This window comes from Mizuhopecten yessoensis, unplaced genomic scaffold, assembly GCF_002113885.1.
Source record: "Mizuhopecten yessoensis strain PY_sf001 unplaced genomic scaffold, ASM211388v2 scaffold8123, whole genome shotgun sequence".
NCBI classification, from domain to species: Eukaryota; Metazoa; Mollusca; class Bivalvia; order Pectinida; family Pectinidae; genus Mizuhopecten; species Mizuhopecten yessoensis.
Genome location: NW_018407390.1, coordinates 3,023,935 through 3,096,023, shown reverse-complemented (window position 1 = coordinate 3,096,023; position 72,089 = coordinate 3,023,935). Strand labels below are relative to the sequence as shown.

General features: G+C 34.9%; 3 protein-coding genes across 7 annotated transcripts; 1 reads left to right on the top strand and 2 right to left on the bottom strand.

Moving 5' to 3' along the window:
* Nucleotides 1–14,812: 14,812 nt before the first annotated feature.
* Nucleotides 14,813–35,494, top strand: LOC110455030. Of its 5 annotated transcripts, XM_021504916.1 has the most exons (4): nucleotides 31,593–31,670; nucleotides 31,848–31,931; nucleotides 32,293–32,324; nucleotides 33,442–35,494. In XM_021504916.1, exons 1-4 carry the CDS (start codon nucleotides 31,652–31,654, stop codon nucleotides 34,030–34,032), a joined length of 726 nt encoding a protein of 241 aa, XP_021360591.1. In that variant the 5' UTR covers nucleotides 31,593–31,651; the 3' UTR covers nucleotides 34,033–35,494. The 5 variants fall into 5 exon arrangements, 4 of the variants coding, with proteins under 4 accessions (XP_021360592.1, XP_021360591.1, XP_021360590.1 ...); XM_021504917.1 differs by lacking the exons at nucleotides 31,593–31,670; nucleotides 31,848–31,931; nucleotides 32,293–32,324 and adding exons at nucleotides 14,813–14,827; nucleotides 16,181–16,212; XM_021504915.1 differs by having other exon boundaries at nucleotides 31,599–31,931; nucleotides 33,445–35,494.
* A 4,206-nt stretch (nucleotides 35,495–39,700) lies between these two features.
* Nucleotides 39,701–44,096, bottom strand: LOC110455011. The gene is made up of 3 exons (XM_021504886.1): nucleotides 43,759–44,096; nucleotides 42,230–42,261; nucleotides 39,701–41,440 (listed from the first exon to the last, which is right to left on the bottom strand). Exons 1-3 carry the CDS (start codon nucleotides 44,036–44,038, stop codon nucleotides 40,850–40,852), a joined length of 903 nt encoding a protein of 300 aa, XP_021360561.1. The 5' UTR covers nucleotides 44,039–44,096; the 3' UTR covers nucleotides 39,701–40,849.
* A 4,167-nt stretch (nucleotides 44,097–48,263) lies between these two features.
* LOC110455054 (photoreceptor-specific nuclear receptor-like) lies at nucleotides 48,264–53,572 on the bottom strand. The gene is made up of 7 exons (XM_021504971.1): nucleotides 53,387–53,572; nucleotides 52,114–52,217; nucleotides 51,417–51,617; nucleotides 50,966–51,165; nucleotides 50,324–50,564; nucleotides 49,927–50,032; nucleotides 48,264–49,413 (listed from the first exon to the last, which is right to left on the bottom strand). The coding sequence occupies exons 1-7, from the start codon at nucleotides 53,557–53,559 to the stop codon at nucleotides 49,281–49,283; spliced, it is 1,158 nt and encodes a 385-aa protein (XP_021360646.1). The 5' UTR covers nucleotides 53,560–53,572; the 3' UTR covers nucleotides 48,264–49,280.
* Nucleotides 53,573–72,089: the final 18,517 nt, after the last annotated feature.

Below are 72,089 nucleotides of genomic sequence, written 5' to 3'. Positions count from 1 at the left end.
TAGTGCGAAAATGCATGGAATAGATATTAACCAATTGAATATGAATTTTTGAACTGTTGAGATATTCGGTATTGATAATATAATACTGCAAATATAGCCATATTCACTATACTGTATCTATGTGACGGGGTTTCCCAGACCAAAAAATATCAGTTTAGTTTAAACATATTTATTGCCAAAATTAGACAGGGGATTAGGCACAAGTTTATAACAACTTATCAACGCCTTCTCCCAATATACATTTGAAATGACATTACAATATATACAATTGTTAGTACAATTCGAACTCAAAATCTCTTGCTGGATTTAATAAAGTTTTGCACAGATCTAAAAATGTTTGAGTTAAGGTCGACGGATAATTGTGATTTGACAAACAAAAGAATTTCTAAATTTAACGCAACATTCAAATTAATCAAATTTTGAACCAAAATACGTCTCTCGTTTGTAAAAAGTTGACATTCCATAAAATAGTGAAAGACATTCTTACAAGGATGACCACAATTACAAGATGCACTCTCAACAAGGTTAACTCCGAAAAGGTCATAATTAAGGGAACTGCACTGGTGTCGGAGCTTAGTATGCAAGATATTAAGTTTACGATTTCCGATTTTAAAGTAAATAGGTGGACTTGACTGAATATCTGATGTTAAACAGTATTTGAATGAATTAATAGAGGGTAGGGATCGAACCGAATTGTCTAAGTTATTCCAATAGTGAAGAGTAGAAGGTAGAAAAGAAGAATTAGTAAGAGATAATCTGAAAGGAGGAATCCTATAGTTATTTTGTTTCGTAAAGCGTAACGATTATTTTCTCCAGATAAAGGCGGCAAAAGATGATTGAAGTAATCAGGAGTTAATTTATTATGCATCTTATACAATAGTTGAAGTTTCCTCCGTTTTCTGCGATTAGATAAAGTTTCAAGACTAGTTTCGTAATATAAAGTATTAATAGGAGTATATGAAGGAAGTCCTAATATAATGCGAGCAGCTTCACGTTGGGCTTTTTCTAACTTTTCAGATTCAAAAACAGTGCAACNCGAATGCAAAGTGGGGGGATCAGGTAAATGGAATTTACACTTCTGTTAAAAAATATACTTTTAATACTTTCCCATCCGGGGACCAACTTTTGAATAAACTTTTTGATTCCTTGATGTAATATGCAAAAACAAAATATCATAACGGAAAAGTGGTCCTCCTTTTGGAAAGTGCTCAAAATAATGGGTTGATCAAGTTTTCAAAACTGCGACATATGTTTATTGGGTTAAAGGAGTTTGTATTTCCATGTTCGTCTTTGTCCGGTGTAGCCTAATGTGTAACGCAGTTAGCTGGTGACTAGAAATATGAACGGTGTAGGTTCGAATTCACATTCAGATACACTTTTTTCTTCTTTCTTTTTTTTAATATTTAGGCAAGTGATCATTTTCCTTAGTAAAGTGAAAAATAGTTTTCAAATCATTGGAACATTTTATTGATATTTTAATAACATACCTATTGATTTATCTTCTATGGGATCATGTCAACAAATCCCTGTACGCATGTACAGTACAGCTACGCTTTGTTTATGAATATTTTTACCCTCCAATTGGCACTAGTATTTTTATTTATTATCTAAACACAAACAAATGATGCCGAAATACAAAATGATACGGGATTGTTGCGTCAGAATTTAAAAAAAATGCAAAGCATAAAAAAAGTGTTATTATCGCAAAATATTAACGAACATGCGGGAAATTCATCGTCGAGGACAGTCTCGTTTATTGTAAATGCAGGAAGACTGCAGCACAAAGTTTGGAGCGCAATACGAAATCGAAAACTATATGTAATTTTACCATTCCAAGGTACAGGAATAACACAATCAAGATGCGTGCTTTTTAAGAAAACATGTAACCTTTCAAACGATAAGGGATTCCGATAGAGCTACGTAATGGATAATGACCGAAACCTGGGATTTCTTCTGAATACAATCCAGAGATGAGGTTATTGTCCGACTTTTAGTAAACCAATGTGTTCCTTTGTTTATATAAATACCACTTGGAAAATAAATACCAGCCTCCACGAACCACCAGTCACGCGTGTGGAACGGCATAACTTGACTGCTCCTTCCCGTAAACAGCTGAGATGTTAGTAAACCTGAATAATCAATTACTTAAAGGGCACCACTGCATCAGTAGTTATCGTGATGCAGATTTCTATGTCTGAGCTGAATCTTTTTTCGACTGGCAGTGTATAAATCTCGAGTTCGATCCCTGTAACTTTTGTTCATTTTTATTGTGTTTTTGTTTTACAACAATTCTATTTGTGGAAAACGTTTCTCGAATAGGACATGTTTCATGATAGCATACAAGCAAGGCTTTATATTTAACTTCAATTTTGGATGCAGAAATAACTTACTTCAGCCTCATATCTATGGTAATAGGGCATATCCAAAACATTTACATTTAATTAGTGTTTGATTTTTATGTACATGTTTTAAAGGTAATTTAGCAGTGAGATATTTTAAAGTGTTTATTAAAAACGTATTTAATCAAATTGGTTTTTAAATTGTAAAAATAATCATCTAATTAGAAACAGTGAAATAAAAATAATGACCCGTCTTTGACGGGATTCGAACTCAGTTCAGAGGACTTGTGATTGTTATGAGAGGTCATTCTCCAACGCTGGTACACGTGTTGAATAGAAGGTCGACGTGTTGAAAAATGGATTATGACTCTGACAGTATCCTAAGTCATATATTGGATTCGTATGAGGGTTAAATTTACCAACGGGTGAACGAAAGTGTTTTTGACGCAAATCCAATCGGCTGTACCGAAAAGGAGACAGAAAATGCAGAAAACACAAAAGTACCGTATACATGGAACATAAATAATAATAGCTGCTATTTTTGCTTAAAAATCTGTAAATATTACCGCATCTGTCCAATCACCATTAGCACATAATAATTGTTTGGGTATAAATGTAAGAAACTCATATATGTTTGTACTCTAAATCAGAGGGAGAGTCATCAGCCGTTAAAAGTGAATTTTTACATTCTTTTTTCCCTGGATCAAAACAGTTATATTAAACAATGTATTTATTTCAATTCGATGAAATCCTCTGATTATTCATTCAATCATAATTTATGAAATTCGTTTCTCGTCTGTTTTCTAAAACCTTTTTAATCATTGTTTATGTTTCAACAGTGTAGGACAGTCCAAAAAAAAGTACGAGTACAACAATTATTTCACGGGCCCAAAATGAATATTGGTAGCCCAATTATTTTACTAAGATTTTTTTCAGTGCTGAGCAATAAAAAATGCCAATAAAGCAATATAAATAGATGTTCTTTATTCTTCAATCAAACCCTCCCGACACATAACCCTAAAAATCCTCCCTTCATTCCCATAGTCTTCATTGTCACTGAATTTACCTGGTAGGAATTTACAACTGCAGACGACTTTGTTATATTTAGATAAAAATAGTCACGTGACCCCCCTGACGATCAGCTGGCGATTTTGGGGCGACTTAGGGTTCATTACCTGATATCTCCGGCGTACAGGAGAGCTTAGTCTTAAAATTTTGCCCATATGGTTAAAAATACAGCTTCTTTGGATTGTGTGTGGGAAAAAAACACGATAGTTCGCGTGACATCGCACAGTACACGGGCTTTGGCGAGAATTGGTACTTGGCGAGAATTGGTCGGCAACCAGTACTGGTGATACGGCAGACCAAACAGCATAAAATAGTAACTTACAGCGAAGAAAACATACGACTTATAAAAATACATCAGTTAACTTACTTAAGTCCCCAGCCCTTGTTTGTATCCGCCATGTTGACTGTCTGTGTCAATTCTGATGCACTTGCATGTTTTAACGGCGTGACCAAGAGTACAGGATTTCCGAAAATGGGTGTTCCGAAGTTGGGGTGGTTAATTTATGGGAGTAAAATACGATATTGAGAATAATAATGTACTCGCCCAATGATTTATTTTTGGGCCAGTAACTATCCATCTTTTGACAATTTCTAGTCGCCCAATCAAGGTTTTGGTCGCCTGGCGACCGGCTGTGTCCTACGCTGCTCGATGACTTATCTTACATACCCTGCATACTCGCAACTTTTCTATCAAAACCAGTGCACTTCAATGTACTGTACTCGTGTCCTGTATTATCTGTGTGTGTATGTGTGTAATTATTTACATATTTGTTTCTTTCGCAGCTAAGGAGGACATGGAGTGAACAGAGTATGATTTGATGATTTTGAATAAAACAGATAAAATATTTCTGAGACCGAAGCAGCAGCCGGTGTTAGCTCTAGTGACGCTAACTTTTTGCCATTTTAAAGCATTTAAACCCCATGATCGTGACATTGGAAACAATGAAAACTAATTATTGTTATTAAAATACAATTAAATTTATTCCTTTCTATTGTTTTGTGTTCTTTTGAATTTTATGTTCAGTTTTTTATTTGTAACGTACATTATCTCTCATAATGTTCCTGTATTTTCATGCCGTTGCCGAAGTGTGTGTTATGTTTACAAAGAACTACTGGGCTTTATTAACACAAAAGCCCTTTGTGTGATGCCCAAAACTGGGCATTATTAACACAATGGGCCTTTCATGTCACTGAATGAAAATGGGCATTATTGATACAAAGGCCTGACTACATACAAGTTCAAGTTCAAGTTCAAGTTCTTTATTACTTTAAGTCGGTTGACTTATCAGTCATAACATATATACAAAACAATACAGAGACAACATACAATATGATACACACACACACACACACACACACACACACACACACACACACACACACACACACACATACACAATTCAACTTTTATTTGACAACTTATTGGATAACTATACTTTACAATAAATTACAAATTACGTATATGTATTGTGCAATCAACACTCATTATCACTCCCACATCATTATTGTGCATTCAACAATCATTAACGCTCTCACATCATCATCATCATCATCATCATCATCATCATCACCATCCTCTTCATCATCATCATCATCATCAGCATCATTAACATCTGACATTAACTACAACAACATGTAATCCGTAACGATACAAATGTCAATAATACATAAATAGACATTTATATAAATTATATTGATGTGCATGTTTACGTCACTCGTGCCTTATTTGCCTCAAAAATGTATCTAGCAAGTTTACGAATAACGCTGATATTATCAGCACTTAGTAACTGTACAAGTTTAAACATTGAAGGATTTCGCCAGTAATATGGTTTTATGTATTTTACTCTCAGAATATGAAAATTGTTACATATTAAAATAAAATGATATTCGTCTTCAATATCTGAAATGCAGCTCTTACATACAGTTGTATATGACGTAATAGACTCCACACTTCACCACTGTGCACGGTTGGACGCGCACACTAGCGGGTCATAGATTTGGGGAAATAGGCATAGCAACCCGCCATAGCTCTTTGTTTTATTCTTAAAATGATTAAAACCTTCGTTAATGTACATTTCTTAATAGGTCGATGACCTTCACTTTAATTACTAAACGATTGTTTTCTAAAGATCTTCTATATGCCTATACTATTATTATTTGGGATGGTTTTTAGTTTTAGTTTAAACATATTTTATTTGAACAATTCATAAGGAATCGGACACAAATTATTACAACTAAACAACGTCCTTTTCCATTAACAATTACATAATGGCATCAATAATGCAATGGGCAGCATTCTATATACAATAATATTAATACATAAAAGTAACANCAGATATTATTTACATAGAGTTTACACAACGAGTTTCGGTTGATTTAACATGTTTATCTAACTCTTAAAAGACACGAGGTTTTCTGTTAATCAACCAACACAAGTTATGTTCAAGTTCAAGTTCTTTATCACCTTGGGTCTTTTGACCCATCGGTTTCAAAAAAGTGAGATATATTTACATAATCTACAGACAATACAATAAAATACAATACAATACATGCAATACATACAATACAATACCAGCAATGTACATATGTACAAACAGTATGGAGAGTGTAACACATTAAGTTAATTGGTTTCTTCTTACATTTGCCGCGTTTATATATTTTGCCAAATTGACAAGTTCTTTTGTGTTATTTACATTAAATAGATTTATCATTTTAAACATACTTGGTTTTCTTAAATAACACTGTAAATCAAACTGGTTATAAAGATATGTATAGATATATCCCTTTGAAGATGTTCTTACGTTTTCTTTGCATTCTTGTCTATATATATATCAATAAGTCTTTCTCTAATAACATTATAACACATATCATCATTTATTTCTGTTTCCCATATGTAACCAAGGCCAATTCTAACTAAATCATTTTTTATGTTTAAAACCCATTTATCCTTATTCTCTAACATGCTTGCAAAATACAATTACTAGTCCTTTTTAACTTAATCCTATATTTAATAATTCTTAACTTTCTTACCAATGACAATGGATACATCCCAAGTTCTAAATAAACCATAATATTACAAGATTTTTTTCTTACGCCAAGCAGTCGTTTACAAAACTAAGTATGATTTTTTTCAAAATCTGGGGCTTTATGAAAGCCCTATATTTCAGAACCGTAGCTTAGAATGCTATTTACATACGTATCAAAAACTGATAATTGAGTTTCAATATTAAAATATTTTTCCGACATACATTCATAACTGAAAACAAACCCTGTCTTCCCTGATCTGCAATTTTTTGTTGTGTTTTTCTAAATGTCCCATTGTAATTTAGTAAGTTTCCTAGGTAGTTAAATTCATTTACAATTTCTAGCTGACGACCATTGTATTTCCAACATTCATTTTATCTCAAAATACCCCCATTTTGAAACACAAGAATTTTTGTTTTATCCGTATTGACTGTTAGATCCCATTTTTGTGTGTAGGATTCTAAAGAGTGTAACATATCTTGAAGACCCTCTGGCGTTTCGGAAAAAATCACCATATCGTCAGCGAAAAAGGAACAAATTCAGTGTTTGAATTTCTATCGACTGACAGTTGTCAATTAAAAATTCCATTTCGCAATCATTAACATATAATGTAAACAATAATGGCGTTAAAATTTCACCTTGAAACAATCCATTTTCACAATTGAAATAATTGGATAATGAACCATTATGCTTAACACAACATTTAGCACTACTATACAATGACCTTATTAGCTTTAATAATCTCCCATCAATGCCTTCTTTTATCAATTTGAACCGCAAATTTTGTCTATTGACGAAATCAAAAGCCTTTGTATAATCAATAAAGCAACAGTATAATCCTTTTTACGTTTTAGAGTGCGGTTAATCAAAGACTGTAAAGCAAATATGGCGTCAATAGTAGACAAGCTTTTCTTAAAACCAAACTGAGCATCCGTTATTTAATATATTTTTGGTCAAATACCACAAGCCTATTATTAATGATTGACGTGAAAAGTTTTCCCAAACAGCTAACAAGAGTAATACCTCTGTAAATATTTACATCGTTGACATCTCCCTCCTTAAAGACAGGCACAATATTACCCTTTGACCATGCTTCCGGGAAATGACCAGCTTTAAGTGTATTATTAAATAAAGTTACAAAACAAGGCATCAACACCGTCTTACATTTAGTTATGTATTCATTTGAAAAATTGTCAGGACCACATGCCTTATTTGCATTTAATTTCTTAATTGCACCAAATATTTCGGCTTCTGATATATTTGCGTCTAATTCGTCAAATGTTACATTCGAAGAGTTAAAATCATGTTCTTGCAGAAAATAATTAACATTAGCATCAAAAGTTGGTTTGGTTGAAGCTAATTTATACAAATGGTCGAAAAAATCAGTATCACTCAAATCGTTTTTAACCTTTTGCTTCCTTTTTTTGAAATATTTACAAAAACTCTGAGGATTATATTTTCTCATGTAATTGAGCATGTTGCCTTGTTGACACGTATATTCTTTTTTAAGTTTGTATTCTAATATTTTGTACATTTTTTTCTTGTTAATAGGACAGACACGGTTTTCTTCGTTTTTAAATTTGTTGAATATAACAAGAGCGTTTTTATATTCGCTATACCTTCGTTTACAATTGGCATTAAGTCAGGGTTTATCTTCCTTGGTATCAACCTTTTGCACTCCACTATGTATAATATTCTTTGTACAGAAAGCAATTTTTTTTAATTCAATTCACACGAAAATTTATCAACACTCGTATTTATATAATCATGACTGAGCTCACCAGCATCACAAATGTCCAGCAAATCATCAATATTATTCTCTAAAACTCTCACAACTTCTTGTCTTCTCATCCTCCCATTTCACATTCACAAAACTTACATCCTGTCTCACCGTACTCTCAGTACTTGACGCGTTACACACACTACGTGTATGAATACCAATAGAAAAAGTGACCGGACAGTGGTCTGAATAGACATTAAAACACCGGTTTCTAAACATTGTATGCTTTTAAAATATGATTCTGGCGCTAATGCATAGTCTATCAGACTGGATCCTCTAGCGCTATAAAAGGTTGTATTACCTAAAGGATCGCCTACATGTCTTCCATTTACAATTCTCTTACCCGTGTTTTTGCACATCGATAAATGTTGCCGGCCAAATTGGTTGACAGTCTTGTCCATACTTTTACTTTTATTCATACTATTGTCTGGCAAATAGTTAACAATGTTGGATAAAATATTACTTGATGCATTGCCCAGTAGGCCAGCGTCAATGAAATCATCAGCTGCACCAGTGCGACTGTTAAAATCACCTATAGCCAGTATGCTACAAGAGGATTTGTCCTTATATACAGAAATGCTTTCTTCTAGTTTTACAAAAAGATCCACATCATGCGTATCACAATAAGTACTATTAACTGGCGGAAAATAATTAACAAAAATGTAAATATCTTTACCATCACGTGATCATTCAAGTGCTATCTTGAGTACTACGATACTATCATTTACATTTTCAACAACATCACAATACTTTTTCAGTTCATTTTTATAAAAAAAAACACAATACTCCCGCCTTTCCCATTAGTTCTATCGACTGCATGACTTGTAGCTGTATATCTTCATCTTTCTTAATCCAACATTCATATAGACATACGATATCATGCTCACATATTAATTAATATATTAATAAAATCCTGATCATGAAGTTTGTCCGAGAGAGATCTACACACATTCCATGAGATTATGGAGATCGTTACACTCTCCCCAATGTGGACTAAGACCACAATTNCGCTGATTGGTCCGTTAAATTTAGAAGCCAATTTTGTGCAAAATTGTGATTAAATGAGATCGATTGCATTTATTGTGATTTGATTTTATAATTCTTAATACTGAGGTAAGTCAATATCTTCAAGCAATTTTGACAAGAATCTAGCTTATTGTTAATTGTATGAATTGTTAATTAATAGCTGTTTACTGGAGGCCTATTATCTAGATAGATCTACCTGCATTATTTGATTTGGGGGTTGGTGGGGTGGGGTGGGGGGTACTCCACTGTCATTCAACTTCTTTCGTAGTACACTATGTGCTAAATTGAGTTCTACGATACTATCATTAACATTTTCAACAACCACACAATACTTTTTCAGTTCATTTTTATAAAAAATCACAATACCCCCGCCTTTCCCATTAGTTCTCTCGACTGCATGACTTGTATAATTAGGTAGCTGTATATCTTCATCTTTCTTAATCCAACATTCATATAGACATATGATATCATGCTCGCATATTATATTAATAAAATCCTGATAATCAAGTTTGTACGAGAGAGATCTACACACATTCCTTGAGATTATGGAGATCGTTACACTCTCCCCAATGTCCTACCTCACATGCTGGCTACCACGCCCACTTCCGCAGGATGTCATAGGACCGTAGTGCCTACTTCCGTTTGACTGAGCCCCGAATCTTGTTCCGCGCCCACTTCTGTGTCCATTGGATGTCGTAGCAAAACCCTGGTCACGCGTATGTCCGTTAGGTGATGGCGCGATGTTTGGTCGTGGGCCATGTCCTTCCTGTCTATGTGGCGAATGACGTTCATAGTATGACGCCGGGAGCAGTCTAGATCGACATGCAAATATTTTTCTTTAATTTGATGCATGATTTGCCGCATATCATGTCATTCAACTTCTTTCGTACACTATGGTTTGTTAAGTCTTTTTGCTGGCGCAGCAGTCGATCCAGATTTTGACCCCGTCAAACCTGAAAGTTAAATTCAAGACAGGCAACTACCAATTTCAACTCTTTTTATGCCTATTTTTATGTAAATTATGAGTTGAAGGCCTATATTACTTTAAAGTGGAGTGATATGTTGTGCATTTGTGCATACCTGCATTTTTCGCCATAGTCGACATGATTTTTCCCAGTTTGTTAACGCCGACTGGTTGTGCTTTATACCACTTTTGTGATTTTGAAATGGTGTTGGCCGATACATAAAACAGACTGTCGTCTGAGCAAGATGTCGCTTGCCGTTGTTGTTTTACAGGTTGTAGGCGACCACGGGACATCGGGAGGGGTTTTCGGGAGTAGACAGTGCCCGTGAGGGTAGTGTCCAAACAGTTGGAACCTGGTCTGGTTTTGGTTTGGCGATCATTGTATTGCAAATAATTGTCATTTCCCGAGTCGTTACACACGACCACGTCACCCCGATTCATTTCATGACGTTCTGTAATGCCCCGCATTCCGAAATAAACCAGACGGTTCGTAAGAGGGATTCAGGATTGTCTTTACCCAACTGCTTTGTTTCGTATAATTTGTTGATGTCTTCATCAGAAATAGGGTCAGCTTTATTTTTTAAATTTCCCTTCCCACCCCTTTTTTTGTTTTGTTTTGATGACTTCTGTCACTTTTTGAAATTCCTTACTTGTCGAAATTTGAAACCGTTATCATTACATTTCAGGTGCCTGTCAACACTGCAGGTTTAACATATTCCCGCGGTTCGGAGAATAGCGGGAATTATTTGTCTTATCGGTTCGATACGGATATTGCCGAGTGTGCTTAGCAAATCGGATTGGCTCTGTATGTAGCACGTGCGATACGTGTCAGCGTATCGGGTACGTGGGCCATTTTCTAGCCGCCTTTCCAGCGCGACGGTCATATTAAATTTTTCTCAGGAATCATGGATGAACTTACGAAAGCAGAGATTTCACAGCAGGTAGGAGCGGCAGTTTCAGCTTCCAGAAACGAACTTCTAACTCAATTAGAAACGTTGATGACTTCCAAGTTTGGGCGTTTCGAAGCCCAAATTGCAGACACTCAGACAACCAATTCGGAGACTCAGTTGACAAAAATCCAGCAGGGTATAATGTGGGTTGGACAGTTATAAATTCAATAAGAAAAGCTGTGAGTAGCAGCACAAATTTAACAACAAGGTTGTGACAAAGTTGTATGAAGCTCGGCAGTCAAACCAGGCCGGCGACGCGCGGGACACGTTCGAAAAGATTACCGAAGGTATTAATTTAATGGCATACAGACAAAAACTCATAAAATTGGCAGATTCGTCTGACGCGGGTTAGAAGACGGTAGAGGAGTACGTCACAAACCCTATCGCTTCGGATTCCGACGATGAAAAAATAATGGACAGGGCCAGGAGCAGGGCGAATAGGAAAGCTAAAACACAGAAGCAGAAACTACGGAGATTCCAGAAGGATCGTTTTCATCCTTATGATGTGGGCGCATGGGACACGCGTGTCACGACAACAGGCGGGCGGGCGGTTATGGACAGACCACCGATGTTAAAACCAGGGACTTGTTTCTCTTGTGGTAACCCGGGTCATTGGAGGAGGGAATGTCCGACAGTGAGGGGTATCCCCGCGACAGTAGGAAGGGCTAATGCAAAGATAGGTACACTTTTATTGTTTGATAAAAATGTAGATGTGGCTGATGAGTCAATGATAGTAAAGTCCGTAGTAGAGGCACATTCGGTAGTAAACACCGATAGTACAGCACGTGTTTGTGAAACACGCCCACTCTCTCCGATTGGTCGGTTGAACTGGTTGAGAGACAGTGTTGATGTATGACTGTACGTGCGAGGCTGTGTTACAGGTCATTCGTCAAGGATATAAGTTGCCGTTCAAATCTCTGCCATTAGATAGAGTTTTGGGCAACAATAGGTCCCCAAAAGATAATCCAAGTTTTGTGGATAGTGAGATAACCAATCTCATTCGTATTGTTTCTGTCACAGAAGTTTCGGAACAGCCTGTAGTGGTTAATCCACTGACCGTGGCATACAGCAAGAAAGGTTTGCCCCGTCTCGTTTTAGATTGTAGGCACATAAATCCGTGTTTACAACAGTTTAGATTTAAATACGAGGACGCGTCTGTAGCCAGGGACATGTTCGAGGTAGGTGGCCATGTATTTATATTTGATTTAAAATTGGCTTACCACCATATAGAGATATGGCTGGAGCACAAAAGGTAACTAGGATTTTCTTGGATTTTAGAAGGTAGGTTACGGTATTTTGTGTTCAATGTGCTACCGTTTGGGATCGCTACGGCAGGGTATATTTTCACAAAGGTCACACGAAAGTGTGTGAAATACTGCCGATCGAAAGGTCACCACGTGGTAATGTACCTCGACGACGGTATAGGAGGACACAACCAGGCTGGCAAAGCAGCGGAAGTAAGTAAGGATGTGAGGCATAGTTTAACGCAGTTTGGCTTCATCATAGCAGACGAAAAGTGTAGTTGGGAGCCATCATAATATGCCACGTGGCTAGGCTACACGTGGTTTTTCGAGGAGGGTGTGGTCAGGATCACCATGTAAAGAAAGACTAGGTCTTGTCGTTGATTGGCAGAGGTAAGGTATTGTTCAAAGCCAGGTGGGTGGCAGGTATTGTTGGTCAGATCATCTCAATGCAAGGTGTGTTTGGACGGCAGGTAAGGCTGAGAACTCGGTGTTTGTACAACACTGTTTTGACAAAGGCAAGCTGGAATGCGCCGGTATTGATGGCAGGATGGAGCATTCTTTTTGCCGGGAAAAGACCGAGCCTAACGTTGTTATTGTCTGGGGGAGAGTCTGGGAGGGCCTGGGAGGGCGTGGGGAGGGGCATTACCGGTAGGATGACCCGCCCGGGGATTATATCAAATATGTACCTAGTAACGGTGACGATCTTACCGCTGGACTCGTGTCAAAACTACAAAAATCCAGGTTATTTGAAATAACCAAAACTTCACCCTTCTCTCCCCAGCAGAGAATCATCCGATCACCTATCTGTACCAGCCGCACCAATGACAACTCGGCCATGTTGATGTTGACAGACGACAATTCAGATTGGAATGCAGTGCGGGGTCAAAGTGCATGTTTTCAGCCAATCAAAATGCCGGAAGGTGTTTATCAACTTCACAGCTTGTTGATCAACCGGAAGTGCAGATAATCAATCGTCTGAGAGTTGATCAACACGGTCAATAGTGGTAGAAATACCAGTACCCACTTCAATGACTTTTATAAAAATTTGGCAAAGTAATGCCGTAATAATACAAGCATTGGCAAAGGAATATATTGACTTTTAAATTCAGCTTATGAAATCTACGCAGGTATGAAATGTTCGCGTTGGAGATGGTTCTAATATATATATATATATATATATATATATAGTAGATAATAAATAAATAAGTCATTGCGAAGGAAAATATAGTATATAGTATATGGGGCAAAGAAGTAATTCCAACAGTGTGGACAAGTTAAGGTTGTCAAATTTTCGGAGCGATCCGCTCCTTTATCAATACACAGTGAAACAGAACAGTTACATGTACAGATACATCATATTACAAGAAGATATAACTGATATACTATAATTGAAAATATAGCTATCATATGTGTATTTTATAAAGCTTTATATATATCGCGGGTATAAATTCAGCTAATTTATTCAATGCGATAAACACGCTGCGATCATTTCCTTACCTCGATAAGTTGCACCTAAACAGTATAACAACTTATCGCTAGTTATAAACAACTCACTTCCCTCCACATTTTGCCACAGAACAATTAGTTAAAAATCTAACCACTGAATGAGATGGAGGAAAATTGAATATTTGAATAGCGAAAAATTGGTCTAAGATTGTATTTGACAAATTCCTATTGAATGTTTTTTATACTTAATCAACCACAATACACATTTGTAAGCATTTACTTACACCGTACAAGACGGTAATACCAACCAAGATCTTGACGATGTTAACCAATATCTAATTATAGATTCATCTGTAGACTAGGCGACCACAAAGCAATTCCACGAATTGTTGACGAAAACAAATAAAAATAGAAAAGAAATAACACAGAACTGTCATGAAAAGTATATAACTTCCTTCTTCCTTTGAAACATGGTTCTTTAATAGTTTCGTTTTGATACTATTAATCGATATAAATAATTATTGGGATCATGTATACCGCTTTATGCCATACACGGAACTTTTAAAATATTTAATCATCCGCTGAAGATACTCAAGTAAATATCGTTAACTGCAAATCACGTAATGATATCTGAGTAAAAAGGCTCCGATCGAAAGCGACATCGCCGTCAAGATCCGTATATGATCTACAAAGTGTAATCATGAATGAAGAGGACAAAAGCAAGATTATTCAGAACCTGACCGTGCTGAGAGAAAGTGTGATGGTCAGTATCCATCCAATACTACATATACTGATCGAGAATGGCGTGTTTAAGTTCGAGTTTCTTGCACAATTTGACCAAATTTCAGACCGACCCAAACAGTTCAGTGAATTTATTTCTGTTCTGACGTCATCAGGGCACACACTGGCTTACAGTACGTTTAAGACCGCATTGAAGGCAGAAGGATTTCATGATTTGATTTTTGTGTAAACTATGGAAAGAAAAGGTAATATTGCATAAACCTGACATAAACTTTAATTCAAATTCAAAACAATTATTTGCACATTTGTAACTACAAAGCAGTTTGAAGGCAAAATAGCAAGCTCACTCTCCTCAGTTCTAGAGACTGTTTAATGAATAAGCAATAGTCCAATATAAACTGCGAGTTGTTTGTTGATAATATTGAGTTCAAATAATTGGTATCTAAGGTAACATCATTGTGATTAGGAATGCATTTTTGGAAATATTCTTTTCTGACAGATTCATTAAGGGAACAGTGAAAAAAGAAGTGTACTTCATTTTCTAAAACACCACATTTTTTTACCGAATATCTGGTCTCTTGGTATACTCTTGAGACGCCCCATGGCTAGCTCCAGGTTGTGTTCACATAAACGAAATGAAGTAAACATTTCACTTAAATGACTACTGTTAATGTTAAGGTATTTTTCAGGGACTTACTCCATCTTTAAGTCTTTATACATCGATGATGTATTACTCTCGATTGAAATGTTTAGTTTATTAAAGAATCTTATCTCATATTTCTTTTTTTATATTTTCCTTGGTATTAATTTTAAGTTGGTAATTACTGTACAATGCGTCAGGATCCTGTATAATTTGATGTACATCATTGTCTAATGTCATATCATTAACATAACTTAACCAGGCAAATGTGCCATTTTCATGTATTTTTTTATTTGATAGATAAGCCTCCTTTATCAAAGGGTTAAAATTGTCTGAATCTTGTAGTATTCTACTTAAAGAGTCACATGCTTGAGTGTTTATAAGGGTCTCAATAGGATAATGTCCCAGGTCTGCTCTGGAGCCTAGATTTACGGCTCTTTTCCGAATCCCTAGCGTATGTCAATAAAGGAGAAATAATCAAACTGCTTATTGCTATTACCTGATCTGATTTTTCTGCTTTACATATTTTGGTATAAATCCATGTACCATACTTCTGCATTATAAGTCAGGACAGGATTTACAAGGGAATGAAAGAATTTACACTGGGCATCTACTGGAAAGTTTGTGATATTTTCTCATGCTCTTTTACATACTGTACCGATAAACAGTCTTACAATGTTGTCTTTTTGTACGGTTTATGGGTTGTGCGTAGGCGAGCAACCACTAGTCAATGGACATCGACACGTAATTACACCACATGTCACCAGGCAATTGGTATACAAGTCTGTGTAATGATAAGTGTTGTAGCTTGTACGCGTTTGTGTAAATATTCTACAGTCAATATCCTAAATATTACGTTACAACAAAATGACAATTATAAGATTGGTTTGCTTTTATAAACACAATGCGTTACCGAGAACTTGATATTGTTTCTTTTCAAACCTGGTTCCCTTTTCAGAGCCGGATCCTAACAGAACAGTTCACTCTGAGATAAGCCAGAATACAAATCGAGATAAGTTTAAGATATCCAGTCTAGATGAAGTTACATTGTATGAATTATATTGATTTTCTAACTTCAATTTAATTTCAATTCGATCACGTAGCGAACCGTGACATATCCATAACATGACCAGGAGAGGCTTGAGTGTTATTAGTTTTTACGGAGGAAAGGAAAATGAATTTAGTCAAATTTGATGTACAGGATGTTATATTTCAAACAATGTGTAAATGATGATGATTGTTTTGTTTATATGAAATCAGGAAAATCCTCAATGTTTTTTTCTTGTACTGTCATGGAAAGAAAGCTACATTTATGTTTTTAGGACGAAAGTCATAAATGGCTCAATAAAGACCGACTTATTGCTCATTCCTTACTTTTACTCTTATAGTACATGTACTTAATTGATATAAACTGCCTGGAAAGTCATATACAAATTAGTGATTAAAGGCATGCTGCAATGAGAAAAAGTGTTGGGTACCTTGATATGTTAAACTATAGGCGTAGCAATGTGTTCTCTAGAGCCGGGGTCTCTAAGACAGGGCTCGCTTTATAACGAAAGTTTGAAGTTTCCTGAAATAATTTGATAGGTCAAGTAAAACGACGTAAGCAGTGTGAAAAAAATACCGTTCGAATATTCTACTCTAAACTCAAACAACTGAAGCAAAACAAATTTGAATAAATCAAGCTAAACAGGTTTTTATTTCGATTATCAATATATGAGTAGAATTACTTGCCTGCTTTGATAAGACAGGTAACGGGAATATATAAACATATAAACACTTTATTTTCATTCTGCAGCAGGTAGAGTCTGCAACGGCAGCCGGTGCTTCTGGTGGAGAACTTCTTGGCGCTATGAAAGAAATGTTTGCTGGCGCTGAACGGAAACATGAAGAAAGGATGAAAAGTATTGTAGAGGACGTGTCCCACATACGAAAGAAACAGACAGAAGCGGAGTTGTTACGACAAGAAGATCAGAAACATCTTCATGAACTGCATGAGTTGAATAAGAAAACTCTTGGAATACTTCAACATTCTTCAGATGATGAGAAACGTTTAAAAGAAGACTATACTCACTTACAAGAGATACAGAAAGAAATGCGTCAAACTGACAATGATCGTCTTCTCCGTCTCCGCGAAAAGAACTTTGAGATAGAGGATCTCGCCTGCAAGATAAAGCAAACAGAGAAAAAACTAAAGGAAAAAACAGAAGAAAATTGCATATTAAAGGAAACAATTTGTGACCAATACGAACAAATTAAATCTGTTCTCGGAAAGCAAAAGCAAACTCGAAAGGTACGAACGGTGAAAGAACAATGTAACCAAGCAATAAAGATATACCAAAAAACCGGAATAATCGACATGAACTTTCATATCAGTTTCGGGGATTAGTATCTTAATTAATTTGGTGACGACTTACATTCAGCAATATATACTTACAATCAATTTTGTCAACATTTAATTGACAAGTATTTTCACGATGAAAAAACTGAACACTGATTATCATTGTTGAACCATTATGTAATTTGACGTGTGGAGTTGGTTTATGCATTAATATAGCTGATGGAAATGTTTATATTAGCGTAAAGAAGTATATCAAACACTAACCAGTATATATACAACGCCTTGTCACCAAATATTGTACAACATTACAGCAAATGATAACGGGGTTCTGACTCCGAACTCTATGACTGAGGTTTATTTTCTATTATTATACATATATATATGTATATATATATAATAAAAAAGGATTAAATGTCCATGTGAAGGAAATAAATATAGAAAAAATATTATTAACGACCGACTAAAAAACTATCTGCTTTCATCCTTCACAGGGCTCTTCAGGTTTTTTCATGGGACGATTTCAATTGCCGACTGTCTTCTGACGGTAGTTACATTCTGTATTTAAATAAATCCATTACGTATTGCGTTGAAAAAGTCACGCTTCAAAACGAAATTAAGCAAATGCAGCTAGGTTTCGAATTGTGTGACGTTTTGACGTTAAACGGGACATATGATACTCTCTTAAGATTTGATCACGAGCATTGCTATCTTCAAATTATGTTGACGAATTGTTAGGTATGCTATGTTCGACATTACGCAGTTACTTAGAAAAATCACAACACAATCAAACATTCCCATCTATACAGTATACACATAATTTAATTAAGACGTCACAACCGTTTACGCTATCAAATTGACATAACACGTGGTTATAGTATATAAATAGTTAAACAGAAATAAGAAGTGTATACAGTGTCTATTTCCCTGAACTAGTTATACGTCAGAGGTGTTTGGAGGTTTACACTGAGAAACACTTAAGGACGAAAAAATCAATTCTACGACTTAATCTACCTTATTATACCAGTAAACTTCAATTAGCATTGAATTTTACAAAACACAATCTAAATCATAAATTCATGACCCAACTTAATGACGTACCAGCTAAATAATCTATGCATGGCTAACTTAATGATGTACAATCTAAATCATATTTGCATGGCCCAAATTACGGAAACACTCTCCAAATTAGCGGAGCACCATTTAAATTTAAAAACCATATCCAAGTTATCGGGACATGGACCAGTTTTCAGGAACAACAACCAATTTTCAGGGACAACAACCAATTTTCAGGAACATAACAATTCAATAAGATTGTGCCTTTGTTCCCGAAAACTGGTCGTTGGCCCCCGAAAATTAAGTCGTTGTCCCGCTCACTCGCACAGCGGTATTCCCTTTGATGTAGCCGCGCTCCGGCGAAGCCCGTACAGGTGAGGCAGTCTATAGTCCCTGCCTTGCTGGCCGTGTTGTCGGTATAGCTATGCAACGACGGTTGCTCTAATTCCGTAATCAAAACGATATAATAACACAGGTCGATAGTACACTTATATTTACTTCGAATGAAATAAATAAAGACCAAGGAAATAATGCTTATTTTGTACTACGGCCAGGGTTAGGATCGAAATGAACGACCATTTGAGAATAATGCATAACTTTTACCGTATTGCTGAACTGGTGCTTTGATACATCACTCCAGGGACACATGAAGCCAGTATATACGTCTCTGATCACTCATATAATAATCAAAGACACAATATGAACTCTCAATATTAACGATATTTAATGACGAATGATAAGTACGTCCCGATGTCGTATACAACTTATATTACGTAAACTATATCCCCCGGCTCCGTTCGGTCCGAGGTAAATGTTCATAAACGAACCACTGTATATATATATATATGTTAAGACAGTTTACGTTCCTATTTTGCTTCATATACCTTTCAATCGTTTTTTATGTTGTTAATAGTTTTGTGATTTATATAATCCTCTTAGTAAGGAGATTCCCGATCACCTGTCCTCTCAGCTTTTAATTTCTATTGTATTTAACATAAATGTATTTTATTCATATTTTGGTGTTTTTTTAATCATTACTGATATAATTTCAATTAAATGGAACTTTATCTTTCCTGTACTGTCGTAAGAATATCCCTTCTGATTTAATGTTTCATGTTATAATATTTAAGGTTGAACTTTCTATTTAGTTTAGGTTATCGGGTGATAAAGAAAAAATAATTTACCCGGGTTCCATTGTAGTTATCACCCGATAACCTAAATTGAATAGAAAGTTAATCCTTATATTTATAGCCTTTTTCTTTACATAAAACGCGTCCATTTATGTCATCAAAGTAAACGTATGTAAATGAACACACAATCCAGCCGTCCTGTCAGTCAACAACGTGACGTCATCGGAATGTATGAATTTCAACAATGTATATTTACATTTCAACAATGTATCTTTTGCATGAATACACTAATGAGTTACACATCTGGTATCCGAGGTACTCCTGTTAACTTCCTAAAACAGCAATGTAAGCTCCCGGGTTGTTGAAACTTCGAGTGATAATGACAATGATCTCCACAAAGGCTTTCATTAGAAAAAATACCATTTAAGTTACGTACACTTATGTGTTTAAAGTGAACGAAATTTTCGAAATATCTTGTTTCTTTATTCATTTAAAGCGAACTTAACCATTTCAGAAAGATAATGTGCATCCGTATGTCAGTTATCAAAACTGTATAAAGTAAAGAGAGAAAAAAAATAGAGCATTATTCTTAACCAGAGACGTTATATTACAATATATACGACTTTGGTGTATAGTCTAAACAGTTGCTCTCGTCTAACGAACCTGTGATTACTAAAATTTAGAACCTATGAAACTTCTTATATAAAAGGCTAAGCGTGATCCGGTTGTTAAATATATGAATTATCAGAATTAATATTGAATATTGTATTACCTGTCTTCAGACAGAGACATATAAAGCCGTAAGTAGTATATACGTTTCCGCTTCAGGTCAACCATGACAATCAGAATAATATATAAACTAAAGGTATTTTGTTTTGGTTTCCTTTATATCATAACCAGAGACCTTCTCTGTATTAACGTAATATGTTAGGTATCAGTACATTTTACTCATAGTTCCAGTAGTATTAGTAATCATTATCATATACATATATAGATAAAATATATTGCCGTGTGAATGATGTAATTGATATACAGTAGGTGTTAAGATAAGTTCTGTGCACTGATCTTACACGAAAATGGCACCGTTTCATTGGTTGATATACCTGTCAATCACGCGCGGTAGAGAGGTGGGCCCTCGCGATGATTGGTTGATGTTCTTGTCGATGCTCCGCTGTTGTTTGATTGACAAGAATATCACGGGCCGTAATTCTCGTCACACTCTGGTGCATGCTGTGTACACAACCGCCAGTCATGTCGTCGTTGAACAGCACTACTACGTGATCTGTTTCTGTGCCGGATTATATATATTGCAAAGTTACTGTACCGCTACGGTCCAAATATACGGAAATGTATCAGTAAAAATATTTACAAAATAACTTCAACGTTGGTGTCTTCTGTGTTTGAATGTCAATAAAACGTATAGCATATTTTCGGTATTACCGTTTAATGACAAATCGACGACACTGTGTCGTCCTTATGTTAGGTCGAAAATTCAAATAAACAACAAAATACCGACAGTTACACATTTGATATTATTCAATACAGTACTTATTGATGTGTAATGCCACGGACTTAGATATAATTAAACATCTTTGTTCAATAATGAAAAGCATCTCGATCCACTCCTTGAGCCGGCTTAGGTGTGAAATTTGCGACAGGTACAAAATACTAAACACACCTGTGTCCAGTGCTTGATTGATAGGTTTTGCGTCCGCTTCACTACCGAGTAGTTCGGTCAATCACTGGTAAGATGTACAGGTGTGAAAACCACGTGATTATGTGGATATCCAATGCAATAACCTGAATTGAATTAATAATGTTTAATAAGATACAATGTATCATAAACAAAATTATAGCGGATACGTACGTATATACTGGTTTTATTCGTCTTTGATTAGAATTATGATAACGGAATATTTTCAGTATATAGGTTGTTTCTATAATTTTGTAGAGGTAGGGGTGCTGCCATGATATAAATGTAAATTAGAAATGTTTTATAATACTTTGGCAGTGCGATCACATTACATTATTACCATGCTGATATGATATTTAAACATTATTAGCTGTATACATGGATAATTACAATGGCACATGTAGTCACAGGTAAAGCATAGTTTCAGGTAGATTCAAGCATATCACACCTGCCGGTTGAAATAACAGACCTGTGCTCTAAGGGGGTTAGAGGTGTGATCAAACACCACACAAGTTCTGTATTACCACTGTCATAATTATGCTGTAATGAGTTAATTGGAGATTCCCAGGTAAGACCCACAGGTAAGAAAACTGTACCTGGTAATCCAATTCAATTCAGTTTATTGCTTTGAAAAGCCACATAATCACGTGGTTTCACACCTGTATATTTTACCTGTGATTATCCAAACTACTCGGTAGTGAAGCGGACGCAAAACCTATCAATCAAGCACTGGACACGGTGTGTTTAGTGTGATGTACCTGTACCCAAATTTTAAAACTAAGCCGGCTAAAGGAGTGGATCGAGTTGCTTTACATTATTGAACCAAGATGTTAAATTATAACTTGTGTATATTACATGTATATGGAGAGAAAAAGTTTAACCTTCATAATTCAATTATATTTTCGAGATAAATATAATCACGGACTCAGATTATCTAAGTCCTCGATATAACTTAGCATCGCATCAATAAGTACTGTATTGTATAATGATATTCAATGTGTAACTGTCGGTATTTTGTTGTTTATTTGAATTGTCGACCTAACATAAGGACGACACAGTGTAGTCAATTTGTCATTAAACGGTAATACCGAAAATATGCTATACGTTTTTTTGACACTCAAACACAGAAGACACCAACGTTGAAGTTATTTGTTAACATTTTTCACTGATACATTTCCGTATATTTGGACTGTAACGGTACAGTAACTTTGCAATATATATAATCCTGCACAGAAACTGGTCACGTAGTAGTGCTGTTCAACGACGACATGATTGGCGTTTGTGTACACAGCATGACAAAAGGTGATTACGTGTTGTCATCCAATTATAGGCTAATGTCGATTGGATGTCTTGTGATATATATTAACCCTTATAATAATAATTTATTTTATTAAAGAGTCACATATCCATTCACAATTTAAAGTTTCTAGTTGAAACAAAATTGATAGAATTAATTATCCGGCCAAGTTGACCTATGAGACACTATTTCAACGTTAAATACAGATTACTGTAAAAGCATAATATTTCGTTGGGGATTTAATTTCGTTTATTTCGTGGTTTAAAGAAAACCATGAAATATAATCCCAACGAAATTTTAATCGCACGAAATAGAAATTAGCGAAAATATGAAATAAACTATTACTTTAATTACAAACCATGCTGTATTTACATTTAGACACAGGTCATGATAAACGGTGTACTTATCGTCACAGACACAGAGTTAAACACTTATAACTATAGCGCGTCAATCAAGCGTTTGTTACATCGCTCTTTGTATGTAAATTATAGAGCATGACGGATTTGACCGATACCCATAGTGTGAGTTTATCTCGCCGGGTCTTACCTGAACCTCGCAAGCAGTACGGTGACCATCGGGCGATGGTCGATCTATTGTTTTCCACTGACTGGGGTGAAGCGAGGTGTGAAAATTTCACCTGGAGTGGATGGGTGATCACCTCGGGCGATGTACGGTAAGTCTTATTGTCCAGGTGTCAAACATAAAATAACTGGGTTTGAAAATATTGATTTCACGAAATATTTTCCCCACGAACTTGTCCCAAATCCAAAACAACGAAATTTAACCACCAACGTAAATATATGCTTTTACAGTATACTATGATTTAAAAATTAAAGTACAAATCAACTTCTCCACGGTCGGTTGCTGGTTACTTAATCAGATAATGAAATAACAAGATTTTTCCTTTGTTAAAGAAATAATTAACTGGGCCAACCTACCTGCAAACATATAAACATGCACACGTATGTACAATCAATCATATCAACATGTTTTTTTCATAACAACCACTTACCTATACATTCAACAACATTTTGCACATACTTGTACAATTATACCCTCTTGTCAAATACAGCTTTTTATACATTACATACCAAGTCAACCCACTTTTTCACTAACATTTTATGCGAGGACCAGGCTGCCTGCGCTAAGTAAAACGAATTCAGTACAAATGTCACTTTAGTATTTGAACATTGTGTTAGCAGGAAAAAAGTATTTCAGTATTAGCAATAGCAAAACAGTCCTATAAATAAATATTTGCTTTTGTCTATTATATTTTAACATGAACACCGATAATTCTCATAATACATTGTCACAGTTCCTTAGTTTAATGATTTTTCCTTGACGCTTACAAGTAGTGATTACATTTAATTATCCTTCAATGCTTAGTTAGAAAGTTCATACAGACCAACAGCTATATTTATACACCTACAATTTCAACATACATGTCCAATACAATGTACATCCACATGTAAGGTTTCTGTGCACGATTATACATTACAAACAAAGTAAACCTACTTTCTCATAATAAAATTGTATGCATGGGATGCTTGCACCAATTAAAAAAGAATTCAGAACGAATGTCACTTTCAAGTTTAAATATATTGTACAACAGGAAACAGAAAAAGAAATACCAAATGTCACTGCGAGTACATGCACCAGAATGTGACGAGAATTACGGCCCGTGATATTCTTGTCAATCAAACAACAGCGGAGCATCGACAAGAACATCAACCAATCATCGCGAGGGCCCACCTCTCTACCGCGCGTGATTGACAGGTATATCAACCAATGAAACGGTGCCATTTTCGTGTAAGATCAGTGCACAGAACTTATCTTAACACATATTGTATATCAATTACATCATTCACACGGCAATATATTTTATCTATATATGTATTTGATAATGATTACTAATACTACTGGAACTATGAGTGAAATGTACTGATACCTAATATATTACGTTAATACAGAGAAGGTATCTGGTTATGATAGAAAGGAAACCAAAACAAAATACCTTTAGTTTATATATTATTCTGATTGTCATGGTTGACCTGAAGCGGAAACGTATATACTACTTACGGCTTTATATGTCTCTGTCTGAAGACAGGTAATACAATATTCAATATTAATTCTGATAATTCATATATTTAACAACCGGATCACGCTTAGCCTTTTATATAAGAAGTTTCATAGGTTCTAAATTTTAGTAATCACAGGTTCGTTAGACGAGAGCAACTGTTTAGACTATACACCAAAGTCGTATATATTGTAATATAACGTCTCTGGTTAAGAATAATGCTCTATTTTTTTTCTCTCTTTACTTTATACAGTTTTGATAACTGACATACGGATGCACATTATCTTTCTGAAATGGTTAAGTTCGCTTTAAATGAATAAAGAAACAAGATATTTCGAAAATTTCGTTCACTTTAAACACATAAGTGTACGTAACTTAAATGGTATTTTTTCTAATGAAAGCCTTTGTGGAGATCATTGTCATTATCACTCGAAGTTTCAACAACCCGGGAGCTTACATTGCTGTTTTAGGAAGTTAACAGGAGTACCTCGGATACCAGATGTGTAACTCATTAGTGTATTCATGCAAAAGATACATTGTTGAAATGTAAACATACATTGTTGAAATTCATACATTCCGATGACGTCACGTTGTTGACTGACAGGACGGCTGGATTGTGTGTTCATTTACATACGTTTACTTTGATGACATAAATGGACGCGTTTTATGTAAAGAAAAAGGCTATAAATATAAGGATTAACTTTCTATTCAATTTAGGTTATCGGGTGATAACTACAATGGAACCCGGGTAAATTATTTTTTCTTTATCACCCGATAACCTAAACTAAATAGAAAGTTCAACCTTAAATATTATAACATGAAACATTAAATCAGAAGGGATATTCTTACGACAGTACAGGAAAGATAAAGTTCCATTTAATTGAAATTATATCAGTAATGATTAAAAAAACACCAAAATATGAATAAAATACATTTATGTTAAATACAATAGAAATTAAAAGCTGAGAGGACAGGTGATCGGGAATCTCCTTACTAAGAGGATTATATAAATCACAAAACTATTAACAACATAAAAAACGATTGAAAGGTATATGAAGCAAAATAGGAACGTAAACTGTCTTAACATATATATATATATACAGTGGTTCGTTTATGAACATTTACACAATCGGTTCATCATTTGCACGAGTTTATCAATAAATACTGGACAACTAGTACCTCGGACCGAACGGAGCCGGGGGATATAGTTTACGTAATATAAGTTGTATACGACATCGGGACGTACTTATCGTTCGTCATTAAATATCGTTAATATTGAGAGTTCATATTGTGTCTTTGATTATTATATGAGTGATCAGAGACGTATATACTGGCTTCATGTGTCCCTGGAGTGATGTATCAAAGCACCAGTTCAGCAATACGGTAAAAGTTATGCATTATTCTCAAATGGTCGTTCATTTCGATCCTAACCCTGGCCGTAGTACAAAATAAGCATTATTTCCTTGGTCTTTATTTATTTCATTCGAAGTAAATATAAGTGTACTATCGACCTGTGTTATTATATCGTTTTGATTACGGAATTAGAGCAACCGTCTTTGCATAGCTATACCGACAACACGGCCAGCAAGGCAGGGACTATAGACTGCCTCACCTGTACGGGCTTCGCCGGAGCGCGGCTACATCAAAGGGAATACCGCTGTGCGAGTGAGCGGGACAACGACTTAATTTTCGGGGGCCAACGACCAGTTTTCGGGAACAAAGGCACAATCTTATTGAATTGTTATGTTCCTGAAAATTGGTTGTTGTCCCTGAAAATTGGTTGTTGTTCCTGAAAACTGGTCCATGTCCCGATAACTTGGATATGGTTTTTAAATTTAAATGGTGCTCCGCTAATTTGGAGAGTGTTTCCGTAATTTGGGCCATGCAAATATGATTTAGATTGTACATCATTAAGTTAGCCATGCATAGATTATTTAGCTGGTACGTCATTAAGTTGGGTCATGAATTTATGATTTAGATTGTGTTTTGTAAAATTCAATGCTAATTGAAGTTTACTGGTATAATAAGGTAGATTAAGTCGTAGAATTGATTTTTTCGTCCTTAAGTGTTTCTCAGTGTTAATTACAGTTATTTTATATGATATGCGAGTCATCACCGTTTTCGTCAGGTCTGTAACCTTGGTATTTAGGGTAAACAGTTTTGATTATGATCACCATGGTAATTATTATGGTCTAGTGGATGTATGTGAAAATAATTTGAGTAGAATATTTATAATTTATCCTTAAATGCACGTAGCGTGTGAGGTCTCAGTGGAACTTATCCAAACCTTGCTATATAATATCCAGGAAGTTTACTGTAGTGTATGCGTTATATATTCACTGTATTATCGGTGAAATATATTTCAAAGAATGCATTAAATAAAGTCCTATTGAATGTTTTCATATTTAAATTGCATACCAATGAACCACCATACACCTTTGTTATCATTTACTGACACCGTACAAGACGGTAATACCAAATAAGATCGTGACGATGTTAACGATCCCAGATCTAATTATAGATTTATCTGTAGCCTCAAAGCAATTCCACTAATTGTTGACGAAAACAAATAAAAATCGAAAAAAAATAACACAGAACTGTCAGATCCCAGGAAAAGCTTTATGGACAGTTTCCACGACATAGTGAAAAAGCTGATTGTGAAACCGTGTGTTAAGGTAACACTGTACAGTCAAAATGCCCTTATCCTAAAAATAAAGGACATGTCTCAGGTAAACATGGAAAGTGGATCATCCTGCACAACACATCAACATATGGACAAATGTTGTTTTTTTCTAGAATTTTTTTCTCAAATGAAACCCAAAATTTGACCTCTGCAGATAGTTTTTTTTAAAGCAGTCTTAAACTAATTATCACCTACTCGGTAAAAGAAATGCCCACGTTTAAGCATAGGTCACTCCGGTGGAATTTTCACAATATATACACGTGAGAACAAAACAATAGACCTCATGAAAATCTACATTTTGTTGTGTAGGCACAGATTTATAAATTGACCAAAACTGAAGTTTTAAATCAAAGGTTAATTTTCATGACAAATTATGAAGCCTGCATAGTCCACTTAATCATGTATATGCCAATTTTAGAGATGATTTATTTTTTAATTTTGATACATGTAATAATTACAGTAGTTATTCTTTGTTCAACATAATCACCATGTCCAACGTACGCTACTGTACACTGCTACGTAAAACTGAAGGCCATATTTGAACTGACCTCGTCAGATCATAGATAAATATTATATATCCCAACAGATAACTCAACAATACAAAATATTAACATTTAGTATTGTTGCGTAAAGAGTACAACTTGAGACAAAGTCGATTTTATAGTATAACAGTTTTCATATAATAAACTTATGTTTATCCGTCAAAAAGGTATGTATATTAAAATGTAAAATGTTATATTGATACCTATACAAACTTATATTGTTATAATTGTGTTTTTACCAATGACTAATCGTGAAAAGCATTACAATATCTAAACTTAAGTATTACGACACAGTTGTTATTGAATATTATTTCGACTGATATTCTACATTGTGTCATTGGTTGACTTTGTTTCGTTCTATTGTGTCCATTATCAGACATAGTATTTAAGATACAAGGTGGGCAGTACAGTCGAAAGGAAGCAACGCTATTATTAAACTTATAGATCCCGAACAACTGAAACCCCAATCACAATTCGTACTTTTCTGTCGATACTTTGTTCGTACTTTGAATAGCAAACATAATTCACACATACAGATCGTTGATTGTGGTTTGATACCGGCGTCAAAAAGTATATAGACATTTGGTTAGTTCTCATTTTGGATTTCCAGATCGTATCCCACTAGATATCGCACCCCTTATACTAATACATCATTATTAGTATAAGGGGGTGCGATATCTAGTGGGGTGAGATACGTAAACAGATAATGTTATATATCTATTCTAGAACCCAATTATTAATTATCACAGTGTATGCTAAATATAAATATATCACATAACTTCAAGTACCCGAGCACCTGTGGGCTCTATAGAATAAACCCACGTGGATGCTGAAAGTGAAACCAATTCTGTTTGTTGTCATTTCCTCTGCTGTGGGGTGTAGTCTATCACGAAAAACATTAGACTCTTGACCCGAAATTCATATTCAAATTGATAGAAGTATCTCGGTACTTCGAACCCTCTTTCGAAAGCTCCTGTAGCGTAACATTATGGATAATATTTAGATCGGCAGTCACTAAGAAGTTGTACATCAACTGTAATCGAAAAGCTTTCAAGCATTGGGTTTGGAATTACTAAGAAATGGTAGCGGTGTTTTTTAATCTAAATTATGGTGGAATGTCAATCTATACCCAGAGCTGTCGTTCTTTACACTTAGTGAGTGTAAGGAACGATAACTCTTGGTAGAGATTGGTGGCATGTCAGCTTCTGCCGACTCTAAGCCCTTGGCGGCAAACCCGACTTTCATAAAATGTATAGCAACAGGAGGCTCGTGAATATTGGTACCAATAGGCTTTAAGACACATAATTGAGCTCATCACCAATGGGTTTAAAGACACAATTGTGTGCAACATCACCAATAGGCTTAAAGACACATCTTTGTGCCACATCAACAATGGGCTGAGAGAGATATTTTGTGACGCATCAACCATGGGCTTAAAAGACACATTTTTGTGCAACAACAACAATGGGCTTAAAGACACATATTTGGGCCACATCAGCAATGGTCTTAAAGACATATTTGTGTCTCATCACTAATGGGCTTCAGGACACATATTGGAGCTCATCACCAATGGGCTAAGAGAGATATTTTGTGCCACATCAACGATGGGCTAAAATACACATATTTGTGTCACATCACCAATAGGCTTAAAGATACATATTTATTTGTGTCACATCACCAATGGGCTGAAAGATACAAATTTGTGCCACATCACCAATACGTTTAAATATCCATATTTGTGGCACATCACCAATAGCTTAGATACATATTTGTGTCACATCACCAATGGGCTTAAAGATACATATGTATGTCACATGACCAATAGGCTTAAAGACACATATTTATTTGTGCCACATCACCAATAGGCTTAAAGATACATATTTATTTGTGACACATCACCAATAGGCTTAAAGATACATATTTGTGTCACATCAGCAATAGGCTTAAAGATACATTTTTATTTGTGTCACATCACCAATAGGCTTAAAGATACATATCTGTGCCACATCACCAAAAGTCTTAAAGATACATATTTGTGTCACATCACCGATGGGCTTAAAGACACATATTTGTGACACATCACCAATAGGCTTAAAGATACTTATTTGTGCCACATCACCAATAGGCTTAAAGATACATTTTTGTGCCACAATACCAACGGTCTTAAAGACACATATTTGTGCCACATTACTAATGGTCTTAAAGATTCATTTTGTGCCACACAAACAATCAGTTGACCCATCACATCAAGGCTTTAATTCCCATAATTGTGCTGCATCACCAATGAAATGAGCTTATTGACACATATTTTTGACTCATCACATAAGGGCTTTAAGACAAACATTTGTGCCACATCACCAATAGGCTTAAAGACAAACATTTGTGCCACATCACCAATAGGCTTAAAGACACATTTGTGCCACATCTTCGATAGTTTTAAAGACACATATTGGTGTCACATCACCAATGAGCTTAATGACACATATTTGTGCCACATCACATATGGGCTTAAAACACATATTTGTGCCACATCCATATGGGCTTAAAACACATATTTGTGCCACATCATATATGGGCTTAAAACATATGTGTGCCACATCACATATGGGCTTAAAACACATATTTGTGCCACATCACATATGGGCTTAAAACACATATTTGTGCCTCATTACATATGGGCTCAAACACATATTTGTGCCATATCACATATGGGCTTAAAACACATATTTGTGCCACATTATATATGGGCTTAAACACATATTTGTGCCATATTACATATGGGCTTAAAACACATATTTGTGCCACATTACATATGGGCTCAAACACATATTTGTGCCATATCACATATGGGCTTAAAACACATATTTATGCCACATTATATATGGGCTTATTGAATAAGGAAGTGAATGAAATGAAGCTTGTGCCAGGAAGACAGTTAATTGTTTCTTTAGATTTCCCATAAGGTTTTCCAGCTTGATATTGTAATTGTTAGGACTGTTGGTGTGTCCATTGGGTAAAAGTTCAACTGCGACGAAACAAATGGTTAAAATCATAAATACATGTACCATTTCTTCTTGTTACACATGTGTAATGATCAATCGACACATTGTCTGAGTAAGTCAACTTTTATTTTTTTAAATATTTTTTAAAATACATCGACATGTAATACTTAACCGAGCGCAACTTTGTGTCACGTCGCTAGTTATGCGAGCAATGCTATTCATAAAATAGATATCCAAAGCAATTATGAGTTTTTTCCTTGACCTCACTTTAGAGAATTTATGGCAGGTTTAAGTTTATAAAAATGTATACACATTATCAAGCATACAACTTCCTTCTTGTTCTGTTGAAACATAGTTCCGTCAAAAGATTTGTGTTGATACGTGTAACACAAGCTATATCAATAATCATTTGAATCCTGTATATCGCTTTATGCTAAATATTATTATCATTATTTGACTATAACAATGTGTGAGAAGTAAGATATTTTAAGATATGTTATCATCCGTATTTACTGTTAACTGCACATCACGTAGTGATATCTGAGTAAATAAGTTCCTAGTGACAGCGACATAATCGTCAAGATCCGCATATACACATATATGATCTAACCATGAATGAAGAGGACAAAAGTAAGATTACTGAGAACTTGACCGTGTTGAGAGAAAGTGTGATGATCAGTATTCATCCTATTCTACATACACTGATCGAGAAAGGTGTGTTCAAGTTCGAGTTTCTTGCACAATTTGACCAAATTTCAGACCGACACAACCAGTTCAGTAAATTTATTTCTTTTCTGACATCATCAGGGCACAAACTGGCCTACAGTACGTTTAAGACCGCATTGAAGGCAGAGGGATTTCATAATTTGGTGGAAACCATGGAAAGAACAGGTAATATTGAATAAACCTGACATACCCTTTAATCATGCTCTTTTTCTATACAGTATTTTATTGATATACAGTAGTACAATGCTGTGTTTTGTACAGTTTATGGGTTGTGCATAGGCGAGCAACCATCAGTCAATGGACATCCACCCGTAATTACACCACATGTCACCAAGCAATTAAAAGTCCTTGCAATGCTAAGTGTTGTAGCTTGTACGGGTTTGTGTAAATATTCCACAGTCAATATCCTAAACATCACGTTACAACAACATTACAGTTATAAGATTTGTTCAAGTTATTGTTAAAAACATAATGCGTTACCGAGAACATGAAATTGTTTCTTTTCAAAACTGGTTTCCCTTTTCAGAGCCGGACCCTAACAGAACAATTCACTCTGAGGTAAGCCAGAATACAAATCGAGATAAGTTTAGGAAGTTCCAGTCTAGATGATGTTACATTGTATGAATTATATTGATTTTCTAACTTCAGTTTAAATTCAATTCTAACACGTAGCGAACCGTGACATATCCATAACATGACCAGGAGTGGCGTGTGTTATTACTGAGGAAAGGAAAGGGAATTTATCATATAATGTACTGTGTTATTCAGTAAATATACCCATGTCATATTTTTTGGCGTATTAACCCATGTTATATACCCTATCAGCCCTATGATTGGTCGTAAGTTTCAATTGTTTCAATTGCGACGTCACGCCTAGGACAAGTATATGACGCCACAAACTTACGCACTGGAGTCAAAATGGCGGCTTTTTACATTTCAAGGTTTCATGTCAATTGTTGTTTTACACGAATAAATGCTACAAAACTTAATTATGTGATAAAAAGGATCTTACACTCGTTTTCATTTTATATGAAATTTATGCAACTCGTCACGGATTTTTTAATTTTAGCTCGCCAAAGGCTCGATAAATTGAAAAATTCTTAGACTCGTTTCATAAATCTCATATGTAATGGAAACTAATGTAAAATCCTATATATAGTCAAACTTGTTGTTTAGAATGTTATAATTCAAACAATGTGTAAATGATAATGATGATTTTTTTTATGCAATCAGGAAAATCCTAATTATTGTTTTCTTATGCTGTCATGGCAAGCTACATTTCTGTTTTTAGGACGACTTATTGCTCATTCCTTACTTTTACTCTTATAGTACATGTACCTAATTGTTCTAAACTTAGTGGAACGTCAAATACAAATAAGTGATTAGAGGCAACTATAGGCGTAGCAATGTGTTCTCTAGAGCTCGCTCTATAACGAAAGTTTGAAGTTTCCTGAAATAATTTGATTGCCCTAGTAAAACGACGTAAGCATTGTGAAAAAAATACCGTTCGAATATTCTACTCTAAACTCAAACTGAAGCAAAACAAATTCGAATAAATCAAACTGAATAGGTTTTTATTTCGATTATCAATATACGAGCAGAATTGCTTGCCTACTTTGAAAAGACAGGTAACGGGAATATGTAAACAGACACACACTTTATTTTTATTCTGCAGCAGGTAGAGTCTGCAACGGCAGCCGGTGCTCCTGGTGGAGAACTTCTTGGCGCTATGAAAGAAATGTTTGCTGATGCTGAACGGAAACATGAAGAAAGGATGAAAAGAATTGTAGAGGACGTGTCCCACATACGAAAGAAACAGACAGAAGCGGAGTTGTTACGACAAGAAGATCAGAAACATCTTCATGAACTGCATGAGTTGAATAAGAGAACTCTCGGAATACTTCAACAGTCTTCAGGTGAAGAGAAACATTTAAGAGAAGAATTTACACGCTTACAAGAGATACAGAAAGAAATGCGTCAAACTGACAATGATCGTCTTCTCCGTCTCCGCGGCAAGAACTTTGAGATACAGGAACTCAACTGCATGATAAAGAAAACAGAGAAACAACTAGAGGAAAAGATAGAAGAAAATAGCACATTAAAGAAAACAATTTGTGACCAATACGAAAAACTTCAATCTATTCTCGAAAAGCAAAATCAAACGCTAAAGGTACGAACGGTGAACAGACAAGTTAACCAAGCAGTCGAGGAATACAAACGAACCGGAATAATCGATTTGAATTTTCAAATCAGTCTCCGGGATTAGCCTAGTATCTTAATTATTTTGATGACGATGAAAAAAACGAACACTGATTATTGATGATGAACCGTTATGTAATTCGACGTGTGCATTTGGTATATGCATTAATATAGTTGTATGTAATGTTTGTATTAGCGTAAAAAAGTATATTAAACACTAACCAGTGTGTGTGTAAAGGTGTGTGAGTGAATGCATGTACGACCGCTTGTCACTTAGCCAACTTATTACCTTATATGCGGGTCGCATATTTCCCCCATATTATAGAGGGCCGGAGTTCTGACGTTAATCGACGACAGACCGATATAAAAAAAAAAGTCGATAAAACGTCAGAATAATTCGGACTAGGGTTCTGGCTCCAAATTCTATGATAGTGTTGATTGTTTACATATCGCCGTGCGCCTGTGTGACCGGTTTTAACTAAATAAATAACAGCAATTTATGTCCAATTTCATAGTCCAGAACTTGTTTGTACATACGTTTTTTAAAATATTGATTGTTCATATTACAACTACAGAACATTGTAGAAATGACATGATTTTCCTGTTAATTTTGTTATTCGCCATTTTGGAAGCTGACTATGCGAGATGCTCGATACTACTTACATTTATTCTTAACTTCATAGTCGTGTAAACATGGTAGATTGATGGACATTAAGTCATTATTATATGTAAAGAGTATGCTAACCTTTTTGGCCAAAATTTATGTCTTTTAGTGATGTTTTAGATGTTTAGTCACTTGGAGAAGCCCCTCGGACTATTTATAATCCATAGCTTTAGCGGTATTAAATAGTAGTTTTACACGTATTTTTCTACTCTGTACAATTATTTTAACACAAAGCACTTGTTGTTTGATCGGATATTATGAGAAGTCGTGTGAGATAAAGGTAATTACTTTTACATGCAATCCTATGGGAAAGGAGTGTCTCCGGACCTCTCCCGACTAATCACCGGACCTCTCCTGACTAGTAATATTTAGAAGGTTATAAATACAGGTCGGATCGGACCTTTTTCTTTAGTTTATCAGTGTCTTCGCTGGCAGACGGTCGCCTCTGAACAGGTTAGAGCCACCGGCTCAAGGGACACTACTCCCTTATTTATCAGCATTGTCATTGGATATAAGCTGAAATCCCAGTATTTGGCTATTTATAGCTGAATTGTCATTTTATTGTAAAATATCTCAAAAGTTGAAGTTTTCTAGTATTTTTGCTGGACTACATATCACATTAGAATTTAGGTGGCTTAAAATAAAAGGTAAAAAATCTCTAGTGATTAGTGGGATATTTTACAGTAAACACAGTCAGTTAGTGTGGGCTAATATTTTAAAACTTCAGAGTGGTTGTGTACACATTGTTTTTGTCTGGTGCTAGGACCTGTGTAACGATGCCTTGTTTGTACTGTTTTATTATCCTGATATGTACTCTATAGATATACCTTCGTAATTTACTTATTCCATTAATAAAATATATTTGTACCTGTCTATTGGGCTCTTCGTTGATATTTAGAGTTTTCACTGAGATTAAATTGGACCACTAAACTGTTTGACCATTGTTCTCGGACCTGACATAGAGGAGATATATCCGACCGTGATCTTCTTCGACGCCGTCCGTTGAGACGTGGGCACCGGACGCTCGTTACAGTACATATATATGTGTCACCCTTCTAATTTGTAACACTCTTTCTGATTTGATATCTTGCCGGGGTCTATATTTCTATAGACCCCGCTCTGTCGGGGTCTATAAAATCACGTGCAATGGGAAGATAACTCAAACCAGAATTTCTCTTCATGACAACAAAGATGGCGTCCGACACACACAAGCGTTCGAGGTTTGCCAATCATTCATAGGATGAAATATCCTAAAAACAATCTAAAACTACAGCAAATGCAACAAAAAGGCAATGAGGGGGCCGCTAGCTATAGGGTGCTAATTACTAAGATAGTTGTGTACTCTTACTATTGTCCGAAATATTGCCGAAAAGCCAAAAGGTTTCCGGTAGGGGCTATTTTGAGTAGCTGTCAAGTTTAACAGGTTGGGCACAACATCGCATATGGGTAATAAGCCTGTATTTAGGTAAAAGTTACCCATTTGAGTAACAATTCTATTACTGAGTTGGGGAATAAAGTGACCCCCGCCCCGACACATGCAGTTCTTTTAAACACCTGGAGCAAAAAAGGGCGTCATTCTTTCAATATAATCCATAAATGCGCCGTTGTGCCCAACCTGTTTAAGTGACAAATTCGTTATCTCTGGGATAGGAGGGGTCAACGGGCTCATAGACCCCTGGCCTACGGCTCGGGGTCTATAAAACCCAACGGGGTCTATCAGCCCGTACACTCCTCCTAACCCAGAGATAACTAATAATATGTGTGTTTACTCTAACGGATTACCTTGAATTTCAGTTAACATTGACAGCGACATTACGAATAGAACAGTTATAACAGAAGATTTCTTAGATAACGTACAACATCATGGCGAAGCACAGAAAAATATCAAATCAAAGTAGATAAAAAAAAACTTCAGAGAAAACTTATATGATTTTTGTTCATGTGACATTGTCCATTTCTGACTGTATTTTGACGGTCGATATTCTTCCAGGTACCTAATGTACATTTTGAAGACGTCACGTACAACGTTTAGCCTATTGGTACCGTTATTCACGAGCCTCCTGTTGCTATACATGTTATGAAAGTCGAGTTTGCCGCCAAGGGCTTATAGTCGGTAGAAGCTGACATACCACCAATCTCTACCAAGAGTTATCGTTCCTTAACTCACTAAGTGTAAAGAACGACAGCTCTGGGTATAGATTGACATTCCACCATAATTTAGATTAAAAACTACCGCTACCATTTTCTTAGTTATTCTAAACCCAATGCATGAAAGCTTTTCGATTACAGTTGATGTACAACTTCTAAGTGACTGCCGATCTAAATATTATCCATAATGTTACGCTACAGGAGCTTTCGATAGAGGGTTCGAAGTACCGAGATACTTCTATCAATTTGAATGTGAATTTTGGGTCAAGAGTCTAATGGATTTCGTGAAAGACTACACCCCACAGCAGAGGAAATGACAACAAACAGAATTGGTTTCACTTTCAGCATCCACGTGGGTTTAGACTATAGGGCCCACAGGTGCTCGGGTACTTGAAGTTATGTGATATATTTATATTTAGCACATCACTGTGATAATTAATAATTGGGTTCTAGAATAGATATATAATATTATCTGTTTACGTATCTCACCCCACTAGATATCGCACCCCCTTATACTAATAATGATTTATTAGCATAAGGGGATGCGATATCTAGTGGGATCCGATGTGGAAATCCGAAATGAAAACTAACCACATGTCTATATATTTTTTGACGCCGGTATCAAACCACAATCAACACTTTGTATTTGCTATTCAAAGTACGAACAAAGTATTGTCAGAAAAGTACGAACAAAGGATTGTCAGAAAAGTACGAATTGTGATTCGTGTTTCAGTTGTTCGGGATCTATTTTCTTGTTTCATAATAGTGATAGTGGACACAATAGAACGAAACAAAGTCAACCAATGACACAATGTCGTTATCAGTCGAAATAATTTTCAATACCAATTGTATCGTAATACTTAAGTTTAGATTTTGAAATGCTTTTCACGATAAGTCATTGGTAAAAACACAATTATAACAATAAGTTTGTATAGGTATCAATATAACGTTTTACATTTTAATATACATACCTTTTTGACGGTTAAACATTAGTTTATTATATGAAAACTTTAATACTATAAAATTGACTTTGTCGCTAGTTGTACTCTATACTCAACAACACTAAATGTTAATATGTTGTATTGTTGAGTTATCTGTTGGGATATATGATATTTATCTATGATCTGACGAGGTCAGTTCAAATATGGCCTTAAGTTTTACGTAGCAGTGTACAGTAGCGTACGTTGGACATGGTGATTGTGTTGTACAAAGAATAACTACTGTAATTATTACATGTATCAAATTTTTTAAAAAATCAGCTCTAAAATTGGCATATATAGATGATTAAGAGGACTATGCAGGCTTCATAATTTGTCATGAAAAATAACCTTTGATTTGAAACTTCAGTTTTGGTCCATTTATAAATCTGTGTCTACACAACAAAAGGTAGCTTTTCATGAGGTCTATTGTTTTGTACTCATGTGTATATATTATTAAAATTCCTCCGGAATGACCTATGCTTAAACGTGGGCATTTCTGTTACCGAGTAGGTGATATTTAGTGTAAGACTGCTTTAAAAAAAAAAAAATCTGCGGAGGTCAAATTTTGGGTTTCATTTTTTGGCGTTTTTGCGATGCGGTAACCATGGTTTTCACAAGTCCATAACCTGGAGAAAACTTTTCTGGAAAAAGAATTATTTGTCCATATGTTGATGTGTTGTGCAGGATTGATCCACTATCTATGTTTATCTGTGACATGTCCTCTATTTTTAGAATTAGGCTATTTTTACCTTAACACACTGTTTCACAATCAGTTTTTCGTGGAAACTGTCCGTAAAGCTTTTCCTAAGATCTGACAGTTCTGTGTTTTTTCCTTTTTCCTTTTTATTTGTTTTCGTCAACAATTCGTGGAATTGCTTTGTGGTTGCCTAGTCTACAGATAAATCTATAATTAGATATTTTATCGTTAACATCGTCACGCTCTTTGTTGGTATAACCGTCTTATACGGTGTAAGTAAATGCTTACAAATGTGTATTGTGGTTCATTGGTATGCAATTTAAATATGAAAAAAATCAATAGGAGTTTATTTTATACATTCTTTGAAATATATTTTACTGATAACAACAGTGAATATACAACGCATACACTACAGTAAACGTCCTGGATATTATATAGAAAAGTTTGGATATAGTTTCATTGAGACCTCACACGCTACGTGCATTTATGGGTAAATTATAAATATTCTAGTCAAATTATTTTCACATACATCAATTATACCATAATAGTATTGTGTATTCACAATGGCAATGAAGTCCCCTTAAGCAATAAACTGAATGGTGCGCGCTAGCGCACCATGGTAAGTTTGTCTGTTACACATGTGGCAGTTATACCAGTTGGTCTGCCACATCTATGCAGTTTATTGCTTATATTTATATTTCCGTAATGAGAATTCGCAAAATATAATTTATGTCTTTTCCAACTTTCAAGTTTCCCGCTTATTACCGTCATGTCAGGTCAATATCTAGAACGGCACAAAGATAACAGCTGACGTCACGAGCTTTTTCCCATACAAAATTGAAAAGGCTCCGCAACTTTCCTTTATAATTCATTTGTTTTTAATTTATATATATATCATTTTCTCAATTCATAAAAAAGTAACAATTAACATTTTGTAAGTAACTAATTAAGTGTCGTAAAACATTTTCCGATTGTATTGTGACCTATATCCGGCGCACGCACCAAACGGAAGCCCGCAGTAAACAGGTCAAAGTTATATTTGCAGTCCGGCATGTTGTTGATGTTGATCGTGCAAACGGAGAAGGTTGAATTGGTGAAAAATCCAGGCGTAAAATTGTTTGTTGATCTCACAGACACTTGAGACTGGCAGCTGGTGTTCGGATCAAAGCAGAAGATACCGATAAGTTCGGAAGTGACACTGTTAAGTCGCTCGGAGGTGCAAAGACCAACTTCAGTTATAGTCTCATAAGATGAAGCTGCTATTGGCAGTACTTTAGTAGTAATATAGAAGGGCTTTGCCACACCAAATGTAAATATATTAGCATGGTGACCATAATAAAAACTTTTTACCCTAAATACCAAGGTTTCAGACCTGACGAAAACCGCGATGACTCGCATATCATATAAAATAATTGTAATAAAACCTCCAAACACATCTGACGTATAACTAGTACAGGAAAATAGACACTAGTACTGTATACACGTCTTATATCTATTTAACTATTTATATACTATAACCACATGTTATGTCAATTAAATAGCGTACACGGTTGTGACGTCTTAATTAATGTGTATACTGTATAGATAGGAATGTTTGATTGTGTTGTGATTTTTCTACGCAACTGCGTTAATGTCGAACATAGCATACCTAACAATTCGTCCACATAATTTGAAGATAGCAATGCTCGTGATCAAATCTTAAGAGAGTATCACATGTACCGTTTAACGTCAAAACGTCAAACAATTCGAAATCTAACTGCGTTAGCTTTAATTTCGTTTTGAAACATGACTTTTTCAACGGAATACGTAATGGTTTTATTTAAATATCTACCGTCAGAAGACAGTCAGCAAGTGAGATCGTCCAATGAAAAAAAATAATCTAATATACTTTCTCTGAAGGTTTTTAATATACATTGAATTCATGTTTTTTCTGTTCCATTCTATGAAATTGTCGTTATCTAGGAACTCTTCGATTACAATTGTTCTATTCGTTATGACGCTGTCAATGCTAACTAAAAACCTAGGTAAGAGGTTATAGAAATATATATATATATGTATAATAAAAAGAAATAAACCTCAGCCATAGAGTTCGGAGTCAGAACCCCGACTTCTACACGTTATCCATGCTGTGACGTTGTACAATATTTGATGACAATGCGTTTTATATATAGTGTTAGTGTTTAATCTACATCTATACGCTAATATAAACATTTACATACAACTACATGTATATCAATGCATAAACCAACTCCACACGTCAAATTGTATTATGGTTCAACAATGATAATCAGTGTTCAGTTTTTTCATCGTGAAAATACTTGTCAATTAAGTGTTGACAAAATTGATTGTAAGTATATATTGCTGAATGTAAGTCGTCACCAAATGTATTAAGATACTAATCCCCGAAACTGATTTGAAAGTTCAAGTCGATTATTCCTGTTTGTTGGTATATCTTTATTGCTTGGTTACATTGTTCTTTCACCGTTCGTACCTTTCGCGTTTGCTTTTGCTTTCCGAGAACAGATTTCATTTTTTCGTATTGGTCACAAATTGTTTCCTTCAATATGCAATTTTCTTTTGTTTTTTCCTTTAGTTCTTTCTCCTTTTGCTTTAACTTGCAGTTGAGATCCTCTATCTCAAAGTTCTTGTCGCGGAGACGGAGAAGACGATCATTGTCAGTTTGACGCATTTCTTTCTGTATCTCTTGTAAGTGAGTATAGTCCTCTTTTAAACGTTTCTCATCATCTGAAGAATGTTGAAGCATTCCAAGAGTTCTCTTATTCAACTCATGCAGTTCATGAAGATGTTTCTGATCTTCTTGTCGTAACAACTCCGCTTCTGTCTGTTTCTTTCGTATGTGGGACACGTCCTCTACAATTCTTTTCATCCTTTCTTCGTGTTTCCGTTCAGCATCAGCAAACATTTCTTTCATAGCGTCAAGAATTTCTCCACCAGAAGCACCGGCTGCCGTTGTTGACTCTACCTGCTGCAGAATAAAGATAAAGTGTGTGTCTGTTTATATATTCCCGTTACATGTCTTATCAAAGTAGGCAAGTATTTCTGCTCATATAGTGATAATCGAAATAAAAATCTGTTCAGTGTGATTTATTCAAATTTGTTTTGCTTCAGTTTGAGTTTAGAGTAGAATATTCGAACGGTTTTTTTCACAATTCATTCGTCGTTTTACTTGACCTATCAAATTATTTCAGGAAACTTCCAACTTTTGTTATAAAGTGAGCCCTGTCTTAGAGACCCCGGCTCTAGAGAACACATTGCTACGCCTATAGTTTAACATATCAAGGTACCCAACACTTTTTCTCATTGCAGCATGCCTTTAATCGCTAATTTGTATATGACTTTCCACGTAGTTTAGATCAAATAAGTACATGTACTATAAGAGTAAAAGTAAGGAATGAGCAATAAGTCGGTCTTTATTGAGCCATTTATGACTTTCGTCCTAAAAACATAAATGTAGCTTTCCATGACAGTACAAGAAAAAAACGTTTAGGATTTTCCTGATTACATATAAAAAAAATCACCATCATTTACACATTGTTTGAAATATTACATCCTGTACATCAAATTTGACTAAATTCCTTTTCCTTTCCTCCGTAATAACACTCAAGCCTCTCCTGGTCATGTTATGGATATGTCACGGTTCGCTACGTGTTCGAATTGAAATGAAATTGCAGTTAGAAAATCAATATAATTCATACAATGTAACATCATCTAGACTTGAAATCTTAAACTTATCTCGATTTGTATTCTGGCTTACCTCAGAGTTAACTGTTCTGTTAGGATCCGGCTCTGAAAAGGGAAACCAGTTTTGAAAAGAAACAATTTCAAGTTCTCGGTAACCCATTGTGTTTTTAAATTATAATTGTCATTTTGTTGTAACGTAATATTTAGGATATTGACTGCAGAATATTTACACAAACGCGTACAAGCTACAACACTTATCATTACACAGACTTGTATACCAATTGCCTGTTGACATGTGGTGTAATTGCGTGTCGATGTCCATTGACTAGTGGTTGCTCGCCTACGCACAACCCATAAACCGTACAAAAAGACAACATTGTAAGACTGTTTATCGGTACAGTATGTAAAAGAGCACAAGAAAATATCACAAACTTTCCAGTAGATGCCCAGTGTAAACTCTTTTAATTCCTTGTAAAACCTGTCCTGACTTAAAATGCAGAAGTATGGTGCATGGATTTATACCAAAATATGTTAAGCAGAAAAATCAGATCAGGTAATAGCAATAAGCAGTTTGATTATTTCTCCTTTATTGATAAAGTACATTTGAAATTCTGTAAACATACGCTAGGGATTGGGAAAAGAGCCGTACATCTAGGCTCTAGAGCAGAGCTGGGACATTATCCTATTGAGACCCTTATAAACACTCAAGCATGTGGCTTTTTTTAGTAGAATACTACAAGATTCAGACAATTTTAACCCTTTGATAAAGGAGGCTTATCTATCAAATAAAAAATTACATGAAAATGGCACATATACCTGGTTTAGTAATGTTAATGATATGACATTAGACAATGATTTACATCAAATTATACAGGATCCTGACGCATTGTGCAGTAATTACCAACATAAAATTAAAACCAAACAAAATATAAAAAAGAAATATGAGATAAGATTCTTTAATAAACTAAAAAATTTAAACGAGAGTAATAAATTATTCATGTATAAAGACTTAAAGATGGAGTATATCACTGAAAAATACCTTAACATTAACAGTAGTAATTTAAGGAAAATGTTTGCTTCATTTCGTTTATGTGACCACAAGCTGGAGCTAGCCATGGGGCGTCTCAAAAGTATACCAAGAGCCCAAAGACTCTGTAAAAAATGAAGTACACTTCTTTTTTCACTGTTCCCTTAATGAATCTGCCAGAAAATAATATGTCCAAAAATGCATTCCTCATACCAATGATGTTACCTTAGATACCAATTATTTGACCTCAATATTATCTACAAACAACTCGCAGTTTAATCTGGACTCTTGCTTATTCAATAAACAGTCTCTAGAACTGAGGAGAGTGGGCTTGCTGACAGTATAAGGTATGGACTTTGCAGCTAAAAATGTTTAAATCAAATTTTCTATTTGAAGCTATGTTAATTTTATAAGAAATATAAGCAATCACTCTGCGACTTTTCTACATGTACATGTCTATGTATGTATTTCACTGTGTTTTACTATTTTGCCTTCAAACTACTTTGTAGTTATAAATGTGCAAATATTTGTTTTGAATTTGAATTAAAGTTTATGTCAGGTTTATGCAATATTACCTTTTCTTTCCATAGTTTCCACCAAATCATGCAATCCTTCTGCCTTCAATGCGGTCTTAAACGTACTGTAAGCCAGTGTGTGCCCTGATGACGTCAGAACAGAAATAAATTCACTGAATTGTTTGTGTCGGTCTGAAATTTGGTCAAATTGTGCAAGAAACTCGAACTTCAATACGCCATTCTCGATCAGTAGATGTAGTATTGGATGGATACTGACCATGACACTTTCTCTCAGCACGGTCAAGTTCTGAATAATCTTGCCTTTGTCCTCTTCATTCATGATTACACTTTGTAGATCGTATATGGATCTTGACTGCGAAGTCGCTCTCGATCGGAGCCTTTTTACTCAGATATCACTACGTGATTTGCAGTTAAATATATTTACTTGAGTATCTTCAGCGGATGATTAAATATTTCAAAAGTTCCGATATCTCAAAAATTGTTTAATTCGTATAATGATAAGATTGTTTGGCACAAAGCGGTATACATGATCCCAATAATTATTTATATCGATTAATAATATCAAAACAAAACTATTAAAGGAACTATGTTTCAAAGGAAGAAGGAAGTTATAAACTTGAGCATGTGTATACATTTCATGTCCTTAAATCTGCTTTTAAACACTCGAAATGTATGCATATGAAAATATCGCTTTGGAATGATCTTTATCGTGAATAGAATTACTCGCATCATTAGCGGCGTGCTACAAAATAATTATCGCTTCAGTGTTGTATGTTCACGTAATATTACGCTAAGCGAAAACAGACATGTACTATGTTTTTCAGAGATGACTTCCCAGACAATGTGTTTTGATCATTGTACATGTGTACAAAGAAAATTCATTTGGTATTTATGAGTTTAATTATTTGATTTCGTCGTATTTGAACGTTTAAAGATGGCAGTTTTTTTAACGGATTTGTTCAATAACGATAAAGATATAATCAATACATTTGCGTGTATCCTGTTGGAATATATAACGAGGGTAAGAAGTGTTGAAATTTTTTTTAACAAAAGCTTCTTCAGCCCAAATCAATTACGTTCGAGCTACGTTTAATTCGCTTCCTGTATATGTATAACAAACATTGATATTATGAAAGGTACAAGTAAACCTGTTAACAGTGGCCTTTGGAAACTGGCTTGGAGACTTCATAAACTAAAGGTGATATGTCACAAATATGTGTCTTTAAGCCTATCGGTGATGAGGCACAAATACGTGTCCAAAAGCCTATTGGTGATGAGGCACAAATAAGTCCTAAAGCCTATTAGTGATGAGACACAAATATGTCTTAAAGCCTATTGGTGATGAGGCACAACTATAGCTTAAAGCCTATTGGTGATGAGACTCAAATATGTCCTAAAGCCTATTGGTGATGAGGCACAAGTATGTATTAAAGCCTATTGGTGATGCGGCACAAATATGTGTCTTAAAGCCTATATGTGATGAGGCACAATATGTCTTATAGCCTATTGGTGATGAGGCACAAATATGTCTTATAGCCTATTGGTGATGAGGCACAAATATGTCCTAAAGCCTATTGGTGATTGGCACAACTATAGCTTAAAGCCTATTGGTGATGAGGCACAAATATGTGTCTTAAAGCCTATTGGTGATGAGGCACAAATAGGTGTCTTAAAGCCTATATGTGATGAGGCACAAATAAGTGTCTTAAAGCGTACAGGTGGTGTGCCTCTCTAAACTTATTCGTACCGATATTCACGCGCCTCCTGTTACTCTACATTTCATGAAAGTCGAGTTTGCCGATGAGGGGTTAGATGCCATTACATCATTTATAGCCGACACCACGAGTCGGTAGAAGCGAACATGCTACCATACTTTAAGTAAAAACAGGACCACTGTCATTTTTCATAGTTATTCATAACCAAAAGCTTGCAAGCATTTTAGTTACAGTTAAGATGACATTAGAATAACTTTTCCTGCAGCATATATTTCCGTTTTACGTTTCCTTACACCTATATATATGATCCATTTGGACACGTAGTAACTGATGATCTAAATATTGTCAATAATGTAACGCTACGAGAGCTTCTGATAAAAGGTTCGAAGTATCGAGAGAACACTTTTATCAACTTAAATGCTAATTTCAAGAGGCTATTGAATTCCGTTAAAGACTATTTCCGATAGTGGATAATCACTTTTAGCGTGGGTTTAGTCTATCTGTACCAACATTATAAAGAGGTAGCAGGAAATCCAAAATGAAAAACGAATCACAAGTCTGGATTTTTTGACGCCGATATCAAACAACAATCAATGTTTGCATATGAGATAAAGCAAAGTACGAACAAACCATAGGCAGAAAAGTACGAATCAAAGTACGAATTGGTATTCGATTTTCTGTTATTTTAATTTATAATTTTTATAATAGAGTTTCTTCCCTTGGACTGTACTGTGCACATGAAATGGTATTGTACAAAGTACAAACTAAAAACGGAAAAATTGACTGTCATAATATTTGCATTCTATTTTGAATATTTTAGGAACATGATGATTTTTTTTTTATTAAGATATATTCATAGGACAAAATGTACAGTTTAATGATGATCTACTGTTTCGTCCCAATCTTGTCCGCTCTTATGTTTTGGACTGGAAGCTGTAAATTTGTATTCTATTCCCGGTTAAACAATAGACCGAAACAAAGTCAAGAATTTATACATTGTAGTACATGGATATCAGTCGAACTAATATTAAACAACAATCAATCGTATTACACTGAAGTGTAGATATTGTTTTGATTTTCACGATAAATCGTTGGTATAAACACGATTTAATTAGTATTAGTATTATTATGTAGGCTTTTATATGTATCAAAAGAATGTATTACATTTAAATAATAGAAAGGTTTTTGACAATTAAACACAAGTTTATTTAAACCTTTATGTTGTAATATTGACATTGACTCTAGCAGTCCTTTTACTCAACAACACTAAATATTAATATTGAGTTATATGTAAGGTTATAAAATATTCATCTGTGATCTGACGAAGTCAATTAAGATATCACCTCAATGTTTCAGCTTACTCACTATATCGTGGAACCTGTCCGTAAAACTCCTCCTTGGAACTGACAGTTCTGTGTTATTTCTTTTCGATTTTTATTTGTTTTCGTCAACAATTCGTGGAATTGCTTTGTGGTTGCCTAGTCTACAGATAAATCTATAATTAGATATTTGATCGTTAATATCGTCACGCTCTTTGTTGGTATTACCGACTTGTACGGTGTCAGTAAATACTTACAAATGTGTATTGTGGTTGATTAAGTATAAAAACATTCAATAGGAATTTGTCAAATACAATCTTAGACCAATTTTTCGCTATTCAAATATTCAATTTTCCTCCATCTTATTCAGTGGTTAGATTTTTAACTAATTGTTCTGTGGCAAAATGTGGAGGGAAGTGAGTTGTTTATAACTAGCGATAAGTTGTTATACTGTTTAGGTGCAACTTATCGAGGTAAGGAAATGATCGCAGCGTGTTTATCGCATTGAATAAATTAGCTGAATTCATACCCGCGATATATATAAAGCTTTATAAAATACACATATGATAGCTATATTTTCAATTATAGTATATCAGTTCTATCTTCTTGTAATATGATGTATATGTGCATGTAACTGTTCTGTTTCACTGTGTATTGATAAAGGAGCGGATCGCTTCGAAAATTTGGCAACCTTAACTTGTCCACACTGTTGGAATTACTTCTTTGCCCCATTTACTATATATATATATATATATATATATATATATATTAGAACCATCGCCAACGCGAACATTTCATACCGCGATGAGTTTGAAGAGTCAAAACGCAAACACGAGAGAATACCCTTTCTCACATTACATTGACAAAGTAAAATGGTGTCATGGATAAAGGCAAAGCATTGTCAACCTGATTTGATAATCATATGTATGATTTTTAGTGATAAAATATCTATTTTACAATTATTAGCTTACTTACAAATGGAGAGAATCAAAACTTATTCAAACGTTATTATTAAATACACACACAATATTTCATGGATACTATGCTTTATTGTTTCGTGGTTAACAAACTCTGGTATTGCTTGTCCTCAATAACTCAATCTCGGGTAAGGTGAAATGCATTTTCGCATTATGAAACACACATGAAATAATAAAGCGTATTTGTTGTCAATACTGGACTCAGTTCTTCATCCTACGGTCTTCGCATCAAAAGATTTGTAATCACGCATTAATAAATAGTTTAAAATGTTGGCATCCTTTCATTATTGACACTAAATGTATGTGATACTGACATATGTTTTGTTTTCTAAATCATAACATGACATTGTTAGTTATTGAAAGAAGTTTAAGACGATGTATTAGGTTTGCATATGAATAGATATACACATGTAACTTTTTCTTTTGGTATTCTCGTTTGTGGTCTTCTTTTCAGTAGATTAACGACTTATCCAGTTATTTACGTAACAAACTACTACAGTACATGAGTAAGTCTAACACTTGTGATATTGCATATTTTAATAGAGATTTGGCGTATATACAACATATAGATAGTAAAACAATGTATAATTCTACATCAACTGACAGCTCAGATTTTACATCAGTTTAGCTGCCTTTTCCCATGCTACTGAATGGTTGGTTTAATTTTATATTAGATTTATATAAAACAATGTCATAATACTAATTTTGGAATTCAGATGTCAAATATATACAACTCATACACTACAGTGAACCTCCTGGATATCATATAAAAAAGAGTTTGGATCTAGTTCTACTGAGATTTCCCACACTACGTGCATTTAAGGGTATATACATATTCTAGTTCAATTAATTTCACATATATCCACTATACCATAATAGTATGGTTTATTCACAATGCCAATGCAGTCCCCATTAGCATGGTGACGATAATTCAAAACCTGTTACCCTAGATACAGAAGTATCACACCAAAACGGTGATGACTCATATACAGTATCATATAAAACAATTGTAATATAACTTCCAAACATGTGTGATGTTTAAAACTAGTAACGTATTTTGACACTGTATGCACGTCTTATTCCTGAAAAAAACTCTTTATATATTATAACCACGTGTTATGTCATTTATACACTGTACACGGATGTGATGTCTTAATCAAATCATGTGTATACTGTATAGATGGTAACGTCTGCGCTACTTCTATTTTCGCGTTTTTGACTGTGTTAAGATTTTCGAACGCAATTTTGCTAATGAAGTATACCGCATACATAACAACTTTTCCACAGAAAATAGAAATGCTCGTATTCAAAGCTGTAGACAGTATCATATGCCGCGTATTACCTCAAAACACCAAACTATATACAATAACAATATAAAACTAGACTTGTAAACGATTGGGGTTCTGTCCTACATTCGAGCAAAGTCTGTGGGTCAGGTAATAGTTGTGCTGTTATTGGAAACCTAAGCTACGGTGGCTTAATTTCTTAGCTGAGAAAATGGATTTTTTTGTTATACATGTAGTCATCCATCAATATTAATTAAAGTCTTTTTAACTTTTGAACATGTCACATAACAACTTCTCCATCGGCGTGTTGCCTATTGTTCTTCCGAAAAATATTTTCTCCACTTTGTCGGGCAAGACGAACTTCAGACCAGGGAGCATGAGGAGCAGGCGGCCAAACCTGAAGTTTAAAAAAAATCACAAATTTTAATGCAAACCAGACGTAGATTTTAAAGATAGTAAATAGGAAGGTATCATCTTTTTCATCTTATTTATTTTAAATATTGGCACAAAAATTACACAATCAACGAGGACTGACAAATTAATTTCTCACTACGATTGTACACAACGCAACATCCACTGTAGTTTTGTTGTCGATGCTTCAATAGAATCGGAAATAAAAAGTCATCAGAAATGTATGACTCATATATCAAAAACAACAAAAATTGTCCTATCAAGAAAAGCCGTGGAAGTAAGTACCAACACATGTGTTGTGATATCAGTAACTGTCTTAGTTAACATGGTTTGACTTTCTACATCAACAAAGAAATTATTCAAGTAAGTGCTTAATAATCTCTTTTTAAACATATACTTGTATACAAAACATTACCAAAACAATTTCAAATGAACAATTTTGAATGTAAAAATGTGTTTTGCCTTGAATGTTGTTCAATGATGGGTTATTAAACCTCACCTGATTGGTTGTGTCGGATGATGTGCCCGGATGTGCTGTCCAAGCATGATTTGCGCCTGATCCTGTAAATTCTCCACTTGTATGGGATCCTTCAGTCCTCGGGTCTCTGTGACCAACATAAATCAGTGTTAGCAAACCAGGTAGGACCAAATATAATCGAGATTGACATTAATCAAATACTTCAATATCCGAACAATGTTTTCCAAAAATGGCCTTACATTCATGACTGGTGCAGTTTTAACTTCATAAAATGGTCTATTAGTGGTATACAAAATTATACTTTCTATTACATTAAAAGACACATAATTAACATTTTTTCTAAGCCTTTGATTACTTTTAGTTTAGATACAACGAATATTGTTCGATACACGTCTAATGTTAAACACAGATAACCTACCGGGTTTAAACAATGCTATGGCCTTCAGACAAGCAAATTCCGCTGGATCAACTTGAACTGATTTGAACCGTGCGAAGACCTCTCGAAGCAGCCGAATATCGGAGAAACCTGTCTTTCCATTGGTTGATGCGTTGTGCATGTGATCCTGGGTAGCCAATAGTGGCGACGCTTCCATTGGCATTGACCATTGAATAGCACAAAGAAGGAAAAGCTCGCTCCACGCCTCTTCAAGTAGTATAACCTATAAAAAGTGGTAAATATACATTAATCAAACAACATTTTCCGATAAAAGAATTTGCATATCATAGAGTTTTGCTTAGAGCTTCTTTTCTTTGGCAGTTCAATTTTTTCGATGGACCTCATCTCATACGTTTTAGAAATGTGTATCACTTCATCAAATCTAGCAACGTATTTTGAATTGTGATTTTATGTTTTGTATTTTTGTCCATATGGATCTATATTTCATTGTAATCATGAATTGTAAGTGTACGACAGGAGAAGGCTATGATAGGTTGTAATGATTTGTGTGTAATCACAGGTTCATATTGAATATATTTGAAAAATAAACCAAACAGTGATTATATCATATTGCAAGAGATGATACATTAGAGTGATTACTTCGTTACAGGAAATCCTACTAACCTGATCTCGGAAAGGGAGGTTAGCGAAGGAGGGAAGGTTCCGTGCCCAGCGGACTGCCATAAAAAGGAGTCTGGCGGAACACTCATACATCGTCTCCTGTCCGGGGTTAAAGATAGAAGCTTCGTGGTAAGGTGTCGTCTGCTGACAAGGGGCAGACGTCTCGTGATCCACACTGGTTACATCTATGGTCTCCTCGTGAGCTAAGATAAAATAACCTGATTTTCAATTCTTCTTGAATACATATAATGAACCAAATATCAAATATATCGTCTTTGCATTGCTTTATAGATGTGCGTATAAGGAATGTGCAGTCTGTTTTACATTAACTGACGTGTACACTACACAGTGACTGTCTATTTGTTTGTTCACTATCAATTGTTAACAAATATCTAAATGGTAACAAAGAGACATTTTCAATGTTTGTCTGAGACGGCTGCCATTTTATGTGTACCTCCATCGTCTGGTTCCATTTTAGCGTTGTTTTCCGCTGTCATCAGACCGGAAGCGAACCTGTGATTGGCTGCAGGACTAAATGCCGGATGTGTGGCGGACACAGTTGCCGAGTTATGACACAAGGTATGGTCAGCGTCCCCAATAAGCTGGTCGTGGCGAATCTGGGCTGTGTTGCGGGGCTGGCGTTCATTTTGTACAGCTATAGGTAGAGAAATAGCTATTAAAAAAAGTATGTCTTTAAATCAACTGCATTATTTGAAACTTAATTTACATTCACTTTTCTACTGAATAATATGTAATGAATGAAATCAATTCTTTATGAGAAATTCAATACAGATAACGAGGGTTGTACATGCACTTACATGTATCATAGTATTGTAAACGGTTTTATGTCAAAGGTATTGTTATTTTACCGCCTTTCTTTGCAATTTCTATACTGTGAGTGCTAATAAATGAATACGCTAGTACGTTTATATTTTAATGTAAGTACTGGTAGAGTGCATTGAAATGTACTGAAGAAGTCTTTTTATTGTGAAATATGTATTATGTTCAAGGATTATAACAACTTTAAATGCCTTTCATCTGACTAATTACATAAGTAATGCTTTATCCTCTCAAATTCTTTCTTCCGTGTGTTCTATAGTACATGTAACCATATATTGTGGAAGTGCCAGATACATTTTAATAACACTTACCATCCTTGTTCATGCCCATATTCATGCATTTTTTGAGGCGACAGGCCTGACACTGGTTCCTGTGGGCCTTATCTACCACGCACATCCCCGTCCCTGCTTGGCACCTGGTAAGTAATATAGGTCAATTAATGGATTTTAACAGGTGATTGTTAATGAGATATACTAGTGGCTTGTTAATTGAGGATAACAGTGGATTGTTGACAGGACATAACCACGGATCATTGATTAGAGGAGATAATAAATCGGTTATGCTAGATCGCTAATAAGGCATTGACGTTGAAATAAATCCTGGTAGATTGAAGGGGTGGATTGCGAAGTGGTAGTAACTGTTCATAGCAATAATACGATTGTTAATTAAAGAAACATTTCTTTGAGGTTGTCAGAGAGTACGATTTAATTGTGTGTACGAGTAAATTGTGTGTACGAGTAAATTGTGTAAATCGTGATAAAAAGAGTTAGACGATTGATTATTACAGAAATAGTTACAAAATAAACATGAAGAAGGCAATGGTATATAGATGCAAATAATTGATCATTTTAAACAACAAGGGGATGTCCCAGTCTGTAAATAAGATATAGAAGATTATCAGCAATGTCGTATTACTGTATCTCTGATCTCGGATACCAGACTAGACCAGGACCACAACACTGCATGCACCACGTCTGGTTATCCTTACTCGAAAGAAATGGCACATAATCCAGTGTCATATCAAAAAGCACTGTTTACTTGTATGATACATCCGAAAGTGCAAGATTTTGATGTAGATGCAAAACACAAGCTTTTATATGACACTCACTGTGATCGGAGACGCAATACTTGTAATGCGTTCCAAAATATCATATTGAGACCTGTCTGTGGAAACACGTGTTTTGTCAAGGTAGCAGTCACTTTGAGAGATAGTGTATTATTTACAACCAGAAAGCCGAAAAAAATAAGCTAGGGAGATGAATAATTAATGTGTTTCATGAAAATTCTTGTAAGTACTGTCTCATGTTCACACGAAAAATAGTGATGTGAAAGGTTTGTAGATTTATATTTGTGTAAATATAACTCTAGAACGAGTGTTATAGATGTGCCGGGAAATAATTAACGTAACTTGTCAGGGTACAATAAAATATGTTTAAATCAGTCAAAAGGAACATTACTTACCAGGGTTTACAGAAGAACATTAGATGCAAGAATCGACAAAAATGTACATATTATAGTAGAATGGAATGACCGAGGAACATTAATTACTACTGTTAATAGCAATTAATATATGACATAACGTACCTGTAAATTAGCTTTCGTCTGACACTCCGCTTAAAGAATCCACTACAGCCGTTACATGCCAGAATTCCATAATGTTTACCACTAGACGTGTCCCCACATACCACACAGACCAGCCCGGGGGAGTTTCTCTTGATAGGCCCCATCCCTGGGCTCAGAGGGCATCCCATATTCATTGTAGGCGTGTTTGCTGATACGGAGAGTGACGGGGATGGCGAGTGTGATACCATTATGGCAGGAGGCGAACGTGATGGAGACATGGGTCGCATACCTGGGAATGAGAAAATGCAGTTCTTCTTATATGTATTCGAGAAATATATAATAATAAATATTATAAACTTTCCTGTTTGAATTTTTTTATTTTGAAACATTATTCGTGTCTCTGAGGAAACAAACTGTCCTCGATATAACCATGACCACAAAGAGATAGTCAATCTTCCGGCAAGATCCCAGTCTTCTGACAAGTCTAGCGGACTGATAGTCGGTCTACCGACGAGATCCCAGTCTTCTGACAAGTCTAGCGGACTGATAATCGGTCTACCGTCAATATCCCTGTCTTATGACAAGTCAAGCGGACTGATAGTCGGTCTACCGTCAAGATCCCAGTCTTATGACAAGTCTAGCGGACTGATAATCGGTCTACCGTCATTATCCCTGTCTTATGACAAGTCTAGCGGACTGATTGTCGGTCTACTGACGAGATCCCAGACTTCTGACAAGTCTAGCGGACTGATTGTCGGTCTACCGTCAATATCCCAGACTTCTGACAAGTCTAATAGTCTAGCGATTAAGTTTGCCTAACCTTATTGTGTACAATCACCTCGCACTGTTTCAAAAAAACCACGAATAATTGTAGCTTAGAACATGACTTTATGCCTGTATTCTGCTTTGGTGTGTTTTCATAGCTAGCTTTCTGACCATTCCCCGTTGTTTTACACATGCATGTCATGGGATGTCAAAATGCATTTCCGCATTTAATCCAGGAATATTTTTCGTTATCCTACTTTCTTGCGCTGATTTGTCAACTTAAATTAAACACATTTTTGGTTAATTCTGAATGGTAAGTACTGGCACGCGTTAACCCAAAGAAAGGAGATAAAGCAGCCAATGGGTCATACAACAGACAACGAGTATTTTAAAAGACAACAGGTATACAACTGACAACAAATATAACAACAGACAACAGGTATACAACTGACAACAAGTATCACAACAGACAACAGGTTTTACAGCAGACAACAGGTATAACGACAGACAACACTTATTAAAACAAACAGCTGGTATTAAAACAGACACCAACAGACACAGGTATAACAACAGACAACAGGTATTAAAACACAACATATATTAAAACAAACACCAACAAGTATAACAACAGGCATGTATAACAACAGACAATAGGCATTACAACAGGTATGTGTTACAACAGACATGTATTACAACGGACAACAGGTATTACACCAGACAACAGGTATAACAACAGACAACATGTATTACAACAGACAACAGGTATAACAACAGATAACAGGTATAACAACAGACAACGTGTATTACAAGAGACAACAGGTATTACAACAATCATGTATTACAACAGACAACAGGTATAACAACAGACATGTATTACAACAGACAACAGGTATAACAACAGACAACATGTATAACAATAGACAACATGTATTACAACAGACAACATGTATAACAACAGACAACAGGTACATGTATAACAACAGACATGTATTTCAACAGACAACAGGTATAACAACAGACAACATGTATTACAACAGACATGTATTACAACAGACAACAGGTATAACAACAGACATGTATTACAACAGACAACAGGGATAACAACAGACAACATGTATTACAACAGACAACAGGTATAACAACAGACAACGTGTATTACAAGAGACAACAGGTATTACAACAGACATGTATTACAACAGACATGTATTACAACAGACAACAGGTTTAACAACAGACATGTATTACAATAGACAAAATGTATTACAACAGACAACATGTATTACAACAGACAACAGGTATAACAACAGACAACAGATATAACAACAGACAACATGTATAACAACAGACAACAGGTATTACAACATACATGTATTACAACAGAAATGTATTACAACATACATGTATTACAACAGAAATGAATTACAACAGACAACAATGAATACAACAGACAACATGTATAACAACAGGCAAGAGATATCAAAACAGACACCAACATGTAACATGTATTACTACAGATAACAGGTATTACAACAGACAACATGTATAACTACAGATAACAGGTATTACAACAGACAACATGTATTACTACAGATAACAGGTATTACAACAGACAACATGTATTACTACAGACAACAGGTATTTCTACAGACAACATGTATTACTACAGACAACAGGTATTACTACAGACAACAGGTATAACAACAGACAACAGGTTTTACTACAGACAACAGGTGTAACAACAGACAACAGGTATTACAACATACAGCATGTGTTACAACAGACAACAGATATTACAACATACAGCATGTGTTACAACAGACAACATGTATTAAAATAACAAGGGAAACGGACACCATTTACATTAGTCTTTAATGTACAACGCATTGCTTTGACTCTGCTATCTATTTTCCATTGTGACTATTTGTTTGTCATATATGTGTTCCAAATTACATTGATATTTTTCCATACGTCAATTATGAACATTGGCTTGTTTATTGGTTAATTTGCAAACCACAGCATTCTTGAGATGTATATAATAAATTCCACATACAAGTTTTAAAATCTCATGTCAAGTAAAGTCTGTATAATTTTGTAGTAGATAAGATATGACTTGTATTGTTTATCGACGGTACTATCAATAGAAGGGGTGGTACGAGGCCTACGGAAGACGTGCACTTACCCGTGCAGTGTCGTGTCGGGCCAAGTACTTCTCCTTCTTTTTCATAAAATCTAAAGAAGTTGTACCAGTATGTTCTCGGTATATTTCCTAGATGTTTTACAGTTACTGATAAACTGCAATCTCCCTGTTCCTGCGCGTTAATGGGTAAATAATTGCACTTGTAATACTATTATTACTTCCCGTACATGAAAACAAAGAAATCAAGCAGCTTGATGTTTTAAACAAGACAAATTACCGGCACGTTTTAATTCTAACTAAATAAACACAATGTTGAAGACTCGGTGGCGAAATGACAAAATGCACCAGTATCATGCTGCGAGTTTCTAGCCATACAACGTTTTTAGTTATATGCTGTGATTTCATTATCTCCGTGATAATTAGCCCATGTACATATACCACATCTTAATCAAAGTCAATTCTCCAGCACGGATTTTAAAAAATTAACATTAAAAGCTAGGCATGCGAGCCGAATTCTCATTCGTTCTAATACCGAGTTAGTTCAGTAAATCATAAGGGGCACTCTCATTTTACGTGTATATGTATTTAAATGGAAACGTATATGGTAAGCCAATGGAACTCCCGATTCCTTTCAAATTTTGAACGTAAAATAAAGAAAACGTGCATAAAATGTCAAAATAATCAAGTAAACCGACCCCCTTGATATATTTTAAACTTTGAATTAACGTTACTTAGAGGCTCTAATTTCGCTAGCATGTACCATTGTGTTGTATTAATTTGTTTAAAACTGCTGTTATCGTTATGTCTTTGTTGAATTAAACAATTATGAACGGAACTTCATCACTATTTTACATGTTAATCAGAATTGAACATTTATTGTAAGTTTACATGTGAGTCAGCATGGACTATTCTTATCACTTAACGTGTGAGTATGAACTTTGTACATTTGTATTATAAGTTTACATGTGAGAGTGAACTTTGTACATTTGTATTATAAGTTTACCTGTGAGTGTGAACTTTGTACATTTGTATTATCAGTTTACCTGTGAGTGTGAACTTTTTACATCTGTATTATCAGTTTACCTGTGAGAGGTACGGGTCAATTCCAGATCAAACATTGTGTTTTGTCTTAAAACTCATATGCTTTGTAGAAAATATGATTTATTACGTCATTTATAATGGACAGCCAATTGTGTTGTTGAAAACCGAATGGGAAAGACGTGATTTGTCTAATATAGTTATTAAAATACAAATAGATACAAAAAAACTCATTTATCCTTTTTGAACAGAGAATGATAGTTATTGCTAAATGTTCATTAGGTATGTACGTGTATGATAAGAGATGTACCCCTAATCAACATATTGACATGACACTAATTAGTAACATACATTAGAATTGTCTATTTCACGTGAAACGAAAAACATAATCGCATTATCATGTCACAAAGAGACTTTGTACATTTATTCATGAGTTGCTCTATATGAATCATATTCATCTGGTACGGTGTATCTCGGGAGTCAAGGTTTTTCAACTATGGTTTATTATAAATCTAAATTGAAAAGAGAGTTTTCAAAGGGCATGCTTCATTACCATAATTGACCAATGAATAATTTATCATTCTGATTGGTGCGAATAAATCCGGAAGTACGTGATCTCGTGGCGTTTGATCAGAGACGCTGACATACCAAGGTCACTGTCGTCGAAGTCAACGGGTGCCTGAGGAAGCAGATCTATATCTGAACAAAAGAAGGATGTTCGATGTCGAAAGCTTTAGATGGCCGACCGACTTTCTATTCTGATGTCGTGATGTAACAGAGATGTTATGATGTAGAGTTGTCAAAGTGAATGTATTGCACTCAATCCGAGTTTAAATGAACTTAAAACACGACAATTGCGCGACTTGACATGTTATCTAAGACGTCATAACATGCTACATTAGACATTTCAAAATTTGGTCAATCGTCCTCTATACAAAAACAGTTACATTGTATATACAGTTTATAATTTTGTTTGTTTCCCAGTCTTAGTGGCGAAATAGGCTGCGATATTAAAGTGGTGTATTCAAGCCCTAACATGACGATAGTTCCGCAATTTAAAACTGTTCTCAACCTCTCAAACGTTTCACTTTTTTATTCAGCAATTAATACACTGTCTGAAGCCAGGAAATAGTTTGTTCATGAAAAACTGACATAGATAATTCGCTATAATTCATTTGAGGAAATTTAGTCCTTCATCCCTTTATCAGATTATGGAATTATCTCAAACTTGAGCATTTTTGTTATATTGAGGATAGTTTCACATGACAAGTGAAGTATGTCACTTTTAGTGTCATATTTAAGAAATAATCATTTAATGTATTGTGGTGGAATATAAAACGAGGATGAGAAAGTATTGGAACAGTAATTAACCCATCCTCTATGAAATGGTGTAAAAACAAATTCCAAGTTTCAAAAACAAAAGTTATTAACCAATGAAAAATGTAGTTACTTGTTTCATAGACGATACCCGGATCTAGGTCAAATCATTTATGAGGAAAAAATCGATAAGGAAATATCTTATTTCTCACTGAGATCCTGATGGTAAAACATAAAAATGGACAAGAGTTGCCATGATCCTGCGTTCGTACTATTACTTACATATATCTATTTACGTATTTCTACAACTAGATTTTTGTTTCTTTCATATTGATATTTGTCCCTGGAAGGCGGTCTGAACATCAACGACTTGTGTGGTATTTTATTAATATCAAGGAATCTTTCCGATGGTAACAATTATTATGGAATGTGGGAATAATTTTTACATGGACAACAATGAACTGTTTAAACAATTTTAGAATATATCACCAAACCCGAAAAGGTATTTTGATGAAGCAGATTTAAAGATTCGAAAACTTAATGGATTTTATGAAAACAACATTTCGGTAGAGTCGCCTCTGATTGTAAATGAGGCTTTCAATTTCAAGCTTAAAGCTCTGTAATGAAAAGTGTAATGCAGGAGAAATCAATATTACGACGACTTAGCAGGTGTGGATTATAAAGATTAAACAGGATTACAATGGCTTTGAAATCTATCTTCAACATCATACAGACCTGTTTAACAGATCAAATTTCGATAGACATTATCATCCCTGTAATATTGTAAATTGGATTAACAAGTCACACTTAGAACTAACCACTGACTCTAGTGAGAGGACGTGATAAACTGGAGAGTATCGTATCGTTTCTGTAGCCGACATGTCATTTGAGTTGATTCATTTTTTCCGCATGGATGGCTAATTAACGTTTGCATTTTTCTGTTATGCCGTCGGCCACTCTGCTGGTTCACTGAGGCGTGTCTCGATGCCACCTGCATCACGTTTGTGGCTCACCTCCGACCTGTGATCAGCCCCTCGCAGCCGATCACGCCGTGGCGGTTTATTATAGATATCCTGCAAGGCAGGGGAATGTCACGGGCAACTCCGGGTAACGATAGCCTTGTCTGCTTCGTAAAGGATGCACTCAATTATTGTATTCTATATTTAAGAATATGTATTGTGCACTGCGTACTGAGCTCCTCGCACTCTAACGATGAAATGCTAAATAATCTAAAGCGATAATGTTTGCTAGTGAAATACGCATATTTCGGTCTTTTTTAGATTCGAATCATCATTCATACCAATTCACAATATTTTGCCGTCAAGTTGACTGAACTTTTACATCAAACAACACACAGTTGGGCTATAGGCAGTTTACTTGGCGATTAAATTCTCTGATTGAAATGTATTCATCTGTAACCGGTGAAATTTGAGTGTTAATTTGTAGTTGATGATGCTAGGTGATGACGATTTCACCAGCATGTCATCGCTAATCATCGAATCTCGGGGCGAGACTATCAATCACTGTAAACATAGATGTGGACAATCATTGTTGAACGAACAAAGTGTTATAGAGATATGAACAAGACCGTATGGTTCATGAATATTTTAACGAACAGAAAAATAAACATAAAAGTACAAAGCATAGCATGTTACTGATTGATATATGTATATGAGTTATATGACGGTAAATACACGTGTCTATGTCGTTATCAACCTAACGAAGCGTACACAACACCGAAGAGTAAACAGAAAATTTAAAAATATGTAAAAATAAATGGTTCCAAAAATATATGTGGACATTGCTTTCTAAAGATGTCAGGAAAAAGCATGATGGTCACACGAAGTCTTTCCAGGAACCACCCCATGTAAATTATATTCTTATTATCTTCATTAGCATTTTAATGCATTTTTTATTTTTTTATTTTTCTCCCCATTCACCTCAATCAATGGAAAAAGAAAACATTCTTATTTAGAAACATGCAATTGAGCTCGACATTCATTAATATTTACGACAATCAAAGTGGAAGTTGTGTCGTGTCATGACGACATTTTGTAGCTATCTCCTCTCAAATTTACTGCCACGTATTCCGGTGTTGAATTGAATCGTTTTGATTCAAAGATTGGAGACAAAGATCGAAGTGAAATGGTTGCCAAACTTTGGAGATCAGTTTTACGATGTCATTTCATGTAACATCCAATGCGTGCTCTGTACGATCGCGGCGACAATTATTTCCGGTGTAGATCTGAAGTAAATGATTTCTTGTCCATTGATTGATTGATCGTTTTGTTTTCTAAACAAATCTGTTGAATATTTGATGGTGATTTTCTAAATTTAAACTTTGTGGTTATAGCTGGATCTCTAGTCCGAGGCAGCTGTCCGAAGTTAATAGATGTTTGGCATGGAGACATTGATTAAGACGTCCACATAGGATCTGTGATAAAAATTCAAGAGAGTGGAATAACGGTTCGTTACGAGATGAAGATGTGTTACAAGTATTCTATCATTAAAATGACATGTTCTTTCAACTTCATTAACTTGGTATGATGCCAATTTAAATATAAGAAACTAATTAAAAACTGTATTATTATTTGCTTCTCCGTGTCAAATACAACTGTTTTTAATCCATATTGTTCTGATATATTTTTACATCCCTTATACTATTGCTCGTGTCCCGTCAACAATTTAGGTCATAGAGAGCGGCCAAAAAGTAGGAAAAGATAAACGAATAATTTGCCGAGAAATGTTGTGGACGTGAAAAAAAGAAGAAACAACTGTTAAAAAAGGAAAGGAAGTAATTATCAAGACTCCAACTTTGCATTTCGGACAACAGATCAAGTTTGATATCTTCACTGTACTCTAAGCAGAAAACACAAAAATAAATCTAAAATATGAATGCAGCCCGTATATCCAAAAGGGATAGCTCGATGTCATAAAACCATCATTCATTTAATACTGCCAAAATTCCCTCTAAAATAGTTATGACAGACTTAGTAAAACAAGATACACATATTTATATCAAAATCAGTTTAGCATGCAAAATTGTTACTCCTGAAGTATTCTATTGTTATCGATAAGAGTATGTATCGTTACTATATAAACATGTATCTACACATGGTTAACCCTACTGCCAAGTAATTTTCGCAATAAATGATTGCACGTCTATTTACGGATTGTTTTCATTAAATACACTTCATCCTGTGTACATAATTTCATATCGTGCTTGTAAAACATCAGATAGGGCTTTGACACATGGTTTACAGCACAAATAATCTGATAGAACAGAACGAAGTTTTTATTAATCTATTTGATCATTATTTTTCTTAATCCTTTTATCCGCATGTTTATAAAAACGTCAAGTTCTGACCCTTTGCGATATAGTTCCTCTGTTATATATTAGGCACATGTAGTTCGACTTCAAGTTCATTATCGCCAAATTAACATCACATTGTTCTATAGGAGTGTCCGTAGGGCCAATCCATATCGTAAAATATTCACTATAAGTCTACATGTTTATGCGCAGAGAGAAACACAGCTTTGAAAAAAATGCAGACCAAGCGTGTTTTCGTTTTAATGACCTTATGAATATATCAGATAATCTTTGTGTACGATTTTCAGGGGACTCCCACAAGAACAATGATATGTACTCGTTAACCGGGATATATTCAGGAAGCTGTAAACAATAGATATATCAAATATGTCGTTATTACTATAGATATTGACAACAGCCATTTTCTATATCATCAACCCAAATAACTGCAGCATGTAACTTATCCGCAGTTGTGATTTTAGATTTAAAACACCCTACCAGGTGGCGAAACCAATATTTTCGTTAAAAAACGTATAAAAAAACTCACAATATGTCGAAATAAAAAAGAAAAATATGTATATCAAAGTAATATAATCTGACATGATAGGATTTATTGACAGATTGGAAAAAAAAACATTTTATTATTTTATCTCATGCAAGTAGGTTTTACAAGCATCTTGAAATGGTGTGTGTCGTTTTCAGAGGTGAATGGAGGGAACAGCAATGTATTCGGAGGGAGATTGTTAATTGGTTGGGAAGTGAATATTCTTACTTCAAAAACGATAATGCGTTACACATTTGTGTAAACGGTGATTGACGCTGAAATTTAACCTGTTTCGCAGACTACATTTATTCCAGAGTTCTGACGTTGTAATGAATAAGAAATTACTTTAATATACACGATATTTCTTGCAGGTTACGCCCTTTAATACTCGTATGACTTTTTATGTCACAAATTGAATATATAACATGATATCTCAGAAAGCGGCAATGTATAAACATCAAATTAGCATGACAATTCCCTCGAATATGTGTCGACACAAATGCAAATCAACTGTTTTATATGACTATATCAACTGAATTGAACTGTCATCACAGGTCCCTTTAAATGTATGCTGACGTCACATAGCCGTGATGGTCTCTCACACGTGTCGGATTAGAGAATACTTTTTCCTGTAGCATTGTCGTTAACTTGGGCTCCCGCGGGATTCCTGACAAACCAATTCTTTTTTACGGTAACACGTGCACCAATTAAGCTGTTTTTGTTGGACTAATGTTGCTGATTAAACCCCTTTGGTCAGCGACTGTGGTATTGTCAATCGTTTTATATCCCCAATTGAGGTGGACACCCGCAGATGTCCAGTTTATCGTTTGTCAATGATGAAACGCTCTTTCCATTGTTGCGCTTTTTAACAAGTTGAAAAAAATAAAACCATGAAAAAAGAGAGTCTATAAAATCAAATGGTCTTAATTTGCAGTTCCTAGCATTACCATATGAAGGTTAGTGATTATTTCACCGACGATTGCAAATGGCGTCTATACTTTATTAACTGATTTTATGACATTCTATGCATGCTAACCTTCTTCTGCGCACGAAGCTACGATCACAAAAAAGATATAAGGGAGTTTATAAGCGTCATCTATAATTTCTATTATCATTAATATTCAAACAAGAAATGACACAAGGAGGGTTATGTTGTTACAGTAGTACATACATATAACACCATACATATAACACCATACATATAACACCATACATATAACACCATAGCAATACACAAGTATAACTATCATATCACCAGGATGGCATATTATCGTACTCCATAGTCTTTGTCTAATGATAACAAATGTCCTTTTATGTTTTGCGATAAAAATAAAACTACATGTAGATTGTGCTGCATACTTCCGCCAATATATTAGAAATGTTTGTTCTCGTGTTAAATTTAGACCTTACTGCGAAAATTGTTCATTGCAGCGAAATTATCTCAATAAATAGAATAAATTTTGTGTATTCTCCACGTCTCCTTATACAAATAAGTTATGTGCGTTCTCTATACCTTGATACACAAAACATATGATGAAATATTTTTGATTATTTAGCATACAGAATAATTAAATGTTTTCTCGATTACTTGATATACCAATACAGTAAGCGTATCTTGGTTAATCGTTACATATCATATACAGTAGTAGAATATGTGTATTGTCGATAACTCAGTATACAAAATCAATTATGAGAAGTTAAAATATCTCAATATATAATATAATTTATGTTTTCTCGACAACTCGATGCAAAGAAAACAATGTTTATGTCGTTGATATCTCTGTATACATTACATAATATAGAATGGAAAATGCGTAATACTGATATTTCGACATAGATTGTTAAACATAATAGATATACAGAATAATTATTTTTTCTCGATTCCTCAATGTACAAAATTCAATACATACAATCTCAATAATTCGAAATTTAGAATTTATTATGTGTACTGCTGATAAATCAATAGACACAATGTGTGTGTTTCAACAGTGATTGGTGCATATAATATCCGCGATCATCGTTATCATTATTATACCGATGTTACATGTATAGGCATTCTACGACTCAAAAATCGGAATGTCATTCCAGGTATTACAAGAATCTTTACGAGTCTCATTGGTATGATAAATCCAGTTGTGTAACACATTATAAGCCTAATCATTAATCATTAATCAAATAACAGTTGTTAGTAATCTTTTTTAACAGAACGGAAATGGAAATGAAAACGGAACGAAAATGTTTGTTATGAATATTATCCGGTCATTTTGTATCGTAAGGCAATTTTTGTTTTTAGTTTTGATAACTCATTTAAACCTGATTCAAATGTTACATCAATTGAATGTAATGTAATAATACAATTGCGTCCTGGACACCATATTCTTATACAATCTCAATTTTTAAAATGATGATAAGTTTAACGAATCATTATCAAATATATATAAAAAATAAAAATGATAAAAATAAAAATGTTCGAAATTTCTCAAAAGGAATATTTTTGTGTTTCCTGTCTACAAGTCGTCCTTTCAAATTCTATGGACAGTTTTAATTTATTAATGTGTTTCTTCTAACAAAAAGGTGAAAGTGTTGCGTTGTCGTTAAGTCTACAACGCTTTTAATGATTATAATTAGACCATCTAATTAAAGTTGTAACTGTACTCCATACAAACACCATTCATACAGCGATTATCATACCTAACGTTATCATACACACTTTAATGAATATGCTTGACGTAAAACGTATCAGGTTCTGAAATTATTAAGTTACCTATCTATTATAAATAAAGAGAAAATAGTATAACGTTAAATTACATGTTAAAGTCAGAACTCAAAATATCACACAAAAATTTAACGACAGGAAATGGCAAGATCAAACAAATGGAAGAAATATAAGGAACCCTCTCAAAAACCGGAGACTGACCAAATGGTCCGGATATTTTTTATCTGAACCACACCGTCATCAATCAAATACACATTACCATGGCTTTTTTACTAGAAATGCCATCATAAAGTGTTGACATTTTCAATATATACTGATATGTTGTTATAAGTCCTGCGACAACATCATGATGATACTTTATGAACAGGAAGAGTGAAATACTGCATCACAAGTAAGCATGAAACAATGTAACAAGTATTGGAAGTATTGAATGTAGTATTTAAATTCTAATGCATTTCTTACACACTTACGGGGGGAAAAGTTATCACTGTATTGAAATAAGCAGCGACGGGAAAAGTTGATTGGTTGGTTAACATATTACAATTCAACAGAAAATCATGTGAAAGAGAATCAAACTGTTGATTATACACAATCAAGTACCTTATAGACAAAACGGGGTAACATGTCAGAACCCAGATACTCAAAGGAGCTCATAGTCAATACGTTACCGTGTCAACACCCGGACACTCAAAGGAGCTCATAGTAAATACGTTACCATGTCAACCACCCAGACACTCAAAGGAGCTCATAGTCAAGACGTTACCGTGTCAAAACCTAGAGATTTAAAGGAGTTCATAGTCAGTACGTTACCATGTCAACACCTAGAGATCAAAGGAACTCATAATCAATACGTTACCGTGTCAATACCTAGACCTAAAAGGAAGTCATAGTCAAGACATTACCGTGTCAACACATAGACACTAAAAGGAACTCATAGTCAATACGTTACCGTGTCAACAACCGAACACTCAAAGAAACGCATAGTCAATATGTTACCGTGTCAACCACCAGCACTCAAAGGATCACATAGAAAATACGTTATCGTGTAACGCCCTGGCACTAAAAGTACATGTGCATGCAACTCAGAGTCATAACCGAATCGTATCAACACCCTGACACTCAAAGTAGTTCAGAGTCAATATGGTGCCGTATCAACACCCTGACACTCACAGTAATTCAGAGTCAATATGGTGCTGTATCAACACCCTGACACTCACAGTAGTTCAGAGTCAATATGGTGCTGTATCAACACCCTGACACTCAAAGTAGTTCAGAGTTAATATGGTACCGTATCAACACCCTGACAGTCACAGTAGTTCAGAGTCAATATGGTACCGTATCAACACCCAGACACTCACAGTAGTTCAGAGTCAATATGGTGCCGTATCAACAATCTGACACTCACAGTAGTTCAGAGTCAATATGGTACCGTATCAACACCCAGACACTCACAGTAGTTGAGAGTCAATATGGTGCCGTATCAACAACCTGACACTCACAGTAGTTCAGAGTTAATATGGTAGCGTATCAACACCCTGACAGTCACAGTAGTTCAAAGTCAATATGGTACCGTATCAATACCCTGACAGTCACAGTAGTTCAGAGTCAATATGGTGTCGTATTAACACCCTGAAACTCACAGTAGTTCAGAGTCAATATGGTGCCGTATCAACACCCTGGCACCCAAGGTAGTTCAGAGTCAATATGGTACCGTATCAACACTCAGACACTCAAAGTACTTCAGAGTCAAGATGGTACCGTATCAACACTTAGACACTCAAAATACTTTAGAGTCAATATGGTGCCGTATCAACACTTAGACACTCAAGTACCTAAGAGTCAATATGGTACCGTATCAACAACATGACACCCAAGGTAGTTCAATGTCAATATTATACGATATTAACACTCAGACACTCAAAGTAATTCAGAGTCAATATGGTACCGTATTAATACCCTGACACCCAAGGTAGTTCAATGTCAATATGATACCATATTAACACTCAGACACTCAAAGTAGTTCAGAGTCAATATGGTACCGTATTAATACCCAGGCATTAAGAAAACACAACGTCAATACAGAAGGGTGAGAAACAAAAGGAATACCAAAACAGCAGGCAAGACACATGAACACACACACAAAAAGAATGAAGATAAACTTGATTTAGAACTTCCTGCTCAAAAATACAAAATGGATACCTCCTGTGACTTTAATCAAATTTGATACCCCTTGTTTTACTTGCTTGTTGCTTTACTTAATTGAGGTAGCTCTCATTACTATAAAAAATGTGTACCGCCTGCATTTTACTAGGATGTTACACACACTGGTCAATGCCCCTAAGTAACGTGACGTCATACCTTATCCGTAGTTAAATACAAAATGCAAAGGATCAAAATAAATATTAGTTTTCTATTGGAAACAAGCACAACAAAAGTGTCTGTCACATGAGGTGTGTTTTAGGTGTCAATAACAAGTTATACTATGTTTCAGCTGATCAATTTTAATAGCATTTCGTTTTCTATTTAACATTTCTAATTACAAAATAATATAATTATGCAAAACAAACATAAAATAAAGTAAAATCTCATCATATTTCTTTTAAATGGTATCACATGACAGAGAAGCTCATTAAATATGTATGAGCGATGATTTTTTTATGAATTCGGAAATTAAATTTTGAATCGATTAAATGTCATGAAATTTTAAGGAAAGTTTAACTTGGCCACATAAAACATTTATAAACTAATTAATTGTACGTTCAAACATGAAAGTATGTAGTATCTCATGTCCATACAGGTTTTTCATCATTTCCTTAAATGTCACATCTATCACAGGGATTCAAACGCAACAAAATAAAAAGACATTACACATCACCATAAATACTTAAATATTTCAAAATAACGGAAATGAAATTTTGCAATTGATTCAGACGTTATATAGAAGATCAGAGAGAAAGTCAGCTTCGGCATCCGCCTTCATTTATTTTCTCATTTCTGCGTGGTGATGTACTATCTGAGAGCTAACCTTCCCCCAGTTTCTAGCCCGCATTAACAAGCATTGTTAGGCTACCTTACTCACTTGTGACAGAACATTTTGAATTAAAAATGTAGTCTTGAATAAAATTCTACATTTAGTTTTTTAAGGAATCAAAAGGAGGCAAGCATTGTTTAATTAATTGTGTCAACTTCAACATTTTTAAGATTTAAATATACCACGTTATGTTTAAACTTTTACAAGCTATATCAAACTAATTATAAGTCTTGCCACACAGGGCCTGATGAAAGTCGTTGCCGTCGGTCAGGGGAACGAGGAGGTTGAGTACAGAGGGCATTAATTTATGTCATAGCACAGAGATCGCCTAACAGGGACATTATGACGAGGAAATATCATTATCTCGAACAATAAATTGTGTTTACACCCAAATATAACTGACCGGTTGACCACCAGCCTATGACTTTATACCACCAACTGTCTAGCTAAAATTCAGGAGCAACATCTGGCCAAGAAAAATGTGTTAGGCACGTTATGTTATGTTGAAATTTTTACACTTTTGTTATGGAAAAGATGTTGCTTTGTATGAAATTATTGAATAACAGAAGAATAACTTGTTGATTGAGGATTATACTTTAGTTTAAGTAAAATGTCTGTCCATAATCAGCACATTTTATATATTTACTTATATTGCTGTGATCGCTGATCATCCTATACGTTCTATAGGGGAAATATTAATTCCATCAGCATTTCTTTAAACATTTCAAAGATTTATTCAATTTATTGTAAAATCTTGATTTGCATTTGAAAGCATCATTAATAAAACAAAATAATTAATATTTTCCTTACCATGCTTGGGCGCTTCTTTTTCCGACACAGTGTAATCAAAGGAGCGATTAGAGATGTTTTGCCAGTTTTCTGAATGTAAGAAAAGAATATCATCCGTATGTAACATATACAAAGGGGAAAATACATAACAATGTCCAACAGCTTCTAACATCATTGGACCACATTTTTGATTTTGAATTGGTGACGTGTGTTTACCATGTGATCTTAAATATGCAAATATAGCAAATTCGGGGTACCACTTATCAAAAGTCAGTGTTAATTGACGCAAACTCCAACAGGAAAAATCTACATAAATCAATAAAAGCAACGGTGGTGTTCTCCTTTAGTTCTTTTCTCGCAGTTGATCACAAGCAACAACGATACCATTAATAAGGTAATAGGGTTATGAAATGATCGAATTGTTTTCTCAAAAATGCGTTTTGATCAAAGATGTGAAGTATTTCATACAAACACTTTCTGGTGAATTGTGAACCAAATCATCATGTTTTCAGAGAGACATAAACACAGAAACCATTTAAAATTCACCAACATCTTTAACAGACTTCACGGAACACAAATTTCAACAATCAAATAATCATGCTTAAAACTCGAGGATATGAGCAGCTAAGATACCTCAGAATCATCTCAGCCTATTGCTATTGCAAAACATGTAATGTTCACAATCAAAGAAGACTGTTTGATATTCCCGACCATCAGTAAGCGACTACATGGACCCCGGATACGTAACGGGATTACAGCGCCAATGGCATGTTTTCACGCCAGTGGATCTCGTGCATGGTTCACCGAGAACTCTCGGTACCTAGATCAGCCGCGCGAAAGAATTCGGCAACACCGAGAAGATCCCAAAAACTTGACAAGGGTATGATTTGATTCTGTAAAATTCCAGGAAATCGAAAAATCAAATAAAAGACCCAGCACCTAATTGAATTATTCTATTTTCCTGACTTCCATAGCACTTATGCTGGAAACAAATTAGCAGCGTCAACCTTCCGTCCTTTAGATCTAATTCTGGGCAATTAAGGACCGCCAATTGCCAATGATACGTCGGGGTGTAGTCAAGAAGAATCACACAAGAGTCATCGAGAATTCTCCGTGCAGCTGTGATTCACGACGTTGTCCATTTGTCGTCAGCCTGGATCGGAATCAGGATTGAGGTTGATTTCATTGCCGAGTTGTATCGAGGAGGAAATAATCACCGTATCAAGCGAGATGGTAACGATTGGATTTTAGCTTAACTGATGACACTTTAATAAAGTTACCGACTCTCATTATACCGACAATGGGTAGAAATTGTGTTTGCGCTGATTAATTCAAGTGTTGTTAGAGGACAATCTCGTGGAAATAGCAGAAATAAGATAATGTCATCAATGTTGACAAATTAGTTCAGTTCACGACATCAGAATTCCAACGCTCACCCCCATGCGTTAAATGATTTATCGAAATCTGAAAAATGGTGGAAGCGGTTTGTCACTGCAAGTGCTAATCAGTAAGAGGCAGAATATTCAACAGAAGATATAGATTTGTCATTCACGCACCAAATTAATAGGTGACTTTTTTAAACGAATTGAATGATTAAAGTTTTCTTTTTAACGCAACTTTGTTTATTGATAGACTAGCCTATGATACCTTATTTCAACTTTGAAACTGTGATTGAAAACCAAATGATTTTAACAGTTTTCAAATTATTTTTTCGCATTTGCCTAACCACATCGGAGCTGTAGAAGCAAATTGAAAAAAAAACACGAAAAAACATAAATTTCAAAAAAAAATATGCATGCGAGTAAACGTACATAGAAAATATTTTTCCTATTCTATTTAACTCAAAGCTTATTAATTTTTGTCACAACCTTCCTGAAATAAGAGTAAATAACGTAAATTCGTTTGAATGTTTCATTTAATTACGTAATATCGACAGTAAAACAGAGAGGAGACGACCAAAACATCGAGGGAATTTATCGATATATCAGCAGTCTATGTATTCGATTATGCCAGATGATGAGATTTACAAATGTACTTGATTAGCAACTTAAGAAAAGTGTCAGAAAGAATTGTGTAATAATGATGTGTCGGTGTTAACCTTAATTACAAAAAATCATGTTTTAAATGTTAACATACATACAAGCAGAAAAAACGCTATAGTATGGACCCCGTTTTCTTACTAAATAATACAATCACGTGAATATATACCCGACTATAAATACAAACGTTTGAAAATAAGCTCAGGTACTTACATGGAAAATAAAAGAAACTGTGTGTATGTATATATCTGTATTGACTGTATGATCATGTCTGAGTATATTAGAACTTAATGTATGATTTTGTTTGTATATACATGTACTAATTGCTTTGTTTTGAGTATAAGTATACTTGCTTTTTGATCATGTGTGTTATATATATGTACGTATACTGAATTCAAATGATATAACTTAAACAAACATGTCGAGAAAAAACCCATGGAGATACCTAACATTCATTTGTCCGTAGAGATACAGAGTCAAAGATTACTGTGGTGACAATTTGTTTCGTTCTACCAAAATGCTGTTTCTGCAATATGACTTCATATTACTTTAACTATAGTAAACATGGAACGCTTGTTTTCAATTTCGATTTGTTTGTAGTGTCTGTTAAACCGTGAAAATGAGTAAAGGGAATAAAGAAACATTTAGACTTTCTTAAGACTATAATGTATCAGTAGACCGCTTACGTTTACATCATTATAACGGTATGTTAACATTATAACCACAGAAGAAAGTGTCTAGATGCTCTCCAGGTAGGTTTAGAAAAAGAATTGATACGAAACGCATCTCGATCGGATGTTTCCATAAAAATGCGTATAACACAATTCACAATATTTAAATAATAAATATCAAAAAAGTTTTAAAATCACATCATGTAAAAATGTGTTTATAATGAACTCAGCCATTCAATAACACAAGATGAACATTCAGTCAAGGGTGTTTCAATGCACATTCAATATTCATACGAAACGATTGTTTGGATCAATTTATAAAATAATCGATGCGGTGTTAAAGAGATCCGTATTACAGACTTCTACT

What these genes read in the sequence shown, in the direction of transcription:
- LOC110455011 (XM_021504886.1), bottom strand. Translation starts at nt 44,038, where the DNA reads ATGAATGAAGAGGACAAAGGCAAGATTATTCAGAACTTGACCGTGCTG. An exon ending in GGAAACTATGGAAAGAAAAG is followed by an intron (nt 42,262 to 43,758) that starts GTAATATTGCAT and finishes TTCCCTTTTCAG; the next exon opens with AGCCGGATCCTAACAGAACA. An exon ending in ACAGAACAGTTAACTCTGAG is followed by an intron (nt 41,441 to 42,229) that starts GTAAGCCAGAAT and finishes TTTATTCTGCAG; the next exon opens with CAGGTAGAGTCAACAACGGC.
- LOC110455054 (XM_021504971.1), bottom strand. Translation starts at nt 53,559, where the DNA reads ATGAATATGGGATGCCCTCTGAGCCCAGGGATGGGGCCTATCAAGAGA. An exon ending in TATGGGCATGAACAAGGATG is followed by an intron (nt 51,618 to 52,113) that starts GTAAGTGTTATT and finishes CTCTACCTATAG; the next exon opens with CTGTACAAAATGAACGCCAG. An exon ending in ACCTCCCTTTCCGAGATCAG is followed by an intron (nt 50,565 to 50,965) that starts GTTAGTAGGATT and finishes CACTTTTTATAG; the next exon opens with GTTATACTACTTGAAGAGGC.
- LOC110455030 (XM_021504914.1), top strand. Translation starts at nt 31,652, where the DNA reads ATGAATGAAGAGGACAAAAGTAAGATTACTGAGAACTTGACCGTGTTG. An exon ending in GGAAACCATGGAAAGAACAG is followed by an intron (nt 31,932 to 32,292) that starts GTAATATTGAAT and finishes TTCCCTTTTCAG; the next exon opens with AGCCGGACCCTAACAGAACA. An exon ending in ACAGAACAATTCACTCTGAG is followed by an intron (nt 32,325 to 33,441) that starts GTAAGCCAGAAT and finishes TTTATTCTGCAG; the next exon opens with CAGGTAGAGTCTGCAACGGC.